This window comes from Bufo gargarizans, chromosome 2 (assembly GCF_014858855.1).
Source record: "Bufo gargarizans isolate SCDJY-AF-19 chromosome 2, ASM1485885v1, whole genome shotgun sequence".
Taxonomy (NCBI): domain Eukaryota; kingdom Metazoa; phylum Chordata; class Amphibia; order Anura; family Bufonidae; genus Bufo; species Bufo gargarizans.
In genome coordinates, this window is record NC_058081.1 from 101,117,191 (window position 1) to 101,189,279 (window position 72,089).

General features: G+C 44.5%; 1 protein-coding gene across 1 annotated transcript; it reads right to left on the reverse strand.

The window, feature by feature from the left end:
* Positions 1-12,090: 12,090 nt before the first annotated feature.
* RAB11FIP1 (RAB11 family interacting protein 1) lies at positions 12,091-51,942 on the reverse strand. Its single transcript, XM_044279329.1, has 6 exons — positions 51,548-51,942; positions 29,954-30,393; positions 28,385-29,111; positions 24,320-25,696; positions 17,525-17,627; positions 12,091-14,164 (listed from the first exon to the last, which is right to left on the reverse strand). The coding sequence occupies exons 1-6, from the start codon at positions 51,895-51,897 to the stop codon at positions 13,955-13,957; spliced, it is 3,207 nt and encodes a 1,068-aa protein (XP_044135264.1). The 5' UTR covers positions 51,898-51,942; the 3' UTR covers positions 12,091-13,954.
* Positions 51,943-72,089: the final 20,147 nt, after the last annotated feature.

The window sequence follows — 72,089 nt, forward strand, 5'->3', positions numbered from 1 at the left end:
CAAATAATCGTTAGCTGCAGCCCTACTCTTGGCACCAGGGGCATAACTACCATAGCAGCAGACTATGGAACTGCTATGGGGCCCAGTCTTAGTTGGGATTATCTCCTCTTCTACTAGAGGTGAAAACTTGGTCAGGACTCTACTCTCTAAAGGAACAACTTTTAGCAAATGAGGCAGAACGTTTTAGGCAGAAACCCTTCTGTCCTGTGTAGAGGGCCTGGTTTGATCCTTGCTATGGGGCCCTTACTTTTCTATGTATGCCACTGCTTGGCACCTTATTAAAGGGGGTCAGTAACGGAGTTCACATCAAAGTATGTCTTCCTATGACTTAGGAGTTCCAGTTCCTAAGATTCCTTACACAGGTGAGGGGTGGCTTTTACACTTGGCATCATAAGGTCCATAGGTCTTTTTTTCTCAACCTGGCCCCAGAGCTTTGATACATCAAGTAAAATGTATTGTTGGCCAAATCCACGGATAATAAAATGTGTATGTGGAGACTTTCTCCCAAAAGATGATGTTAGGGCAGAGATGGATCGGACAAACTCCAATCCTTTTGTTCTTCTAGGTCAGTGATAGGAAAACTGTGGCTCTCCAGCTGTGGCAGAACTACAACTCCCAACATGCAAAGACTGCCTACAGCTTTCAGCCTACAGCAGGGCATGGCGGGAGTTGTAGTTTTGCAACAGCTGGAGAGCCGCAGTTTGCTTATCACAGTCCTAGGTGATTAGACTAGGTGATAGGGAGAGAGCTAAAGCAGAATGGACACTCCCCTTGATATAAGTCTAGCAGAGCAATGAATGGTGAGATCTCTGGGTCCATGTGAGGTTCAGGGCTGGGGACACATGGAGCAGCAGCAGGCATAGTATTGATGGTAACAGCAGGATAAGGGGTTTATGTTGTTAAAGAAGTAGGAGATAATCTACAACAGCAATCTACCAATGTCAGCAGTGTGACCTGAGTCATCTAAGGCCCCAATGCCACAACTCTACCATGTGCCACTTATTAATACTGGTGTCTTCTTATGTGGCACAGGGGCCTTTTGGCCCCCTTAGGATCTAGAGGTCAGGTGTAACTGCTACCTCTACGTGTCCTTAGCTAAAGAGGTCTGGGCAGAAAACTGCAGTTTCTGGGAGAAGTTGTCACGGCGGTGTGGGCTAAATGATGGAGAAAAGGGAAGTTTACAACTCAAATCAAACAATTAAATACTTATTTGTTCTGCCTGTATCTGTGAGTTGTTTAAATCTCATTATAAGCTACAGTAGAAAGGTAGTTTTGAATTGATTAGGAGGGGGGAAGTACAATTTGCCTACCCTGCCTAGGGAACAAAAATACCTTGTCCTGGCTCGGATAACAGAGCAGGAATGCAAATCTCTGATATGCAGCCTGCCATAACTGAGGCAGAGGGTGTTCCCAAGTGAATAATTTTCCATCTTCATTGAGTACTCGATGCTGATGCAATGTTTATGTGGAAGCAAGCGTGTCCCTCATGTCTTACTACGGTTCTAAGACTTATATTTACATCATATGTGGCCGTTTATTTCCAATTCATTCATTGCTCAGGGCAGAGTAATAGACAAATATATATTCACAAATGTCCAAGAGCAATATACCTGTGCCCGTACAGTTATTCTGCATAACATAACTGCATTGTAATGAGATCTCAATATTCTGTCCAAGAACCACATCACTAAATGTCTCATGAGTGTGGAATCGAAATCTGCAGCTAGTGCCCCATGTGGCCAGAGACTGGATAGTGATGCATAGGGGCTAGACAGGTAACAACAGATTTCTATACCATAGTCTGCCTTTCAGATTTGCCCAAAATGTGGAGGTTTGTGCCTCTAAGAGCATGAAAGAAAAGGAAAAGAAGAGATTGAGCAAGGCACCTGCTAAAAGCTGAGGCCTAAAGAGGCTCTGTCACCAGGATCAACCCTATTAAGCCAGGCATATAGCCTGGTAGGGTTGATATAGCTGAGTAAAACAATATCAGTATTGTCTTTTTAGGTCCCAGCGTTGTGGAGAAATTTTAACTTTTATTTTTATGTAAATGAGCCATTGGAACACCAAGAGGTGGGCTTATGTGGTTTGAGTACTGCTCCTGAGGCGCCCCTGGTGCTCCAAACACGCCCCCAGCGCTAGACTTCACATTTAGTGCTGAGTTCTTGCGTCTGCACACTTGCTGTTGATGTCATTGCACTTGGAAGTAGAGGTGACTGCAGATGAAGCCAACGGCACATGCGCACTAATGACCTTCACTGCTCGACATGAAGCTTGTTTGTGAACGAGTGCGCAGGTGTAAGATCCCAATGCTAGAGGTGGTCTAGCGCTGTCAATCTAAGGGGACGGGCATAAGCTCGCCTCTTGGTGCTCCAATGGCTTATTTGCATAAAAATAAAAGTCTAAATTTCTCTACAACGCCGGGATCTAGAAAGACAATACAGGTATTGTTTTACCGAACCCTATATGCTATATGTCTGATTTAATAGGGTTGATCCTTGTGACAGAGCCTCTTTAATTGTATTACTTCTCGTCCTAAAGGCACTGCACAGCATGGCTCCCCATTGACTGACAGGTTCTCTCCCCATCCATCTCTGCTGAATATACTTTATATTTTAACTACATAGCTGGACATGAAGCCGTTTGGCCCACGACTACAAGCACACGCAGTGGCCCACATTTACTAATGTGATTGCACCTAGATTTTGAAATAAATTACACCAAAAAGCGGTAAGACAAAGAGAAAATTTCTGTGCATGGTTTACCAGGAAAGATGCATGGCATGGATTCGCAGGAAAGAGGGCATGTCTTAAAATGCACCATGGTGCCAAGCAATAGTTGGTGTAAAGTTAGACAGAAGTGTCCAGCCATGCAGCAGCATAAGGCTCGGAGATAAATCTAGTGCATGTCTAGACAGCATTCTGATCTGTTCTTAGGTTTAATAAGGAATAGGGGTCCAAGGTCTAATAATCAGAGGGTCTGATCCGAGGTCTAATAATTAATAAATATCTGATTCAAGGTCTAATGAGGATTGGGGTGGGGTGGGGTGGGGTGGGGTGTCTGATCTGAGGACCGATGAGGATTGGGGGTCTGATGAAAAATATTTTTTTCTCATCTTCTTCCTCTAAATCTTAGGTGCGTCTTATGGTCCAGTGCATCTTATGGATAAAAAAATAATAATACAGTAGGGGGGAGGGGGGGGGAGTAACAAATTTGGCATACATTTCTTTTATGAAGCGGATGTGGCTACCTAGGTATGTAGATGTACAATACATTTTTCAACTGCAACTTTTTCAAAAAGTCATAAAAAAATGTAATCTCATGCTGGTTGAGGCAGCACAAAAAGTGGAATAATATTATGAGGAAAAAAAAGTGTTTAAAGATGCTCCAAATTTATCAAGTTATGGCAAGACAGACACAAGCAAAGGGGACTTCAAAAATTCCCCTTGTAATAAATTATCCCAATCCAAGTGGAGCCAGAAAAGAGTATTACACTCACCGGTAATCCGGTTTCCTGGAAGTCTCCATGACACCACGTCCTGAGATTGACTCCCTTCTGATTGGACAGGAAAAACACAGAGGGGTTAAAACCCCCACCCCCTCCTCACATCACCAGTGTATTTTAACGAAGAACCCCAGGATGAAAGGATAATGGCTAATAGCAGAAAAAAAGGGTGGGATGTTTGTGGTGTCATGGAGACTTCCAGGAAACCGGATTACCGGTGAGTGTAATACTCTTTTCCCCAGTCGTCTCCATGACACCACGTCCTGAGACAATATCAAAGATACAATTAGGGGGGGGGGGGGGGACTGCCGACAGGACCTTACGTCCGAATCTTAGGTCATCATTTGCAGCTAAGTCTAGTCTGTAGTGCTTAGTGAAAGTATGAACTCTTTTCCAGGTTGCTGCCCTGCAAATCTGTTGTAAGGAGGCTGAAGCTTTTTCCGCCCAGGAGGCGGCCATGCCTCTCGTAAAATGTGCCTTTAGGGAAGCAGGGACGTCTTTTCCCTGAGCTTTGTAAGCTTCGTAGATGGCCATCTTAATCCATCTGGAGATGGAACTTTTCGCAGCTTTCTTCCCCTTGTTAGGACCTGAAAATTGGACAAACACATTTTTGTCTATTCTCCAATGACTGGTAGCTTCCAGGTACTTTAAGACCGCTCTCCGAACATCTAGTGTATGGTAAGTGATTTCCTGATCATTTTTCGGATCATCACAGAATGAAGGAAGAACGATGTCCTGAGACCTATGGAAGGTCGAAACTACCTTGGGGAGGAAAGTCGGATCTAATTTGAAAATTAATTTTTCCTCAAATATTGCAGGGAATGGTTCTTGGATGGACAAGGCCTGTAGCTCACAGACCCTTCTGGCTGAGGTTATTGCCACCAAAAAAATAGTTTTAATGGTAAGCCATTTGATGTGGGTAGAGTCCAGAGGTTCGAACGGACCGGAGGTTAGACCCCCTAGTACTGTATTGAGGTTCCATGGTGCCACCATGTTTCTAATCGTAGGTCTGATCCTATCTGCTGCCTTAAGGAATCTGGATATCCAGGGATGTTCTGTTAGCTTGGTATTATAGAGTGCTCCTAGATCCGATACCTGGACCCTAAGGGTATTGGGGGGATAGACCTAAATCTAGCCCTTCCTGAAGAAAATCGAGGATTAGTGAGATATTGGCTCTGAACTGGTTGAAGGAGGTTCCAGACCAATCAGCGAATTTCTTCCATATTTTTAGATACTTGTTGGTACTCTGTTTCCTGCTAAGGAGTAAGGTGTTCACTACTTTTTTAGATAAACCAAACTTTAATAAGTTGGATTCTTCAGAATCCAGGCTGTTAATTTTAGTATTTTTAGGTCTGGGTGAGTGATGGGCCCCTGACTTAGATAGTCCGGCCTCCGAGGTAGAGCTTCCATGCTGAGGGCTTTCAAGAGAGAGAACCAACTTCTCTTGGGCCAGAAGGGGGTTATCAGGATTAGTGTACAATTTTCTTTTAGGAACTTCTGTAACACTCTGGGGATAAGCGGAAATGGGGGGAACGCGTAGACTAAGTTTGTTGTCCAACTCTGGTTGAAGGCGTCTACTGCCCGAGGATGATCCCTGGGGTTAAGGGAAAATAATTGGTTTAGTTGATGATTTCTCCTGGATGCAAACAGGTCTATCGTCGGCTTGCCCCATTTCTTTGTGATTAGGTGGAAGGCTTCTGGTGCTAACATCCATTCCCCTGGGTCTAGTCTGTGACGGCTTAGGTAATCGGCCTGAATGTTTAAAACTCCCTTCAGATGAACCGCTGAAAGAGATTGTATGTTGTCTTCTGCCCAGGAAAAGATTTTGTTTGCCAGGCTCTGTAGTAGGCGATGCCTTGTGCCTCCCTGGTGTTGGATGAAGGCCACGGCTGTAGCGTTGTCCGAGTAGACTAGTACATGACGACCTTCTGCCAACTGACTTGTGTGTTTCAGTGCTTCCCACACTGCCCTCAGCTCCTTGAAATTTGAGGATTGTTGTCTCACGTAATTCCTCCATGTTCCCTGGACGACCGCTCCCCAACCGTGGAGGCTGGCATCTGTAGTGATGACTAGGGGGAGATCTTGTGCCCAGAAGATCCCCTTCTCTAGGTTGGATTTGCTGAGCTACCAATTTAGTGATTTTTTGGTCTCCGCATCTAGGAATATTGTCCTTTTGTATATATCCATTTGTCTAAAATGAACTTCTGGAGCGGCCTTAGATGGAACTGTGCCCAGGCTACTGCTGGGATGCAGGCTGAAAGACTCCCTAACACCTTCATGACCTGTCTTATTGAACAGAATTTCTCCTTCTTGAATTTCCTCAAGGCTGTTTGAAGTTTTACTATCTTTTTGGGTGGAAGAAAGGATCTTTGGGAAACTGTGTCTAAAGTTATGCCCAAAAAAACCTTCCGTTTGGACGGGATTAAATCCGATTTTCCCCAATTGATGAGCCAACCTAGGTTCTGTAGATGATCCAGGACTAACCTAAGATGGGTTTCCAGGGTCTCTATGTTGTCTGCCACTACCAGTAGGTCGTCCAGATAGGGGATCACACAAATTGCCTTTTCTCTCAGGGTTGTCAAGGCTTCCGCCATTATTTTGGTGAAAACCCTTGGGGCAGAAGAGATCCCAAAGGGGAGACACTTGAACTGGAAATGCTGAATATTTCCCTCCAGTTCTATCGCGAACCTTAGGAACTTCCTTGATGACCTGTGAATTGGGACGTGATAATAGGCGTCGCTTAAATCTATTGTGGCCATCACTGCATCCTTCTTTAAGAGCTTCACTGTTGACTTCAGGGTCTCCATTTAGAATTTTTGATATCTCACATATTTGTTTAGGTGTTTCAAATTTATAATCACTCTGGATTTCCCGTTTGGTTTCTTTATAATGAAGAGACGGGAATAGAATCCCAGTCCTGTCAGATTTTTTGGAATGGGCTCTATGGCGGCCAAGGTTAACAAGTTCTTTATGTTGTTTTTTAAGGTAGTAGTTTGAGATGGGGGAAGGGTAGTGATCACATATTTCTGTGGAGGGGAAGAGAGTAGATCTATCAAATAACCCTCTTCTATAATACTTAAAATCCACCGGCTGTTTGTTACGTGCTCCCAAGATCCCAGAAAGGAGCTGAGTCTTCCCCCCACTGGTATGGCGTCATTGCTTGCTGTTGGATGTGGAGGCTTCAGCCCGGTTTGGGTTGAAGAGGAAACTTCTCCCCCTGCCTCCCTTCGCATAGCTCCACCTCCCAGTCTTCCCTTTATCTTTTTTATTCTCGGGCTGAAAGAATCGGTCACGAAAGGGCTGCCTTTTTTGTTTATATCTCTCCTCTGGAAAACCCCTTTTTTTATTTGTCGCATTTTCTAGGATTTTATCTAAATCTTCTCCGAAAACGTACTGACCGTGGAAGGGGAGTGCGATAAATTTATTTTTTGACGTGATATCTCCTGACCACGCTTTAAGCCATAGTGCCCTCCTCGCTGTATTTGAGAGAACAGCTGTACGGGCGGATAGTTTAACCGATTCGGCTGCTGCGTCTGCTAGAAAGGAGGTTGCCATCTTTAACAGAGGCAAGCTCTCTAGAATTTGATCCTGCGGTGTCTTATTGACCAGATGTATCTCCAGCTGTTCTAGCCAAAGGTTTAGTGTTCTGGCCACACATGTAGAGGCTACGCCCGGTTTGAGAAGGGCCGCCGTAGTCTCCCAGGTCTTTCTTAAGAGACTCTCCGCTTTCCTGTCTAGAGGATCTTTTAGCTGCGCTGAGTCCTCAAACGGTAGAGCCGTATGTTTTGCCACCTTAGCCACCAGTGCGTCTACTTTCGGTATGGTCTCCCAGTCCGTACAGTCCTCTTGGCTAAAGGGGTAGCGCCTCTTAATTCCCCTTGGGATAAAGGATCCTTTATCCGTTTTTTCCCATTCTGACCGAATTAATTTTTGGACACTATCTGGAACTGGGAAAACCGCCTTCTTCCTTTCTCCTAGACCCCCAAAAATTTCTTGTTGGGTAGATTTAGGAGCTTTAGGTATCTCCATCTGAATGGTGGCCCTTATAAGTTCATCAATATCTTCGGGATTAAACAGGAAGCGCTTGTATTCACCCTCTTCATCTGAAGATGCCGGGTGTTTTTGCACTGATTCGGAGTCGGAATCCAGGATAAACGATTTAATGCTACGGGAGTCCTGAGGGGGGGGGGGGGCTTTGGGGGGAGTAGGTTCCTTGGCAGTTAAGGCCAGCTGGACCTCTTCCTTAACTACTTTCCTAATGTCTTCAATTAAACTAGAAGACTCAGATTTGACGACACTGGAGGTACATTCTTTACACAGGGGCTTGGATCCAGTGTTAGACAATCTTTTGCAGCATATACCACACTTCCTAGTTTTTTTAGCTGTAGAAGCCGATCCTTTTCTCCCTGAAATGGTAAGGGAGGAAAGGATGAGCAGACTGAACCATCCATACAAAGCATGTGCCTGAGAGCAGGTTACTTACGGTCCCAGGGTTTGATGCAGGCTCGGTTCCAGAGCCCGGCGTGAGGGGTGTACTCATCCTTACTCCCGACCGCTCCAGAGATGCTCCACCAAACACGTGAGCCACGCTACGCAGGGCGCCATTACACAGGTCCTGTGAGGTTTCATAGTGCCTTCTTAGGCTTCAGGACCTGTGGCGCATGTGAATGATGTCAGCGCGCTTTGCTCCGCGTCTGACGTCATTCTCCTGCCGGCCGGAAGGGACACATCATAATGCCGATTCGCCGCGTTCTTCCTTCCCCCTGCATCAAGCCCTCCGGGACCACCGCAGAGGGAATCTTCGCAGGGGCAACTCATCAGCGCCCGAGCCCAGGCCTTACCGAACGGAGGAGGGAGAACTGCACTGCAGATCCGACCTCGGCCTGTAAGTGAATCAATCCAGGTGAGCCCAAACGAGCTCCGTGCACCTCTCCTGCTTCCTATCCTGATGGGACAGGAAAAACACTGGTGATGTGAGGAGGGGGTGGGGGTTTTAACCTCTCTGTTTTTCCTGTCCAATCAGAAGGGAGTCAATCTCAGGACGTGGTGTCATGGAGATGACTGGGGAAAAATGGTTTACATGCAGTGTGCCAACTTACCTGTCTGTGGTTTAGACAATTTTCGGTTACATTCACACGGTCGCCAGTCTCATTAGATTATAGACAGTTTTGAAAAAGTGTCTAGAAAAAAAAAAAAAGCTATCTGGGTAGGGGTCAGACATGCGCCCTCATTTATCATACAATGTTGCTTTGGTTTCGGCCTGTCTACTTACTAGAACAGTAGTTGTGAGAAATCCTCCAGAGTTGTGCCCTTGTGACAAATACGTATTAGTAATGGATCTCGGGAAGCACATACTTTTGCTCACAGATGAGTTACTATGTTCATTAAAGATAATTGGCATCCAAATGCTGTAGGTTCAGGTAGAGTCAGTGGTGGGAGGGACGTTAGGTCAGGTCACCAGATCTGATCGTTAGAGGACTAACATATTCCAGCATTTAGTCATAGCGTGTGCTCCACATGAAGTGTACAGCGTATTCAGCTCCATCCAGTGTTTGTCCGATGATGGCTTGTTGGTTCCTCTGATTACTCATCTAACTCACACATAAAGCTAAATTTTGAGGTTTACTAAGTGAACAACCATGACATATCTGAATGTTCACCTCACTTCATCCCTTTGTTTTATAGTGTTTCTCAAGGAGGAACTTTGTAAAGTGGAGCATCAGTGCGAGCTACCCTAGGACAGGGGATTCCCAACCTGTGGCCCTCCAGCTGTTGCAAAACTACAACTTCCATCATGCCTGGACAGGCTACAGCTATCAGAGCATACTGGGAGTTATAGTTTTGTCTGGCCTCCTTGTTTGAATGGGGCTGGAGTGGACTTCCAGTGGCACGGTGGGCTAGCATTGGCAAGGATCCGGCAGGCTGTTCCCCCGCTAGAACCTGGCACTGCAAGTGTGAAAGTAGCCTAATACTCATAGTGGAAAACAAAGACTTCGCATGTTCACTCTGCAGTTTCTGTGACGTGGAGAGCAAGTCTACACTGCAAGACCTACAGCTCGGATTTTTATTGTAATCAATGGGAAGATAATGTTAGGCTATGTTCACATGGGCAAAATTTGCCACTAATTCAGCAGCGGAAATTGAGTATTTTCCGTTGCATAACCCACATTCAAAGCGGCAAAAAAATATAAAAAAATATTTTCAGCATTTTTTTTATGTCCACAAAGTAACTTCCGTTTTTTTTCCCGGGCCCTATTAAATTGAATGGTTCTGTATACGGACCTTTAAATGGAGAAAAATAAGTTTGTGTGCATGAGCCCTTAAAGGGGTTATCCGAGTTATTTTTTTGTTCTATGTTCCTAACTAAGCAAATGTAACAGCTTTTCAATTAACTCCCTTTATCTGCAGTGGCTGGTTTCTCAGATTTCACTGCGGGTCACATGACCTGTGATGTCAGCTTCTCTCCCTGCTCTGATAATGTTCAAAACGAGACGTCACTGTGCTGGCCACGCCATACCCCCACCCCGCCCTTCACGACTGTCTGCTCTCTGCTAGGATTCTTAACCCAACATACTGGCTAGCTCTGCAGGCAGTGAGGAGACAATGCTGGGCACTGGAGCTGACATACTAGAGAGCATGGCACAAGAAGGTAGGGGGAAGATTCTGTGTGTATTAGCAGTGTCATTATACAGCTGGGACTTGTAGTCCTACACCTGCAACATGCTGCACAGTCTCCCAGCACTCAGGGCAGCTCTTGTATCCACTCCCTTAGCAGTGTCATTATACAGCTGGGATTTGTAGTCCTACACATACAACATGCTGCAGAGTCTCCCAGCAGACAGACATGTCACTCAGGGCAGATAGAGATATAGATATATAGAGATATATATATATTACACACACACTTTTTTTGGCATAAAACTTGCTTAGCTCAGTTATATATATCAGATTTTCAGTGCTATATTTTTTTTTTCAAAACTCGGACAACCCCTTTAAGCAGATCTGATGATTGATTTCTATAGAAAGTAAATGGGAAAGGGGCAAAATACATTGATGAGCAAGACGTTCATCTGGAGCGTATGTGGCAGGGTTTCTGTCACGAAAAAAAAAATATAAAAGTTTTCAACCAATTCAGCTACCGATCTGCCACTGATTTTGACGTGTAAACATAGCCCTTTCTGCCTGGAAAACTGACCACAATCTGTAGAATTTTCAAAATTTTTTTGGGTGGTAACGGCAAGTGTTTTTAGTATTGTAAAATTCTATAAAGGCTTTTCCACTCCTATAGAGATGCCTAAGGAAAAATAAAAACACCTGAAAAAATAAAATAATAAACCTGCTAAAAAAACATTCAAACTAATCTCTCTCAGCCTAAGGGCTCATGCACACGACAGTGTGCTGGCCAGACCCATGCTGTGGACCACAAATTGCGGTCTGCAATGCACGGGCACCGACCGTGGGGCAGCCGCATGCGGATCACGAACCCATTCAATTGAAAGGGGGCCGCGATCCGCATCCGAAGGACCGCACCGCAAAATAGTAGTGCATGCAGGGCGGAGGCATGGCCAGAAACACCACGGAAGCACTCTGTAGTGCTTCCGTGGCGTTCCGATCTGTGCTTCCGCACCGCATCTCTGGGTTTTCCGGACCTATTCAAGTGAAAGGGTCCGCATCCGTGATGTGGGGTGCACACGGCCGGTGCCTGTGTATTGCGGATCCGCTGTATGTGGGCCTCAATATGGCCATGGCGGGGCAACGGCAGTGTGCATTAGCGAGGGTAAAGGCATCCACTAAACAGCTTAGGACAGAAAAACACTGCTGGGTTATGTGAAGACATATGGTACATGAGATGATCCCTCTCGGCAGCTCTGTGAAGGATCACGCAGCACTCAGACCACATTACTAGAGTCCTTCTTAGAGCTGCCGAGAGGAATCATGTCCCCCAACAACTGAGGGTGAATCCGTCACCTTCAGTTAGCTGCCTCCTGTTGTCACTGTAATGGCCACCATAACTGAAAACAATATTAAAGGGGTTGTCCAGGAATTTGATATGGATGGCCCATCCTCAGGGTAGGTCATCAATATTAGATTGGCAGGGGGTCCGACTCCCAGCACCCCAGCTGTTTGAAGAGACCGCTGCACTTACCGGAGCTCGGGTGAGCGCTGTGGTCTCTTCACAGCTTACCAAGCACAGCGCTGCCTATTGTACAGAGGCCGTGCTTGGTATTGCAACTCAGCCCCATTCCCTTAAACGGGACAGAGTTGCACCTAGGCCACGTGACCAACGCACGATGGCATTACTGGCCTGGGTGGTCACTGAGCGCCATGGCCTCTTTGAACAGGTGATCGTCAGGGGAGTTAGACCCCGACTGATCTGATATTGATGACCTATCCTGAAGATAGGTCATGAATATATATTACAAGATAACCCCTCTATTTCCTCTGTAAAGAAAAACGAATAACCAAACTGTGGCTTACTGCTGTACCTTCTGATATAATATCTCCATTAAAGATGTAAAGTGGGTATATGTACCTGCAACCATCAAAGAAATTGCTAGCAGGAGTAAAAAAGACACACAAGTCTCCCAAAATTTTAAATACATATTTATTAATTTTATAAATATATCATCACTACAAAAAGAGAAAAATTCCAGCTTATAATATCAGTATATATTTCATAAAGTGCTGCTAGAGGGGCCAGCAGGTGCTGGACAGTATGGGCGCCACGTTTAAACCAGCATCAAGTAGAGGCACAAAAGTGTTTTTCCCCAGATCAGTGTCTTGGGAGCAGCAGGATCATTCAGTAATAACCTTAAAGAAGAAGTCCGGGACTTTACGTGATGGCTTATCCTCGGGTATAAGGTGCTGTGCCTGGTAGTGATCCTAAAGACAGGTCTTCATGTAAATGTCCAAGACAACCCCTATAGGCCACAGTGATGTGATATCTACAAGCACAGGTCACCTAGGCTCCCTTTGTGGGCTACAAAAGCATGGGGGCCTGTGTCTCAGAAGGCACGTTGGTAGTTCTACAGCCTGAGGTGTATGGGTAAAAGGAGACTGCATATTGTGAGGCACTTAAGGGGTCTTCCAGGCTCTTAATATTGATGACCGATCCTCACACTCTGAGTGGAGTAGGAAGCACAGCTCCGCTCACAGGGTAGTGGCCGTGCTAGGTTACTGCAGGTCAGTTCCCATTCATGTCACTGCAGTACCCACAACGGCCACTACACTTTGAACAGCGCTGTGCTTCCCGCTCCATTTGTGCACTGGAGGCTGCAGGGAACAGCTAATTGTGGCGCTGTGAAGTGTCGGACTCTCGCCTGTCAGATGTTAATCTATCCTGAGGATCAGTCATCAGCATCAAGAGCCTGGAAGACTCCTTTAACTATTCAAACCAGATAAGATATTTAAAAATCACTGAGAAAGTAACCCCTAGCATTCAGGACCCCTCCCCAACATTACTGTTGGTGAAATCATAATATCTCGTCTTTGGAATACCCATTTGACACTGACAGTCACACTGCTGGCATGCCAGGCATGGCTAGCCTCTTAGGCAAAGAAGATTGTCAAGCTGGCTACATCTTAATATACTATACATTAGTGAAGTGCTCCCAATATTTAGAGATATCAAATTATACAAGTTTCATCTGACATTTAATTTAAAAAAATTATAATCTGCCACCTATCATTTCTCATTGGTGCCAGATTCAGTGAGTTTTACAGTACTCGTGATCACATGCCGTATCATTCATAGGGGTCCGTCTTCACCGTGAGCAGATACTCTCTACAGTAATATATTGAACAGATCATTCAGGTTGTAGGATTTATAGGATCAGAAAGCAATACCACTCTGTAACAGTCTAATAAAGTTCCCAGCACAGATTGTCCTTGAAATATGGCGCCTTTTTTTTCGGCGGCGTACCCTTACTTTATTAGTGCACGTCAGAATAAAATTTGTTCATGAAAAGAAAAATACATTTGTTTTCCAGGTAAAATATTGATATTTATAAAGAAATATAGATTCTCTTATACATCTCTCGGCTAAGAGGAAGGCACATTACGGCCCCGGGTTCGTTATATACAAGGCACATAAATATAGACACGTCAGCTCGCACTTACTGAAAGCCTTCTACATCCAGGGGATAGTAGGGAGAGGTCAGTACGATTATATAGTAGAGACCATTTCAGATCTGATGAGGACAAGTAACACCATCTCGGGAATGGATCTGCCATTTCTTTGTTTGATAAGATATGCCGAGGTTTACACGCCATCTGCATACAGAAGGAAGGCGGGTGTAATCGGGATAGAAAAGGGAGGTGGGAATAGGAATAAAGTGGATATCCCCTTTAAGTACCATGAATTCAGTGTCAAAACATTTTACCACACGCAACCGTCAAAATGATATCCTTCGTATTGTACGTTCATATACTCTGGAGGTGTACAGTTCAGGGTTAGATCCTGCCAGCCTTCTTACTGGCAGATCTCAGGATGTTGGGAGTTGCCTCCATGACCCGCACCAGCAGGTTGTCGATGTAATCCTCCAGCTCCCGTACCTGGCTATCCTTCTTGCGGATGATGTCCCTCTGCTTCAGTACCAGTTGGATGAGCTCGTCGTGTGTCAGCTCAGCGTAGGCAGAGGCAGGATCCGAGGGGTCATATTTCTGTCAATGAAACAGACAGAACCGGTTAGGCCAAGTACCGTATACAAGTCACAGGTAACAAACAACGATGCGTCACACACAAGGATAAAACGGTAAAAGGTTAAAACAGTAGCAGCAGAACAACAAATCTCATCCACATGCGGAAAAACTGCCACGTGGGGTGGATTTCAAATCTGCAGTACATTAAAGGGGTTGTGCAACGATTTATATTGATGACCTATCCTCGGAAAAGGTAAATCAATAACTGATCGGCGGGGGGGGGGGGGGGGGTCCACCACCTGGGACCCCTGCGATCAGCTGTGTGCTACTCCCTGGTCATTACACTGTCTCAGAAGTGAAGTGTAATGACGAGTACTCGCTCCATTCACTTCTTTGGAGAGAATACTGTAATCACACTACACCACTGCTCCAGAGAAGACGACGTGTAGTCTAATGACTGCCACCTCCTCTTCATACAGCTGATTGGCAGGGGGTGCCAGGTGTCGGACCCCCACAAATCTGATATGGATGACCTATCCTAAGGAAAGGTCATCAACATAACTTGCTGCACTACCGCTTTAAGTCTCTGGATTTCACACAATAGGATTAAGGCCTCTTTCACACGGGCATGTGCGCCCCGTTGCCATATTGCGGACCGCATTTGCAATACACGGGTGCCGTTACGTGGGCATTCCGCATCACAGATTTTGCGGGCCGCAGCACGACCACGGGGGTGCACATGCCCGTGTGAAAGAGGCCTAAACCTGCAACATAATCTACATGCCACACAGCTTCACTGCGAAATCCTTTTTTCTGTTCCCCTTGACATACCCCAAGACCGGGTTCACACGTTTGTGAGCCAAAACCAGAACCTATACAGAGGTAAGGTATAAGGGAAAGATCTGCACCTATTCTGTGTTTTTGATCCGCACCTCTCAATCACTGGTGGAAATCACGGATTAAACACTGACTCTGTGAACGCAGACTAATACTCATAAGTGTAGCAGACTCCATTCAGTGGTGGAGATTTACTAATGAAAAATTCGGCCTTAATTTGTGCCAGAGACTGGTGGACATTCTTTGCACCACATTTGTTAAATGTTTTAGACTTTTTTTTGCGTGTCTGGCAAGGGTGTGTGGTCTAGTAGGAAAGGGGCATACTGGAAAGGGGAGTGGCTTACGTTATGACAACGAGCACCAAAAAAAGGGTGTCAAAATTGTGGAGCAAAATTTTGTCATAAAGTAAGATGACTGATGACCAGTGATGGTGAACCTTTTACAGACCGAGTGCCCAAACTGCAACCCAAAACCCACCTCTTTATCGCAAAGTGCCAACATGGCAGTTAAACCTGAATACTACAGTCCAGTATAGTATATCTTCCATGTACTGTATCATTTAGCTATAATAGCCTACCTACATTCACGGCGCTGCCTGTGCTGTACATAGTGCGCCCTGTGCTGATAAATGGCAGGAAAGGTCTAAGGCATATTGGTACACCATAGACTTTATCTAGGGTGCGGGTGCCCACAGAGAGGGCTCTGAGCGCCATAGGTTTACCACAACTGGTCTAGACAGACAGTCTTAAAGGTGTGCCAGATTTACCATCCACTTTTGACACTCTAAAACTTAGTCGCTCTTAGTAAATCTGCCCCAATGCAATTTCTGCAGAATAAAGGCTCCATTCACACGTCCGCAATTCTGTTCAGCACTTTGCGGCACTGAATCGCGGACTAATTCATTTCTATGGGGCCGCACGATGTACTGCCCGGATCCGGGATTGCGGATCCGCACTTCAGGGCCTGCAATTCTGTTCCCAAAAAGAACATGTCCTATTCTTGTCCACAATTGCAGACAATAGGCATATTCTATTAGTGCCGGCAATGTGCGGTCTGCAAAATGCAGAACGCACATTGCTGGTGTCTGTGTTTTGCGGATCCGCAAAACACACTACGAACGTGTGAATGGACCCTAAATGGGGGACATGAAGAAAGGCAGATGTACATGAGGTTTGTTGCTGCGGCATCACATACATGCAGCTCTGGTGTACAGCCCGGGAGCCTTGTATCTGATGGCAGCGCTGCCCATTAGGTCATTAACACTCCTTCCAGAGTGAGTACAAGCAGAAGAAAAGCTCATTCATCGCCTTTCGCTTCTATAATTTATTTCTTTGCAAGTTCCTTATTACCAGTCCCCCAGATCATGTAGATAGAGGAAATGCAGGCTATGATGATCTATTAGGACAGGCGGCACAAGGCGCATGGGAAACTGGACAAGCTGGTTTCTTAGACATGCTCCTTTAGGTTCTCACATATCCTCAATGGTGCAGTACGGCAAAAAAAAAAAAAAAAAAAAAAAAAACACAGAAGAGGGGCAACTAACCCACTTAGAGAAGTGTCACTGCCTCCTGCCGCTTTAGGCTGGTTTCAAGTCTCTGGAAGTTCTTATTACTGGGCCACTATGGAAAGTGAAATGGTCTCCTGGCTCTTGAAGTTCACAGCATTTTGTGACATCAACCTACGGTATCAGGGCATCGCCATATTCATAGGGCTCAATATTGGTACATAGACAGATCAGTATGAGTACACTGACCTAAGGGAAAATTAAAGGGTGTGGGTACACTAGACTAAAGTCATCCGTTCAGCCAATCAGGCAGGGGAGGGCAACCTGTGGCACTCCAGCTGTTGTAAAACTACAGTTCCCAGTGTGCTCCATTTATTTCTATGAGGGTTCGGAGAAGAGCAAGTATGCATGCTGGGAGTTGTAGTTTCACAACAGCTGGAGTGCCGCAGGTTGCCCACCCCTGGTGTATAGAAACAGATGTGTCCTCCCAAGATGTAATAAGGACTCCATTTAGTGTTACATTAAACCTACCTTGGATTAGGACCCCTAACTTCATATACTTATGGTTTCCATATCTTGCACTGATGAACGTTAATAAGCCGGAAACTGTTAAATGCCATTTGGGATAAATGGGTACCATGTCGGCTGTGCTGGTGTAGGGTGCTTAGTTGGCTCGAGGCGGGCCTAGCCGGGACTACCACTCACATGAACATTTGTCCCCTGGCGATAACCAAGGGTTACAAAAGTCGCTATCACAGCGACCAGCTGACTGATGAGCCGCATCATTTCAAAAGTAGTTTAAATTTATTGTGGCGCTATACAGATACATTTTATTGTACAACTCGGTGGCTATGCTACGTTTTTAACTACATGCAACTACAAAATTATTTAGATCCAGGTTTGAAAACTGCAGAAAATGTTTTCCGACAATTGTGTGCTCAGTGCAGCATATGTCTTTATAATATAATAATATATAACAACCCTATATACTCTTAGGGACAGCTTGTGGTCTGCATTGCAGGTGGATATCATGACCTTACCTTGCTGTTGTAGGCGTTCAGTGCTTGCTCATTACTTTTAATCGGCTGTGGGAAACTGGAAAGATTTTTGTTCTGAGTGTTCATTGGTTTCACTGGATTTGTTCTGTAGAGACATTAAGACGACAATGACAACCATTCCTCATATCAGAGGTTATCCAAGACATTTCTGGTAACATCGCAGCTCACACATCCAGAAATCAACAGAGCGATTACATAATGACAGTCCATGGACATTTTTTTTTTTACTTCAGAAACTGGTAAGTAAGGGATGTCTCTCTTCCTCATGAGAAGGGGTGTCTAAAGTGGTGAGAAAAGGGGGTGGGGAGTGGGAGGCCAGCAGGGCCCGCACATTTATCTTAATTCATGCCAGATTTCTGTCACCAAGAAAACACAAAGTAGTTTGCAGGCATGTTCTACAGCAGGATTTGCCGAGCTACTGTACAGGTCCTTCTCAAAAAATTAGCACACTGTGATAAAGTTCATTATTTTCTGTAATGTACTGATAAACATTAGACTTTCATATATTTTAGATTCATTACACACCAACTGAAGTAGTTCAAGCCTTTTATTGTTTTAATATTGATGATTTTGGCATACAGCTCATGAAAACACAAAATTCCTATCTCAAAAAATTAGCATATCATGAAAAGGTTCTCTAAACGAGCTATTAACCTAATCATCTGAATCAACTTATTAACTCTAAACACCTGCAAAAGATTCCTGAGGCTTTTAAAAACTCCCAGCCTGGTTCATTACTCAAAACCGCAATCATGGGTAAGACTACCGACCTGACTGCTGTCCAGAAGGCCATCATTGACACCCTCAAGCAAGAGGGTAAGACACAGAAAGAAATTTCTGAACAAATAGGCTGTTCCCAGAGTGCTGTATCAAGGCACCTCAGTGGGAAGTCTGTGGGAAGGAAAAAGTGTGGCAGAAAACGCTGCACAACGAGAAGAGGTGACCGGACCCTGAGGAAGATTGTGGAGAAGGACCGATTCCAGACCTTGGGGGACCTGCGGAAGCAGTGGACTGAGTCTGGAGTAGAAACATCCAGAGCCACCGTGTACAGGAAATGGGCTACAGGTGCCGCATTCCCCAGGTCAAGCCACTTTTGAACCAGAAACAGCGGCAGAAGCGCCTGACCTGGGCTACAGAGAAGCAGCACTGGACTGTTGCATGTCATTCGGAAATCAAGGTGCCAGAGTCTGGAGGAAGTCTGGGGAGAGGGAAATGCCAAAATGCCTGAAGTCCAGTGTCAAGTACCCACAGTCAGTGATGGTCTGGGGTGCCATGTTAGCTGCTGGTGTTGGTCCACTGTGTTTTATCAAGGGCAGGGTCAATGCAGCTAGCTATCAGGAGATTTTGGAGCACTTCATGCTTCCATCTGCTGAAAAGCTTTATGGAGATGAAGATTTCATTTTTCAGCACGACCTGGCACCTGCTCACAGTGCCAAAACCACTGTTAAATGGTTTACTGACCATGGTATTACTGTGCTCAATTGGACTGCCAACTCTCCTGACCTGAACCCCATAGAGAATCTGTGGGATATTGGGAAGAGAAAGTTGAGACGCAAGACCCAACACTCTGGATGAGCTTAAGGCCGCTATCGAAGCATCCTGGGCCTCCATAACACCTCAGCAGTGCCACAGGCTGATTGCCTCCATGCCACGCCGCATTGAAGCAGTCATTTCTGCAAAAGGATTCCCGACCAAGTATTGAGTGCATAACTGAACATAATTATTTGAAGGTTGACTTTTTTTGTATTAAAAACACTTTTCTTTTATTGGTCGGATGAAATATGCTAATTTTTTGAGATAGGAAATTTGGGTTTTCATGAGCTGTATGCCAAAATCATCAATATTAAAACAATAAAAGGCTTGAACTACTTCAGTTGGTGTGTAATGAATCTAACATATATGAAAGTCTAATGTTTATCAGTACATTACAGAAAATAATGAACTTTATCACAATATGCTAATTTTTTGAGAAGGACCTGTATATAGGGGGTTCTAGGAAAAGATTCAGTATTCATTTAAATTAGTTCTCTTAGCTTTGCAGTCCAGGAGGCGGTCCTATCAGTGATTGACAGCTATCTCAGTATATACAGTCACAGAGGGAAGGCTGTCAATCATGGATAGGACCGCCGTCTGAACTTTAAAGCCCATGAAGAGCAGGAATATAAATAAAACGACAAATTATACTGAATCTTTTCCTACAAAGTCACATATGAATCTGCTCAGCTCCTCCCGCTCTATAACACACTGCCTGCAGCTCAGATATCTGTTCCATATGACAGATTCCCTTTAAGACCAATATCTACAGCAACTGAGGCCGTCCTAGATTTTAGTCCATCGCCTGCGCCGCTGCATAAATGTGGCGCACCCTGCGGCTGCACAGGGGAGTCGAGGCTGGAAAACGCCGGTCCTACAGGTCCAGTAAATGCGAATAAATTGGTGTCTGCTCTGCCAACACACATTAATGAGTTTTCTTCATGCCTCATGAAGGTTCAGCAGATTTAATTTGTTTCGGGAAGAATGGCTCCCATTTTAATTGAGGATTATGGAGCAGAGAATGACTAATACTGTTTGGAATGAAAACCAGAACATGAAGCAACTTCTTTCACTGTGCCAATATGCAGAGCAGAAAGTGAAGGAAAGCCTTCTTCCCTAGGATTCACCATTAGTGTTCTGCCTGGATCATTCTCATAAAAAAAAAAAAAAAAATAAAAAAAAAAAAATTCTCCTAACGCTGGGTTCAGACCTGAGCGTACTTGAACGTACGCTCTGTATGCGCGATTGTACGGGCGTTTGCAATCGCGCATACAGAGACAAGCGAACGCCCATTGTCGCGCATTCCCGCTGAAGTCTATGTACGGGAACGCGCGACAAGACGCCCCAAAGAAGCTCCTGTACTTGGGGCGTCGGGCTTTTTACAGCACGATCGTATGCGCTGTAAAACACTCAGGTGAGAACCATTCCCATAGGTAATCATTGGTTCTTGCCTGTTGAGCGTTTTACAGCGCGTAGGAACGCGCTGCAAAGCGCTCAGGTCTCCGATAAATCCTCCGTACAAGAGAAAAGTATGCATAACTTATAGAAGAAATCATCCTGCACCTGCAGGACACAGGGAAACTAGATGCAAATCTCCGGCTGACTCAAAGTACAGGCGAGGACAGTCTCCAAACTGGACGGAAATTAGGAGGAAATTAAGCGCACTTATCCCAGTTTCAGTGGGTAGCAATGTGATAACTACATGTCATGCACACGTTTCTACCCTGGAGCCAAGCTAACATTCCCATCAGAACTGTCCCTGATAAAGGCAGCACAATTCCCAAAATACTAATAATCTGCAATTATTAGAGCTTTTCTGTACTTCTGACTATACAACCAGTGATAACATGCGGCATTAACGGAGGTGGAATGTTTTCTTTCAGGGGGGACGGACGACATTCTTGGCTGCGCTTTGGACCAATCTTATCTGTCGAACCCGCACAGAAGGCCACTGATCCCAGTAAATGAAATTAGATGGTGGCTCCCTGCTCTGCACAGTTCTGGTAAATGAATCCATTAGATATTAGTCTCTTCATTTACTTTAAGGGGTTTTCAGAGATTTTTTTTTTTTTTAACTGATGACCTGTCCTCTGGCCGTAGCGCTACTGCAAGCGCCAATGAGTTCTCAATCAGCTGATTGGCAGGGGTACCAGGTGTCGCACTCCCACCGATCAGAAAAACAAAAAAAACACACCACACACACACCTCAAGAAACCCCTTAAAAAAAAAAAAAAAAAAAAAAATGTGATATCTGAAAAAAATAAACACCATCTTCTCCCCAGAGTTTCTCCATACTGTCGGCCATGTATTAGGACACAGTCTTTATGAAAATTTCCTAATGCTATTTTTTAAGCAAATGGTCATTTTTGAATGAATAGCCAATGTGAATGTGTTCAACACTCTGCGGTCACCCCTTTAAGACAAACCTCTTTAAAGGCAACGCCATTTCAGAATTAATTTAGGAAATTTGTGCTAAAATATTTGGTGCAGGGAGCAATGGTGTGAAGAACCATCACGTCCTTAATGTGCAGCAAAGAGGTTCCAGCTCACTGTGCGTTGTATATCTGGAGGACGTTCCTCCCTTTATGTGGGTGGTCAGAAGCTCATACACTTGGCATCTCCCAGGATGCATTGCACTCAGCTCATTAACCTCTTTCTCCCCTGCATAGAAAATATCCTCTCACATAGCCTCAGAGATACATATGGGATGTAGTGATATAGCTGTATATTTCTACGAATTTAGCAGTAGGGCAGAATGAATGAGAGGCGTCTAGGCTTCTTCATCTGCTTCTCTATGGGATCACCACCCCGGCCCTGAGAGGAAGGGAAAGGAGCAGGGAAGCTACTGGCCATGTTAGTCCACACAATATGCCGGAGAAGGTGGCGCTACCAAGGGGGCACTACCAGAGAAGAAAATGTAATGTACATAGATTTCTTAAGACATCTTGGACTTTGTACTGTAGATTTCTCGGCACTGTGAAGTCTGGCAGAGCAGGAGTACAGTGTGCAGCCGCCAGATTACCTCAAGGTACAAGTACAGTGTTCACGTGTCTGCAGCCTGACCCTTCATGTAAGCTGTGCCTGCAACTTCCAGGGCCAGAGATTGGCAGACTTCATCCGTAATTACCGAAAAACAAATCCAAAAAACACCATCATGTAAAAACGCTAGATCCTCCCCTAGTCCACCGCACATAGGACATACACGACTGAAGGAACCAGAAGAAATATGGCGATTGTACAAATACATTTTTCATCATTGACTGAAGAGCATAGAGATGAATGGTGGAAGCGGAAAATGCAAATAAAGCAGAATATGTCCTGATAAAATTATAGCGAGAGATTTATGAAATGGTCTTAAAGTAAAAAACTGTCTTTGTTGCCCACAGCAACCAATCAAAGCATAGCTTTCATTTTTTTATAGTACTCTTGGAGGAAAAAAAAAAAAAAAAAAAAAAAAAAAGCTGCACTGTGATTGGCTGCCCTGGGCAGTAAAGACCATGCTTTTACCCCTTTTTATAAAACCTGCCCATTGGGCTCAGAGCTGTAGAAATTTTATATTGCCACAATACTGCAATGTTCTGGGCTTACAATAACGATTAGCAAGGACAGGCCAATTTTTTTTTATTTTTGAAGAGTTTTGTTTTTTCTTACTGCCTTCCAAGAGCCGTATGAGGGCTTATTTTTGCAGGACAGGTTGTATATTTTTTTTTTAATGGCACTATTTAACTTATTGTATCTTGTATTGAAAAATGGATTTAAAAAAAAACATAACTTTGGGGGGGGGGGGGGGGGGCGGTGTTTGTTTTTACAGAGTTGACTCTGTTCCAAAAAAATAAATAATATGACCTTATTCTGCAAGTAAGTAGGATTAACGATGATCACAAATTTACAGTATATTGTTATGTTTTACCACTTTAAAAAATATATTTTTGATCCTTTTTTTTTCTTTGCATCACTATGTTCACGGGGGCGCCAATCAGAGGTCAGAAGAAGCACCTTTCATCTGTCTAACCTCTCAGATACTGCGGGCGCTATTGATCGAGGAATAGCAGGGGGAAAGTGACTGGGATTGGAATCATCTGCAGATGCAGTCATTGTGGCCAGGTGTCGGATGTAGGGCTGCAACGATTAATCGACTATCGATTATAATCGATAATGGGATTCGTTGTCAACGAATCCAGTTATCGAAATAAATCGGCCGATTCGTTGATATGCGGGCGGTCAGGCTCTATGCCTGCGGGTCCTTGAACTTTAAATCACTGCATCTTCTTTTACCTTACAATGAAGCTCCAGTAACAGGCAGAGCAGGCGGCGGCGTAACGTCACTTATTCACGTGACGCGCATGCTCTGCCTGCTTCATTCATAAAGTAGGCAGAGCATGCGCGTCACGTGAGTAAGTGACGTTACGCCGCCTGCTCTGCCGGTTACTGGAGCTTCATTGTAAGGTAAAAGAAGATGTGGTGATTTAAAGTAAAAGTTACTGCCAGTTAAGGAATAGTCTACTGCTGTGAGCGGCGGGGCAAGGGCTGTTATGGGGAGGGGGATCTGAGGATGACACTGCTATGGGGGAGATCTGTGGATGACATAGCATAAGATGCTATATAGTGCCATCCACAGATCATCCCCCCCCATAACTCTGCCATCCACAGATCCCCCCCCCCCTCCATAGCCGTGCCATCCACAGACCCCCCCCCTCCATAGCCGTGCCATCCAAAGAACCCCCTCCATAACAGTGCCATCCACAGAACCCCCATTCACAATTTGTTTTAATATGGCCTTTGAACATAATTTTTCAAGTAAAATCATATAAACCCGTTTTTTTGTCATTTTGGTGTCCCCCCCCCCGATTAATCGATGAAATTATCGACAACTAATTGATTATTCAAATAATAGTTAGCTGCAGCCGTAGTCGGATGTATTAGACAGCTGTCACCCACCGCATATGGAGAGGGCTTAGCTTCTGAGCCCCCTTCATACATCAATTGCATGCAAATTACATACAGTTATGTCATATTGTGTTAAAGGGGTTAAAGGGTTTTCCACTTACATTTCTTTTGAATATATATATTTTTTTCACAGATATTGTAGAGTTAAGTTTTTTATAAACTCTGATTAAATTATGATTTTTGATTGGTTGCTAAAAATTGTAGATCTGCAAATCTAATTTCATGTGCAGATGTACGTGTTGTATTATGGAGAATTAAACGAATTAACCAGAAGGAAGAAAAGCACAGTTTTCTCACCTTTGTCGAGAAGACACTGTTCCACCACTCTGCACTGTAGGGATTGGATGTGTTTCAGAGGGTGAAACCCATGCCCGCAGCAGCTTCTTCTTGCCAGAGCCTTCCACTTTATCAGAAACGTCAATGGTTGGGGTTGTCGTTGACTCTACCCTAGGAGCACTAGGCTTATCACTTGGAATAGAAACAGAGGGGGAAGAGCTAGGAAAGTTTACAGAGGACACGGTTTCAGGTGAAGTCTGGTGGGCCGTTTCAAGGATCTCAACTTTTACTTTACTGTGAGAAAATTTCTCAGAGGTCAGCTTGTCAGCCGTGTCCTTGGACTTGTTGTACGATGTCTTTTCTGACAAATCCCTCATGACATGACCATCTTCTTTATGCATTCTTGAGTCACTGTTTGTCTTTACTGAGGAATGTAGATTGTTCTTCTTGTCATCTAGCTGCTCATCATCTGATGTCCCTTCTGGATTTTCAGGAATGACTGGGAGCTCATCCAATCTGTAACTATAGTCTTCAACCACAGGAGTGGCTGTTTTCAGGTTGGTCAAATTGTGTCCAGCATGAACCAGACTATCAATACGTGAAGCACCTACACGAGAAGCTTTCTCCATGGCACTGTCAGATGGCAAGCTCTCCTTAGGTTGAGTGGTAGTTGTACCATCACACACAGAATCTTGAGTTTTATTCATTTTTGGGGCTCTGGGTGCTGGCTTTGGTGGCACTGGTTTTTCATCCTCAGATTCTTTTTTAGGGGCAGACTGTACTCTTGGGGTTGGCTTTGGGACTTCCTTTACATAGTCATTAGATTTTTCTTCCACTTCAGTAGATACTACTGTAAAGTCTTCTTGATTTCTTCCATAGCCACCAAACCCTGACGTAGAGTTCTTCTCTGTTACAGTTTTAGGTTCTTCATAAAAAGATGATGTCTCAGACAGTACAGGTAATATGCCTCTCACCAAGTCTGCATCGACTACATTTTCATTCTCAGCGTGTGAGGATTTGCCTTTGAGTTGGTCAAGAAGAGTCTTTACATAAGTCTTTTTTGGTTTATTTTTTTCTGTAAATGGGGAAACAACATTCACTTCTTTTGATTCGGACTGTTTTGAACTTACACCTGATCTCCAAAACAGAGGTGCCGAAAGATTTTCAGGCTCACCCGTTGAGGATTCCTTATTTCCTTCACTTAACGTTGGGCTTTCTGGAGGGGGAGAACCCTTATGTGACTGAGAGATGTAAGTGCTCTGAGGTAGGTTACGTGGATCATGCAAATCAGCCTCGGGAGACCCCTGCCCACCATAGAAAGAAGCAGCAAGAAAAGAAGTGCCAGAAAGAGATGAAGAGAGCCTGGCTTTGGTTTCAGCCTCTGAAGACACGTCCAGTCTGCAAAGAGGACAGAATAAAAATAAATCTGCAGGTCCGCTGACTCGCAGACACCAATAATACATTTCTAGGTATATTTAAAGCAACATTTGTTGAATGCAGTCAAAAGCTCATGGAGCAACCACAATATCTACCAAACCCCTAACGAACCTACCATGCAACAGCCAAAATGTATCATGTGACTCCGATCATGGTTAAAGTGCAACTCCGATTAGAATGTATACTATAATTACAGTATATCCATTTTCTATTAGGAAAAATGCTACTTTCTCCACTTAAAAGGACCTTAACTGTCCACTCTTAAGTCACTGATAAAAATCAGCTTTCAAAAAGCAGACACATTTTCAGCTTCAATGAGAGATCAGCTTCTACTTGTCCATACAAGACTATGGAGAGGGCAGGTGCAGGAGAGGAACTGCAATGATGTCTCCCATACACAGAAAAGAGGAGGAGATTCTCCTCCTCTAGCTTCTAGCCTAATAAGTGGTAAAAGAGGCATTTTTTTCTAATAAGATATATTACAAAGTTTCTTTCTTGTGCTATTGATCAGAGGTGCACTTTAAGGGGGTTGTCCAGGATTAGAAAAACATGACCGCTTTATTCCAAAACCAGCTCCACACCTGTCCATGAGTTGTGTCCGTTATACCACACACAGCTAGTGAACAGGTGTGGTGCCATTTTTCTTTTATAATTCTGGACAACTTCTTTAATATAATTTGTAAAGTAATAATAGGAATTTTAGCAGCAGTAGTAATTTTAATTACAAACACTGACATAGTTACATTGGAATAAATAGTATGTAATGTATTACACACAATTTGAACATTAACTACATCTGCAGATACAAACAAAATAAAATATGTAAAATCCAAGCAGGTAACACAGTAAACAGTTGGTCATGTAGCATCTACTTCTATTGTAAAACTGACCTTGGCATATCATTAAGGAAATGTGTCATTTGTCAGAGAGAGACTAAAGAGACTGAGGACGAGAGCGCAGAATAATCTGAGGTATGAAACGCGTTTCGTAGGAATAGTCAGATTATGACTTCATAGAATATATAAATCTCAACCTGCATACGCCACCGATGAAGAATGCCATGTTGCTATTTCGCTGTGGATAGTCACCCACAGGGCCATGCTCATCAGACAGCTATGAAAGCTTTCTACATATTCCCTACTGCTGAACAATGGGTTAACAGAAACCAGTAGAACAAGAAGCAGTTGCGCTTCCTTATTACTGCATACAACACGGGCTTGGTGTGTTATCTGGCCTTCCTCCCAGTGACCTCATACCTGTGTAAATGATTAACACTAAGCAACTGAGCGCACTTCTCTCCCAACGAAGAAGAAAGCTCTAGTATTGGAATACCATATGGAGAGAGGACATCCTTCAGACATCACCTTTAAGACATTATATTCCTCGGGCGAATGTATTACGTGACTCCAAGCTGCTGTTGATGCACGGCTGTTCTCATAACCCCCTAGTTATCACCCCCCCCCCCCCCCAACACCCTTTCTTACCAAAAGTGCAAAATTTCTTTAAAGGAGTACTGGGACACTGATTGCATATAGCTAGAATGTGCCATCAACGTCAGATAGGACAGGCTCCAGAGGTGGGACTTGCACCTATCTCCAGAACAGGACCCTGCAAACTGAACAGACAAGAAGCCGCGCATGCACGACCACCCATCTTTCACTGCAATGGGAGTTCCAAAAATAGGCAAGCACTGGCCCAGCAGTCCCAAAGTGGTGAATAAAGGCTAGCTGTTTCTCCATTCACCACTATGGGACTGATACACCATCACTGTCAGATAGGACGGGCCCCAGAGGTGGGACTGGCACCCATCTAGAGAATAGTTCTCTTATAGTAAAGGAGAGCACACCGCACATGTGCACACCACTATGGAACTTTCTGTACTCCCACAGTGATGAATGTGCATGTGAGGTGTGCGCTCCTTTACGTCGGGGGTCCCGTTTTCTACACAGAATGGGTCCCTGCCTATCTGACATTGATTGCATATCCACTTTAAATCAAGCAACCAATTAAGCTGCATTTCCTGCAGAGAAGGACACAATCATCTAGAATTTTAGAACCTACGTCTAGAAGAACAAAACCAGTTTGGAGACTCATCCGATTAAAAGCTATAGTGGCATATTTAGAACATTGGTAGCAGTCTCCGCTGATCAGGTCCTGCTAATGCCAGGTGACAGGAATTGAATGTATTTAGCAAAGTGTGTATCTCCTATGGTATATCACTCCTCTGATGTGCAAAAAGTGTTAATCACCAATGCAAGCTTTAGATAATAGGCCTAGGGATTGTAGGCTTGAGAACCGTTTTAAAATACCCATGTACGATGGAAGTTGGACCTATTCATATCAACAATGTAAGAAGGTCTTCTCGTCAGGCTGTTTCCAGTTAAGAAGAGGTGGCAACTGTTGGTATTACTAGACAATGATCTCTCTGTATAGCAGAGTTAGTAATGTTGGCATCAACGGGTACTGAGCACTGAAAGACATGGATCACACCCTTCCAAAATGTTCACTTGTACAATGTATATACCCAGTATATTGGCCAACATTTCCCTGTAGAAATTCTGGCTTACCAATTCCTGTAGAAAACAACACCACAAGATTGTTCAGTCACACAAGGAGGAAGTCATTCAGTAAGTCATAGAAGATACTAACCTGGGCTTGACCGCTGAGGTTTTTGCATTTTTCTCTAGAGGAAAAGGCTCGGATTTCTTTTCCTCTTCAGTATCTTCCTCAAACGGGTTAGGGGAGTTCTTTTTGGTTCGCGTATCTGTGGGCTGTTGTGAACCATTTTTTTTCGGTTCGTCCTTCTTTAGAGGTAGGTCACTGACTTGCTGAACATCAGGGCTTTTAGGGGTTTCTTTCCTTCCAGTGACTAATGACAGTAAGGAGGACATTTTGTTTTCCTGCTTTTTACTTTCCTTGGGCTCTTTCGGAAGATCAGAAGGCACCTGAGGACCCTTGTATGTGAAATCTTCGGCTTGTGAACTTTCAGATTTCGCCAGTTCAACAGATTTAAGAGAAGAATTAGAACTGGAAGAGCTCATGCCTCTATCAGGAAGGTTACTAGATGTTGTAGAAGTTTCCTTGGGTAGCTTGGAAGACAGATTTTCAGCTGATGCATACATGGGACTTCTTCGGATAACCTGTGGGGAATTGGTCAGAGAATTGTCCTTGGGACTGTCACTTTTTGGTTCAGACTCTTCCATGTACACGTGATTGCCATTAATACACAAATTGGAATGAGTGATTGGGTCGTTCTTTGACCTCAGGCCGGTGAAGAAGGAAAGTCCCTCTTTTTTGTTTCCTGAAGTCACCTGCTTGGTGTCTGCACTTGCTGTTCTTTTGTGTGTCATGATTGTAGGAAACTGTGGAAACCGCCCTGTTAATCACAAACAAAAATACATCAATGTTAGCTCCTCTACACACTTCTAAAATGACTGCCGAAATAGCAAAAAGAAAACATAAAAATAACTCACACCATTCTCCAGTTTATACATAGAAAAAAAAAAAATGTATCTTAAAAAAAAAAAAAAAAGGTTTCTGTCACCAGAATTAACCCCATTAAGCTAGCTGACACTAGCGATGTAATAATGTCAGCTGAACCTAACTAGCCTATTCCTACTTTTATCTATGCCCCTGTTACTGCAGAAATATAGCTTATAAGATATAGCTTATAATATGCTAATTAGCCTCTAGGTGCAGGAAAGGGCGTTGCCCCTGCTCCTAGAGGCTCCGTTCTCTCACCTCTGGCCATGCCTTGCTACACTAGGTTGACAGGGCCAGGCAGCCTGCACCTCCAACTGCCGGCCCTGCGTGCTGGGGAAATCTCACGCCGTTCAGTATTAGGCGCAGTGAGGGCCCTTCACTCACTGCGCCGAATACTGAATGGGACGGCGCAGGCGTGAGATTTACATGGCAGACAGGGCCGGCAGTAGGAGACCAACGCTGCCTGGCCCTGTCAATCTAGTGTAGCATGGTGTGGCCAGAGATGGGAGAAAGGAGCAGGAACAACGCCCCCCCCCATCCGTGGAACAACGATCCACGGAGCCGCAAAACGGCAATGTGCGTTCCGCATTTTGCGGACTGCACATTGCTGGCACTAATAGAATATTAGTTTTTGCGGAACGGAAGTGCGGACCCGGAAGTGCGGATCTGCAATTCCATAGGAATGAATGGTTCCGCAATTCTGTTCCACAATGTAGAAAGTACCACAATACTTACTCTCTGAGACTGGAGATCCTGAGGCTTGGTTGAATTCAGATGAAAAATCACCGGGTCTAAGCACCGTTCTTTGAGATGGCGACGGAGGAAGCGTGGGCAAGACAGACATGGACTGAGACATGGAATTTTTCTTCAGTCCTGGTTTAGAAAATAAGTTTTTCAGCTTTGATTTCTTCTTGTCTTGACTAGGCATTTCTTCATCGCTGTCATCGCCGTACTGATTCATGCTGGGAACAATGGCTGATGCAGTATCTGGCAGTCCATCTGAGCGCTTTCCTTTAATCTTCTCCTTCAGCTTCCCAAAGGGAGAGCGAGACTTTTCTTTCATGGACAGGTCAAACATGCTAGCAGTCATGTTGTTCCTTTTGAACTCTACTTCCACTTCAATCTGGCCACGTTCTTTTTCCTTCTTTCCAGGCTTTGACTTCAGGGGATACCATCTAGTTAAAAAGAAAAAAAAAATTCAGAATTAAAGTATTAGGATTGTCACAGGAAAAAGTCTCCTCATGCAGTTATTAGTATGGGTCTTCTGATTGGACAGTTTAATACGTTGATAAGGTACTCGAACTGGCCAAGAACTTCTGGAAACATCTCCACTTGTTTTTCAAAATCCAGCTGATCTTTTAACTACGACTAGGTCCCAAATTTGTAAATATTCCCCCCCCATACTTATTTTATGGGATTGTGTCCATTAAGGGTACTTTTACACTAGCGGCAGGACGCATCCGACAGGCTGTTCACCCTGTCGGATCCGTCCTGCCGCTATTTCGCCGTGCCACCGGACTGTCCCGATTGACTATAATTGGGACGGTGATGGAGCTCCGGTGCAGCACGGCAGTTAGCGGTGAGAGGCTGCTGGACTAAAAAGTCGGACATGCAGTACTTTTAGTCCGGCGGCCTTTTGCCGTGCTGCATCGGAGCTCCGTCCCCGTTATAGTCAATGGGGACGGAGCGGCGGTCTGGCGGCAGGACGCATCCAACAGGGTGAACAGCCTGATGGATCCGTCCTGCCGCTAGTGTGAAAGTAGCCTAACAGAGTAATATTCACATTCACAACGCCAGTCGCACAGTTTATAGAATATAGTTAAGAAATTCGTTACCATTTTATAGGTCTACATTTACTATTGTAATTGCACCTAGAATGTGGTGTAAAATGCCCCAAATTTGGCGCATTTCTGAAAGAAAATGTAAAAACTTTATAAAGTAAATGCGCCAATACGAATAACCACGGTGGCTCAGTGGTTAGCACTGGTGCATTGCAGCGCTGGGGTCCTAGGTTTGAATCCGACCAAGGACAACATCTGCAAGCATTCTACCTCTCCTACGAGGACAGTCTGCCTTTTACCATCATGATCAATGATGGCAGTGAACCCGATTTACCCCTTTACGCTACATTCACCGGACACACTGTCAGTTTTTCCTTACCATATTGCAGTGTGCGTGCGCATACATTTTCTAGCAGTGTATCCGTTTTTAATGGCCATTAGACGAGTGCACACCTGTCTAAACGGCCGTTAAAAAGTGCCATGGATTTTAATGGGGTCCATCTGGCCAGAAAAACAGCCAAAAATAGGACATGTCCTATTTTTTGACAACCACTATTTACTGGCCGTTAAAAAAAAAAAAAAAAGAAAAAAAGGGGGGGGGGGAAATAGCCCCACTGACTTCAACTGGTTCTAAAAATGGCTGTGCGATGGCCATTACAAAGACTGTAGTCACACACCTGTCAGGTAAATGCAGTCACACAACTGGAATAGGCGATCTGACTGGGACTGTGACACAGGGAAAGGACGGCCCCAGTGATGGGTTAAATAAAATGCAGCTCAGGCCCATTCACTTGAATGTCACGTGACTGATAAATGTGGCTTTACTGCCCTAAACAGGCTGCGGCGCGTGCAGCTGCTTGGCGGGGGGTACTGGGAGTCAGACACCCATATATTGATGACCAACCATCTATATTACACTCTCGGAAAAGCCCTTTACAGTAGCATTGTGTATTTTCTGACTACAGATATCAGCCATGCTGAGACCTGTAGAGGTAATTATTTTATTACGCGGTTTTATCGTTTGTGAATCAAGGTCATGTTGTACAGAGTTCATTGGGGACATTGCAGTAATGAGAAGCTCTATAATTATAGCGCCTGGTCACCTTTGTGAGCCGGTAACTGTGGTGTCAACACAAACCACGGTCATAGTCCCCATGTCTGTGGCAACAAACCTGATAAGCCGGTCACTTTCAAGGGTAGGTACTGTTTAGCCCCTAAACAAACCGATCCTATTCTGCATGACTGCAGTTGTCAGGGGATTAAAGGGGTTGTCTTATCTCAGCAAAATGGGGGCATATCACTAGGATATGCCCCCATTGTCTTATAGGTGCGGTCATCAAGAACAGAGCCCCAAAAGTGGTGGAAGGCGCACTGCGCAGTCGCCCTCCATTAATTTTCTATTATGGGGCTGCCGCAAATAGAGTGCTGGCTTGGCTATTTCCGTCAGGCCCATAGAAGTGACTGGGAGCGGTGGCCGGTCATGCACTTCCCATTCACCACTATGGGGAGATTGCTTGGTGGTGGCTGGACCAGAGTCCTCCAGCCACCAATTTGCGGGGCTCCATTCCCAATATAGGTGCCGGTCCCGGCAGTGGGACCCGCACCTGTAAAAGGCAATGGGGGCATATACAAGCAATATGCCCCCATTGTCTGAGATGAAACAACCCCTTTTAAAGGGAGCCATAGAAAACAGATGGCGACAGCTTTATCTCTATGAAAGAAGTGACTGCCCACAACTCCAATGCTGGTGCTCCCAGAGAATAACAAAAAATAAAATAAAAATGTCTGAGTCTCTATTTCTCAGGTAATATATATGTGCTCTGTATCCATTTACACACAAAACCAATGCATCCCTCCAACACCTGTGTTCATTCCGCATATTATTGAATGTCCGGCCCAAAATAGAACAGTCCTATCCTATTTTTGGGGGGGGGGGGGGGGGGGGAACGACGAGGTAACAAAAATAAATAAAAAGGCTAATTGTGTGTATTTAATAAAATACCGTATTTTTCGCTGTATAAGACGCACCTAGGTTTTTAGGGGGGGGAAATAAGAAAAAAATTTTTTTTTAACCAAAAAGGTGTGCTGTGCGTTTGGTGGGTTTGGAACTAATGGTGATCTGTGGATGACGGACACTGTTATGGGGGGGGGGGGGGATCTGTGGATGACGGACACTGTTATGGGGGGGGGTGATCTGTGGATGGCACTGTTACAGGGGGGGGGGGGGAATCTGTGGATGGCACTGTTACAGGGGGGGGGGGGGGAATCTGTGGATGGCACTGTTACAGGGGGGGGGGGGAATCTGTGGATGGCACTGTTACAGGGGGGGGGGGGGAATCTGTGGATGGCACTGTTACAGGGGGGGGGGGGGGAATCTGTGGATGGCACTGTTACGGGGGGGGGGATCTGTGGATGGCACTGTTACGGGGGGGGGATCTGTGGATGGCACTGTTACGGGGGGGGGGGGGGGGGGGGATCTGTGGATGGCACTGTTACGGGGGGGGGGGGGGGGGATCTGTGGATGGCACTGTTATACATGTGTCATCCACAGACCCTCCCAGCCCATAACTGCCATCCACAGATCCCCCGCCGCTCCAGTATACTAATATAATATAATATGTCTTATTCAATTAATGGTTATTAAATATGCCCCTTTATTCCTAATAGTACCTTAAATCCTAACCGCTTCAGTACAATGCCGGCAGGACTCACTGACGTCACTTGCCTGCGCCGCCTGCTTCATTCATAAAGTAGGCGGCGCAGGCACGTGACATCAGGGAGTTACGCTGCCGCCCGCCCGGCCTGCATTAGGCATAAAGGGGCATATTTAATAACTATTAATTGAATATGACATATTATATTAGTATACCGGAGCGGCAGGGCTATAGTACAGTGACTGCACCGCCCCGCCGCTATTGCCGGCCCCAGCTCCTCCTCCCAGTCCCTCCCCCGGCCCCCGCTCCGTACATTGCAGCTTGCGATGTAAAACTGACAGCATTCGCCGTATAAGACGCAGGGGCATTTTTCCCCCATTCTGGGGGGAGAAAAAGTGCGTCTTATACGGCGAAAAATACGGTACATTTTAATAGTTCTGACTTTTTCAGACGTGGTGATAAAAAAAAATTAACATATTAGTTATTGTTCATATATTCCATATGTAAAATTGGGAAAGGGGGCGATTTCAACTTTTAATATTTTGGTGTTAATAAATATAAAAGCAAAAAAAAGTTTAATAACTATTAGTGCCCTTAGGGGGCTAGAACCCTTGTCCTATTCACCCTAATAGAGCTCTATTAGGGTGAACAGGACCTCACACTGTCCCTGATGCCCTCTGCTTTGTGCACACAGCAGCAGGGAGCTGACCATGGCAGCCAGGGCTTCAGTAGCGTCCTGGCTGCCATGGTAACCGATCAGAGCCCCAGGATTACACTGCTGGGGCTCCGATCATTGAGCGGGAGGGGGCCCCTCAATGACAGGGCGCATCCCTCGGGTGTCACACCTCAGGACGACTTAGGACGCAGCCTCACATTGGCTTCTGTGTATGAGCACAAAGTGCATGGAGATTTCCAGTATACAGTGATCATTATTAGTTTGGGGAGCATGAAGGGGCACATTAACCAGATTTATGCTGGTCTCAGCTAAGTTTGGACTGCTCCAATAGGCTTTTCTCCTAAATGGTTAGATGGACCGAGTCCAGAAAAAAGACGTGCAGTCATTCAGAACAAGGCCGCAGGGAATGCCAGCCATAGTATGGGTGACCGCTTCTTCATTTGAGGAGAAAATATCTACCCGTGTTGACAGGTTATAAAGGAGCCAGTGCCTCACAGTGTACCAAAACCAAACTCCACGAGCTCTACACCACTGGTGGGGGCCATGACCTACTGATCATACATACGAATATGGATCCTAAGACAGGGGCCGCTGACTATAGAGTGGGTTGTTCCTTCTCAAGCAGAAGTGAAATACCCAACCAATAAGGTAGCCATCTTCTTTTCCTGAATGGTTTCCAAATGAAATATGGCTGTAATGGGCCACGTCCATAGCCACTGAATGTATGACGTGAGATATCCAGTTGTGCAGGCAAGGACGTGCTGCCACCTTCCTCACAGTAGAGACCCCGTCTCTGTGGCTACGCAATACAAAGCCAATTCTACAGAATACCTCCGTAATCCGCCATCTGACAGAGCGTGGCGCCGTAGTTTTCCTGCCTGATTCATATGGAATCTGATTGGATAAAAACTATACTTTTGGGTTAGGGCGAGTGATCATTTTGCAGCCCCTTTGGCACTATTCCAGTGGTCCCTGCAGTGATGACCTCACATACACCCATGTGACCACTGCAGCCAATCCCATCTTCTACTGCACATGCAGGCATTACCGCTGCAGGCGGTGACTGGCGGCAGTGGACATGTATGGGAGGTACCTGCTAGTGTCGAGTGAAGCGAGCTTCGGATGTGTTGTCCAAAGTAGTCTTGTTCAAAACTTCGGAATACTGTATGGTATTAGAATGTATGGGCTCTGATGAGCCGAGGGTTAGTTATTCACGAAGTCGCGCCTGAAAACCACTTTAAAAAAAAAGTGAACTCTGCTTCGGTTCTGAGGTACTAAATCGAAGCAGAGTTCGGTCTCAAGTTTTAAAGTGGTTTTCCACTTTAAAAATCAATTACTGAAGTTATTCAACGCAGTCGCGCGCGAATTCGTGAATAATGTCGGTTCATCAGAGCCCATACATTCTAATACTGTATGGAGAGGAATCTCCGTACAGTATTATTCCGAAGTTTTGAACAAAGATTTCGGATGAAGCGTCCCAAGCTTGCTTCACTCAACTCTAGTAACTGCTGCAGCAAAGACTGACCATGTGAATAATGTTTTTTTTTAGTTTATTAAGGTTTTTGGGAAATCCCTGTAAGGGCTTGTGCACACAACAGCTGTATTGTGGTCAGCAAACCCCTGCAAAATATGGATACCTTCCATGTGCACTCCGCGGTTTTATCACTAGAAATCACTATTCGTGTCTGCAATAAAGGGCATGTAATTTGCGGAATGGCCACACAGATACGAGCAGTAACTTTTTTTTTTTTGCGGACCCATAGAAATGAATGGGTCTGCGTGCAATCCGCCCAAAAAACAACAAAAAAAAAAAAAAAAAAAAAAAAGACAACCAGATTGGACCCGGTTACTAAATACGGTGGTATGCAAGAGCCCCAAGATCGAGGTACACAGGATTTTCCGCAACGAGCAGATGGGCCGTGCGAGTACTCCCTCCTCATGTAGGAGGCTTAAGGGAAGCAAATAACATTCTTCGGAAAATAGCTGACAAATGTAACGTCCCAGGGAGCGGCAGGCTCCGTCTGATAAGGGGCTCCAAATACATCATCGCTCTCTTCTGAAATTACTGAGCCACAGATCATTCTGCAGGGTGGGCACAGGGAATTTCCCACCTATGGTCAACCACCCACCCAAAAGGCAAACCCTATGTGTAAAGTTAATAGCAAAAAGGCGGCTCTCCACAGGTTTTTTGGAAACAGGTGCTCTTGCTCAATTTGACTCACCCTAGTCAGTTAAAGTTTCAAAATATAGTATATTGATGAGCAGGCACTCTAATTATGGGTACATGGAAGACAATTTTATTAAATATTATAATATAGAGACATAAAACCATAAAATACAAATATATTAGCACCTAATAGCAGTATTAAAATGTATATAATTTTAGCAGCAATAGCAATAAACAACAATCACTAATAGATATTTGGCAACAATGTCAATAATGGTGGAAGGATAATAGTATTAACATCATATAAATAATGTGCATATAAATAAAATAAAAAGCAGAAACTTCTCCTAAAATTGGATTAGTGGTGATAGTTCCATGTATCAATTCCCATATAATATATTCCACTGTCTATTTGGAGAGTAGATAGCTATATGATATAGCAACAATATAGCAGCAATGTTCCTGCTTGTAACAATGTAACATCAATGCTGCTATCCCAAAAGTTCCACTGTTCGCTTGCTCACAATGGATCGCTAGGTGTCTTTTCCTCTTTAGATAGTACAGAGTCCCACTTTTTAATGTAGAAACAGTGTATCTTCAGTTGTATATATTAAACATCCAGGTTTTTACTCACAGTTGCGCTGCTCTCTGGTGCGGCGTCCCGCTCCTGGTCTGAGAACAGGCTGACCTTTATGTTATGGATCCTCCGGTCACAGCTTCTTTGAAAAAGTCGGCGTTCCACGTGTGATGGCGGCGTCTCTGTTTATCAGTATCGCCTCTCCAATATTCGGAATACCTCTTAGTTTCTTTATCCAGCTGTCGGGGTTCCACTTTGTAAATGTTAGGTCTAATCTTGTGAGTTTTGTTAGATTCGATTCCTCTTAGAGCGCTCCAGTGATATAGTTAAGATCTTTATATGCTTGTTCACCCAAACATGTTTCGGAGCTACAGACTTGCTCCTTCCTCAGTGGTCAATGACCATATAAAGATCTTAACTATATCACTGGAGCGCTCTAAGAGGAATCGAATCTAACAAAACTCACAAGATTAGACCTAACATTTACAAAGTGGAACCCCGACAGCTGGATAAAGAAACTAAGAGGTATTCCGAATATTGGAGAGGCGATACTGATAAACAGAGACGCCGCCATCACACGTGGAACGCCGACTTTTTCAAAGAAGCTGTGACCGGAGGATCCATAACATAAAGGTCAGCCTGTTCTCAGACCAGGAGCGGGACGCCGCACCAGAGAGCAGCGCAACTGTGAGCAAAACCTGGATGTTTAATATATACAACTGAAGATACACTGTTTCTACATTAAAAAGTGGGACTCTGTACTATCTAAAGAGGAAAAGACACCTAGCGATCCATTGTGAGCAAGCGAACAGTGGAACTTTTGGGATAGCAGCATTGATGTTACATTGTTACAAGCAGGAACATTGCTGCTATATTGTTGCTATATCATATAGCTATCTACTCTCCAAATAGACAGTGGAATATATTATATGGGAATTGATACATGGAACTATCACCACTAATCCAATTTTAGGAGAAGTTTCTGCTTTTTATTTTATTTATATGCACATTATTTATATGATGTTAATACTATTATCCTTCCACCATTATTGACATTGTTGCCAAATATCTATTAGTGATTGTTTGTTGTTTATTGCTATTGCTGCTAAAATTATATACATTTTAATACTGCTATTAGGTGCTAATATATTTGTATTTTATGGTTTTATGTCTCTATATTATAATATTTAATAAAATTGTCTTCCATGTACCCATAATTAGAGTGCCTGCTCATCAATATACCCTATGTGTAAAGTGCCAATAAATCACGAGAAGTTCACCTTCTATATGGCATCAATCGATACTTAGGATAATCAGGAAAATATATTTTTACGGATCCAGCCTAACCCTCACTCTGATGGATTTAGAATTTTAATTGGCACGCAAGGCCGACGTGCAAAGCGCTGGATTCAACGTATACTGAAGAAAGTGTGGAAGTGACACATACAAGGAAAATGTTCGTAAAAGAGAAAAAAAAAAAACAAAAAAAAAAAAAAAAAACACAACCCTTCCGTTCATAACACCCACAGTACAGCGTTATTCACATGCCGCCACATGCGTGTCTCGCAGGATCGTACAGCAATAGAGTTATGTGATGAGTAATAGCCAACGCAAGTCCTGGTTCTTTATAATGTCACACCCTGAATGACAACGTTCCAGCCACAACTAAAAATAAACTGCTCCTCAGCGCCCGCACCCACTGACGTCACCAAATACTGCACAGTCAGCATGAAAGCTGAATAAAGGGGGCTTATAGGGGCAGTGTTTTTTATTTTTTTTAAATGCAATGTCAATTAAAGTGGTGGTTTCAGAATGAAAACAGGATAGGCAATACATGTCTGGTGGGGGCTGACCACTGGGACCCCTACCGATCACCAGGACAGGGGGTAATGTATCCCCCATTTGAATAGAGCACTGCTCTACGAGCCTGCCAGGGAGTGCTGGACACTGTAGAAGGCTATCCTCGGCAATCCCAGTGCACATGCTCGACCACCTCTCCATCAAAACCAGGGACATAGGACCAGCACCTATCAGACTTTCTTGGACAACTCCTTTAGGCCTCCTGCACACAACAGTATTTTTTAACGTCCCGCAAATCGTGGTTCCGTTGTACCGTGATCTGTGACTGTTTTTTCTTCCGTGGGTCTTCCGTGATTTTTGGAGGATCCACGGACAGGAAAAATGAAAAAAAAAAAAAAAAAAAAAAATCTAAGTCAAGTTTGCCATTGAAATGACTGGGTCCGTGAACCGTTGGCCGTGAAAAAAAAAAAAATAGGACAGGTCATTTTTTTCACGGCCAGTAAATACGGATCACGGATGCGGCTGCCAAACAGTGCAGTTTCCGATAAACGGGACAACTGCCACGGGTGCACACAACGGTCGTGTGCAGGAGGCCTTAAAGGGGTATTTCCATCCCAGTCATTCGTGCTGGCCAAGGTGGCTGGAGTCAGCCCTCACGCGTACGATCATGTGTGTTTTATGTGGTCCAGAAATGGCGGCTGTGCAAAACAGACACCAGCCGTATGCGTCCCTGTTGTAAAAATGCCTACTCCCGTCCTAAAAACGGATGAGAATAGAACATGCTCTAGTTTCTTTTTTGTGGGACAGACATACGGCTGCACGGATGAGGCCTTGTGGAAACAGCCGCGCTGCTCTATGGAACGGCCCACCCAGGTGTTTTCGTAACTACTGCTAGCTTGGCCGCGCCAAGCAAGGTCATAAGGTTTCGCTTTTATTTACAGAATGCGCCACTCTCGTCCATGGGTTGCGTGTGGTATTGCAGCTCAGCTTCAGGCACCTGATTTGGTTATTTTTTCTAACCCTTAAGAACCCTTTTTAAAAATGTCTGGCAATTCTAATAGACAAAAACGGCGGCCTCTTTATTAGGACTCATGCACTCGACCGTTTGCATTTTGCGGTGCGCAAAAAATACGGACGTCGTATGTGTGCATTCCGTGTATTGCAGAACAGCTGGGCCCTAATAGAACAGTTATATCCTTGTCTGTTACGCGGACAATAAGACAGGTTTTTTTTTTTTTTTGCAGAACGAACATACAGAAACGGAATGCACACGGAGTAACTTCCTTTTTTTTGCGGACCCATTGAAATGAATGGTTCCACATACGGTCTGCAAATTTTTTTAAAAACGGGACACGGAAAGAAAGTACGTTCGTGTGCTTGAGCTCTGTTACTCATCTCTGGATAATCTCGGTGGTGGGAATAGGATGAAGAATAATCCGGATAAAGCGCTGAGGACGCGAGTGTACAAGACGATAATCTGTATGAGCTGCAGTCACACCATTACATACCTGGTGACAGTGTGTGTGTATAATGGAGGACGTGCTGGAAATGAGCCATTAATATTAATTCGCCACCTAGGACATATCATAGGAGTCCGGGGCCATGTGCAGACTACTGCTCGACAACACCTAGGAGTGTCCAGGAGTAGTCACATGCTAATGCCGCTAGTCCCCGCCAGTGCTCAGACTGTACCTCACGGAACAATGGGTTAATAACCTGTCGCTCTCAGAGGCCGCCCAGTGTTCTGTAAGTAACGTCTAATCCTTTATAATCAGTAATGCAACTTCCCAGTTTATTTTCAAATCCTCACCATTGTCAAGCTCTCTGCTTGCTGTGAATGAATAGAAATCTTGGCCTCACACAACTGCATTTTGCCATAAGGTATAACTGTACATAAGGGCTACCGGCCTGCAGTCTAGGACACTGATACACTGTCACAAATCGCAGCTGTGTGAAGGCAGGATTAGAGCTGCAAATGAAACAAAGTAAAAACAGAAAGTGCTGGAAAAGTTCCAAATGTCAAATGAAATCTGAACAGTATAGAAACAGGGCAGTAATAAATCCGGCAGAAGACCTGACTACGACAAAAGTGCAGCAGCCTGAAATCCGCTGACCGGCTGCACGGCTCTGTATAGAGAAGCCTCCAGAGATGAGGCACGAGCCCCAGCCACACGCCTCGTCACAGCATACAGGCGGCAGAGGCCTGTCCAGGGCGAGACCGCTAGCAAAACAGCCGCCCGCTCAGGTGGGCTCATGCCATCCATGTACTACACGCTGTACCGCAGTCCGGATGAGAGGCTGAACCTGTGACCGTCTGGTTTTCATGCCCATTTTGTACAAGAGGGTGCAATCTGCCGGCTGTTTATCCATTTTATTTATAACGCCCATTAAATTCCAACCCCTGCAGTATATAGAATGTCCCCTAGAATAGGCAACGGCTCCCACAGTACTCCCCAGCATAGATAATGGTCACTTTGTACCCCCCCAAAAACAAAACTTTATGGGGTTATCCGGTAAATGATAACGACAACCTATCTTCATCACCATCAGAACGACTGTAGCTCTGATCAGTAGTCGTACACCATACAGCGCCTGTGCCTGGTCTATGGGGCTGAGCTAGGCCACGTGACCGACGTACGGGGACATCACATGGCCTAGGAAGAGGCCGCCGCACTCACAGAGTTGATCTGCAGGGGGTCCCCAGGTGTCCTGCTGCCTCCAGTGAGGAGCGAGGGTCCCCACACATTAAGTTTTTTAACACCTGAAAAGGTCCTTGTAGCCATTTTAAGCGTCTATTGGATGGTGCGCTCCGTTATGGCAGTTAAATAACGTGCCCATTGACTTTACATGATTTGTTTGCCCAGGAAAAGGGCCAACAATAGGACGAGTCTTATTTTTTTTGCCGGCTACTATTCACTAGCCCCATAGAAGGCAATTGGTTCTAAAAACGGCCGTGTGAGGACAGTTACATAAAATGGCTTTTTTTCAAATGAATAAAGCCTAAGGCCACATGCACACGTGAAAAACGGACGTGTGATGTACATTTTTTTTTAATGGCCATCACACATCTGTTAAGACCAATGGTAGTCGATGGGGTTAGTCATACGGCAGATTTTTTGTTCTGTCAGTGAAAAACGGACGTCAAAAAAATAGTTCCATCTTGTCCGTTTTGTCACCGACAGGCTGCCCCCATACAATTAAATAGGTCCGTTTCTCAGAAAGGCATCAGTGAAAATAACATCCGTTAAAAATATCCGTCGTCATGTGCATGTAGCCCAAGGACGTTTCCACAGCAAAAAACTAAAGAGAGAAAGAGTCGCCCGCATGTTTTTCAATGACGTGGTTCGCTACCGGTGTGATGTTCTTTTTCCGCACGTCATATGCTCGCAAACCCTCCTTCTCAACTCCCTAGATGTGTTGCCAATGCAGTCCTTAGGACAGGAACATTGGCAGATGTACACGGCCCCTTTGCTTTTGCAGTTAACAAATTCCCGGATGGAGAACGTTTTGTTAGTCGCCGAACATGTGACCATCTTAGAGACAGATATAAGGTCACATGCCTTACAAGTGTCGCAACGGAACATCCCTAATGGTCGGTGGTCGTGCCATGTGCCAGTTGCAGCAGGGGCCAGACGGTCCCTCAGACTTCTTCCCCTGCGATGGGTAACGCTAGACTAGGGTTTATACAGGGAAAGTCCCGTACCACCCCCCCTCCCATTTTTTCCTAGAAGTACATCGCCCCTCAATAACCTGGGTCCTGCCATGCTGTATATATCTTGAGATATCGATTATTACCGGTGACAATTTGCCTACTTTACCATTGGGGTCCCCTAACCATTGGGCCCCTCTTGGTGACCTTTATCTACAGGTCTAATTTTAAATGACTAGAAATGAATGTGTGATTTTAAAGGTCCTTTTCGCTAGTTTTTTTCCTCCATTATTGCCCTTTGATATCCTACTTTTTGTTTATTTTCACTCCCACAGCAAAGTTTTAAGGAAACGTGAATACTATCTATAAGATATTAGAAGATCTGTGTCCGCCGTGTGGGGTTCACCTGTGCTAGCACTGTATGCATGCATCCTTAGGGTGACTGCAGTGCGGGCGATTAAATGTTCTAGATGCCAGCTGCTAGGAATGTCTGGGGGAGGTGCCCGCAACCTCTACATTCAGTGAGATAAGCCGCTCAGGGTTACTGGAAAACAGCTTCCAACCTCTGCACCGTGTCCAGAAATCAGCAGAGAAAGGTCGGATAATTCAGTGAAAGCTATGGCTGACATGGGGGCTGGGGTGAGCGTCTACAGGGAAGCCCTAGTCCTGGCCACAGGACAGGGTTCATGGTTATTCCACAGGAGAACATGGCAATTACATGTCAGCTCCAAGGTGCATCTTAGTGTGAGCTCAGAGCAGCTGCTTCTCATCCACTGACATGAAGCAGAGGGCTGAAGAACATTCCTATTGTCCTGCTGGAAACCCAGAGGATCAAGTTATTGAATGAAGTCACAGGACAAAAGGCTGCGGCTCCAGGGGTCCCATGACAACACCTCCTTACCTAGCACTTCAGTCTTATCATAGGGTTTCTCTGGTTTCACTGAAGAGAAGCCACTGCTGGAGGTAGCAGACAGTGACTTATTCTACTTTCTTAATTGTGAAGACATCAATGAGCCTTGTGGCAACGACTAACCCTCAATAATTAGCTGGTTACGGATCATGAAGCATACAGATAGGTAGCATACAGCTAGACCCTCAGCCAGATATGAGCAGAGCACCCACCCTGATCCGGAGCAGGAACCTACTCCTACTCTGCTTGTAATGCCCTACGTGTTTCACTAGTCTTATATACCAGCTGGTCAGGGAGCAGTCTGGCATTGGGCTTTTCACACCTCCCGCTGAGTGAAGAAGAGACTTCAGATGTGTAGTAAAAGGCTTTAATGGTTCAGCATACCAAGACATTTTGGACAATTGTCTGCTTCCAACTTTGTGGGAACACTTTGGGGATGGCCCTCTTAGTTTCCACCACGACTGTACATAAAGGAAGGTCCATAACGGCACGGTTGGGCGAGTTTGGTTTCAAAGAACTTGATTGGTGCTCCCAGAGCCCTGACCGCAACCCCAGCTAACACCTTTGGGATGCGCTAGAACAGGGATTGCAAACCAGGCCTCCTCACCCAACATCAGTGTCTGACCTCACAAATGCTCTTCTGGATGAACGTACCAAAATTTCTCACAGACACAGATTCTTGTTTGAGAAAGACCTTTGCAGTAGTGGAAGCTGTCCTAATGGCAAAAGGGGGACCAACTCCATATTAACGGATTAGGGATTCAGAATGGGGCGTCATAAGAGCTCCTGGAGGTGTAATGTGTAGATGTCCTGAAGTACGGTCATGGAGACAGTTAAAGGGGTTGTCTCACTTCAGCAAATAACTCTCTACATGATAAATGTTAATACCAGCCACTTACTGATGTATTGTGATTGTCCATATTGCCTCCTTTGCTGGCTGGATTCATTTTCCCACCACATTGTACACTGCTGATTTCCATGGTTATGACTAGGGATGAGCGAATAGACTTTGGATGAAACATCCAAAGTCAATTTGCATAAAACTTTGTTTCAATACTCCATACAGTATTAGAATGTATTGGCTCTGATGAGCCGAAGTTATTACTACGTGAAGTCTCGCAAGACTGCATAATAACTTCAGAAATAGATTTATACTGTAAATAAAAAAAATAATAATAATTTGCCGGAACTCTGGTTCGGTTCCGGGTTTGCTCATCCCTAGTTATGACCACCCTGCAATCCATCCGCAGTGGCAAAATATATATATATATATATATATATATATATATATATATATATATATATATATATATATATATATATATATATATATATATATATATATATATATATATATATATATATATATTATACACACATATATACATATACACACACACATTGCCACTGCGGATGGATTGCAGGGTGGTCATAACTAGGGATGAGCAAACCCGGAACCGAACCAGAGTTCCGGCAATTTTTTTTTAATATATATATATATATATATATATATATATTAAAAAAAAGCTTTTTCCTATAGTGTGAAAGCACAACATCCAGTGATGCATTGCAAGGTGGTCGTAAGACAAGCAGTGTATAATGTGACGGAAAAATGAATCCAGCCAGCAAAGGAAGCAATATGGATAATCATAATACATTAGTAAGTGGTTTCTATTAATGTCCTCTACATAATAAATGCCATTTGCTGAAGTGAGACAACCCCTTTAAATAAAAGGTCTGTAGGCTTTGAAGGATCTCCACCCACCAAAACATTTTCATGGGACTTTTTCTCCCAGCTTCTTCACTTTTTGTTCTGCCTTGGAGTTGACTTTTCAAAGAAAATGAAGTTCATGGAAGGATGCAAAAAAACATTTTAAAAAAAGCCTCAGTAGAAGCAGCTGGCAGGATATACATGGCTGCAGACACGAAGAACTGTAACATGATGTCAAGGCCAGAAGGAATGTGGTCCAACCTGTTACCTGCGTAATAAGACGGACACTTGTGTAACTGGTATCAGCAGCAGATACCAGAGGCGGCTCCTCCAAGAACATCTTACTATAGTTCCCTAAACAGGAAGGTGTGAACGCAGATCTATTTAATGTGCTGTGTATTTATAACCCAGGGACACCTCACCCATAAAATTAAGAATTACGGTTAGGTCACAAAACACAGGTGTGTTTCTACTATAATTAGACGTGGACATATTGTGCGTTGGCATTTATAGAGGTCTACAAATAGATCATACCACGTGATAGCCGACTACCAGGTTTGACCATCATGATGGTCCATCACGCGGACACCAATGTGAGCTTCCACTGCACAAAAAAAAAAAAAAAAAAAAAAGCCATGTCTTATGCAAGTTTATTCCAAGGTCAGTACAGGTGGAGCTAGCCACAGACCGATACCTGCCCACAGATGAGGCCTGAGGGACTCAAGTAATGGCTGCCACTGGGGAAATGTACTTCCCAACACTTCAAGCATGTTAAATCACCCTCTTAATGGAAGGTATGGACAAAAAATAAAAATTTAAACTATTCCCGCACTTTTTCCCCACTGTTCCTATATTACAATTAAAACTGAAAATATATAAAGAATATTTCTCTGTGTGTCCCAGAAAAGTAGCCATGTCTCTTTCCTCCTCACTGTCCTGTGTCTGGCTGTAAGATAACGGGCTGGAGCAGGGGCCTCCCCGCCGTGTCCTTACTGCAGTAGGGCAGATTGATTGAGACCCATCCTATAATACTTTCTCCATAGTAACAGTCATTATAGTAACATAGTACATAAGGCCGAAAAAAGACATTTGTCCATCCAGTTCGGCCTGTCATCCTGCAAGTTGATCCAGAGGAAGGCAAAAAAAAAATGGAAAATGGAACAGGTCAGAAGGGGCTTACCCTAGAGTTCTCTGCAGGACTTCTACAAAACAGTGTCAGGATCATGCAGAAAATCCTGTAGGCTGGCAAATACCTTGTTTGCTCCATTCCATTACATCCAGGAAAAGCCCAAGATAGCCAGGAAATCCTTTTGTGCCCACCGCTTTATAAGTCTAGTTTATGGGACAGTCTAGCAAAAAACAGCAGGATTAGCAAGTATTAGAAACAAGGTTGGATTCCTCCTGTGTGGCCCCTCTGTATCCATACATGACCAGCCATTGGACACTACGTTACTGAGGGACTGGTCCTAGAAGCTTTGGCTCTCTTAAAAAGTTAGAGGTTTTCAAAGATTTTCATATTGATGGTTTATCCTCAGGTCATCAATATCTGATCGGTGGAGGCCGGACTCCCAGCATTCCTGCTGATCAGCGGTTTAAAGAGACCATTGCCCTCCAGTTAGCTCTGCGGTCCCCTTCTAGGCCAGCGACTTCACATTCCAGGATCACATGGCCTATGTGCAGCTCAATGGACGGTGCTGTACTTGGTAAGCCACGACCACCACAACCTCCTCAAACAGCTGATGGGTGGGGGTGCTGGCAGGATAGAGCAAGACAGAAAACTCAGAAAAACCCTTTAAAGAAACAGCGCCACCTCTGTTCACAGGTTGTCTCTGCAGTCGTACTGCAGCTCCATTCCACTGAAGTACCTGTGAGCAGCCATGTTTTTCTAATTCTGTACAACCCCTTTAAAATCTCAATGTCACTGACTGCATGTTCTGGTGTGACCAGTGACTCGCCCAGCCATGTTGTTCTCCTGAGATGGGCACACTGGGTGTGGTAAGGAGGATCCCAGCGTCTATCCCAATAGGCCCAGAAGATGATTTAGGGGTCTCATAATTTGTTTGGTCTGGCTCATACAAGGAGGCATCTGTATTACAGAACCACAAGAGAAAAGCTCTAAAATAAAGCTATCCCACCCCACCAGGATCCGGATTCCCTCTGGTCAGGAGAAAGCCCCTGGACTGAAGTGGCTCAATATGCCCTCATGAACAATGATGGATGTCTCCATGAGAGTAGTCACCCATGGATCGGGGAACTCCCTGGAGAACGATTACAATAGGAAATTCTGGGTCTTACTAGTTTCCCCTTTTATTTTCTGTGCTGGTGCAGTGATAAAAAAAACAAAAAAAAAAACAAAAAAAACAATAGATGCTGAATATTCAGTCAACGCCACTTGTGAAGACCCAGAGGTCCCAACATAAGGGGGGGCACACACGTCATCTGACGATATGCTGTGTGCTGCCAGAGGATCAGAGCGTCCATGTCTGTCTCAGACAGGATACGTCCATATGTGCACACAATGGCTATACCGCTATATATAGGCGCTCGTCTGACGTAGACCAGCACGGGGCGCGCCTTCACTACGTCCTAACAAGTGGCCTTTTCAGGTCGGATTAAGCTTCTGCTTGCTTTGGAACATTCTGTTCGATAAACTTAAAGTGCTTTCCGTGTGTCTGCGCCATGTGTCGGAAAACTGGTTTATACCATGTCCTGGCTGGAGCGTGCAGGACGAATGCAGACTGGAAGTAAACTGCAGACGTTTTAGGACAGGATCCAAGGACGGCCGTCTCACATCAGTAAATAGCATTTATCATGTAGAGAAAGTTACTACAAAGCACTTATTAATGTATTGTAATTGGCCATATTGTCTCCTTTGCTGGCTGGATTCATTTTTTCCCATCACATTATATACTGTTTGTTTCCATGGTTACGATCACCCTACAATCCAGAAGGTGGCCGTGCTTGCACACTATAGCCAGGGCCGGTGCTACCATAAGGCAGACCAAGCGGCCGCCTTAGGGCGCACCCTGGGGGAGGGCGGAAAAATGTGACATGGAGGGGGGAGAAATGTGACATGGGGGTCTGATGGCTGGGGGATGATATCTGACATGGGGTTCTGATCTGAGGTCTGATTAACATTGGGGGTCTGATTGCTGGTCTGACCTGAGGTCTAATGGAAAATATTTTTTTCTTATTATCCTCTAAAACCTAGGGCAAAAAATATGGTCCTTAAACCAGCCATTGTCTGAAGCAGAGAGAAGCTACCAGGACCACAGAGAGGAGAAGCGTGTAAAAAGAGTCACAAAAACGGGTTATGCATTAAGTAATCGGACAGTGTGCTTATAAGGAGTCTTCGAGAGGGTGGCGTACATCTAATGAAGGCTATGATTAAATAATGGCATGATCGAGTTACCCCCCTGCACCCGTTCTCCCCCTTCAGGTAACTCTAGAGCCTGCTGAGCAGCCGCCTCATGTCTTCACATAATCACTGGCACCGCATCCAACCAGCCTCCCTCCATGGGTGGTGCACCTCCGCAGGGAACTGGGGAGTTATCCATTAACCACCTCAGCAAATAACCAATATCCTGTTTGTTGACATACAGCCGTTTTGGGATTGTACCGAAACCGACTTATTTTATACAAGGCCACAACGAGCCACATAAAAAGCTCTAAAAACATACCACACCCTCTGTACCAAGACGCAATGTCCCCTGTCCCGTCCAAACCACAGCGGTTACAGAGGGAAACTCCTGACTGACTCATCAGCAGGAGCCAAGCAGCACCTCCCCCCCCCCCCCAATCATTGGTGACCCCGCCGCACCCCAAATTACAGAAGTCCTGGTGGACATGCACAGTCAGCAGGAATGTAGGGGACAATCACCTGTAGCATAGACATCCGGTGTAGTCACCTGCAAACTGCAGTGTTTGTTGCTAAGCAACAACCAGAATGAGGCCCAGACAAGTAGTCAAAACACCTGGAAAGCTGGGTTTCTCCAATAGGAGCATGCAACACTAGCCTCCAGAGACCCATTAGAACAGGACAACTGTTGACCTTAGCAGCTTCCCTTTAAGAAGTGATCTTTCACATTAGATATTCTGGAATGCCAGGTAACGTATGAAGTCTGAGGAATGTCGTGACCAGAAGGGACTTTACTTCCTCACTGTTATAGAGCACAGAAACTGTGACCTCATCTGCCGGCATGATATCAGAGCAGATGTGACCACAGAGACTGACGTGTGACAATGCCAGGCTGCTGGTTACCTCAACCATCTTGCTAACCCTGCGTGCATGCGGCTGTCCTCTAACCCATCTGCTCACAATCTATTACACAGCACTAGCGTCCTCCTGTGCTACCAGCTGGTGATGGGTTCAGCTGTGATATTGGTGGGACCGGCCCGGCATGGATCTTCTCCACTTCTCGGAAAAGTACATTTATTTTATAAGTAATAAATGGAGCCTTCAGTTGGGATATTCATGTGTCACAAGACGGACCGCCGTGGCCCCACCACGTGCCACCTCCAGAACATGGACTTTCCACATCTAGATTTGTTGGAGCCTGACATTTCATTATAAACCTGATGCCAGTCACACCTTGACCTGGAGCACTGCCCGGTGGGCAATCACTATTACGAATGATGACCCCAAGTAAGTGCCACACATCACTACATGACAGTATCTTCAGACACCATGGCGGCATCTAATCAGCTGGCAGCCAATAAACAGCAGCACAAACACTACTAGGGGCCCAACTGGCAGTGAACAACGGTACAAGCCAAACCTGCTGCCATCTCACTGCCCAGAAGACCTTCTTGTTTCCAGATGCCACGTCTCAGTCTGGCTTCAGTAATACCAGCTGGCATTCAGAGCCATGGTATTAAAAAGTACTATAAACACACATAGCATTGGAGCTGATCTGCCACCATCCTCCAGTCATGCCACACTACCAGACCCTCACTGATAGCTGTCTGAGAAGATCATGTGCCACTCTTTAACCCCCCCCCCCCGGACTTATACTGAAGTCTAGAGATCTCGTGGATCACTCACATGCTGCAGTGGTACAACCACATGCATGGGCATACAGCACTGGTCAAGTGTTGAGTAGATCTTGTGGCAACAAGCAGATCTCCTAGATTCCAGCTCATGAAACGATTGGCTGCTACTGGTACACCTCTCAGCATGTGAAACACCTTGAAAAACAATATATAGACACCAAGGAACCTCCACAAAGATAACCTGCTCAGGTCTGTATAAGGAGGGGGTGGTCCTCATCAGGGGGCTCTCCTGTATTACCTTCCGCCCCCACAAATCTATATAAGGAGGGGTGGTCCTCATCAGGAGGCTCTCCTGTATTACCTGCCCCCCTGCACATATCTGTATAAGGAGGGGTGGTCCTCATCGGGGGGCTCTCCTCTATTACCTGCCCCCCTGCACATATCTGTATAAGGAGGGGTGGTCCTCATCGGGGGGCTCACCTCTATTACCTGCCCCCCTGCACATATCTGTATAAGGAGGGATGGTCCTCATCGGGGGGCTCACCTCTATTACCTGCCCCCCTGCACATATATGTATATAGAGGAGTGGTCTTCATCAGGAGGCTCCTGTATTACCTGCCTCCCCCACATATCTGTATACAGAGGAGTGGTCCTCATCAGGGGGCTCTCCTGTATTACCTGCCTCCCCCACATATCTGTATATAGAGGGGTGGTCCTCATCAGGGGGCTCTCCTGTATTACCTGCCTCCCCCACATATATGTATATAGAGGGGTGGTCCTCATCAGGGGGCTCTCCTGTATTACCTGCCTCCCCCACATATATGTATATAGAGGGGTGGTCCTCATCAGGGGGCTCTCCTGTATTACCTGCCTCCCCCACATATATGTATATAGAGGGGTGGTCCTCATCAGGGGGCTCTCCTGTATTACCTGCCTCCCCCACATATATGTATATAGAGGGGTGGTCCTCATCAGGGGGCTCTCCTGTATTACCTGCCTCCCCCACATATATGTATATAGAGGGGTGGTCCTCATCAGGGGGCTCTCCTGTATTACCTGCCTCCCCCACATATATATGTATATAGAGGGGTGGTCCTCATCAGGGGGCTCTCCTGTATTACCTGCCTCCCCCACATATATATGTATATAGAGGGGTGGTCCTCATCTAGGGCTCTCCTCTATCACCGCCTATAACTAAAACAGCAGAAGAGTGGCACAGTGGAGTTGCTGCCCGAACAACCAATCAGATTGCTGCTTTTATTTTCTACACAGTCTCTCGGGACTGAGAGCTGCCCTCTGATTGGCTGCTACACTCGTACTAATAAAACAGTCTGAGACATTTCGAAATGGCTAGGACATAACTCCGTATGCCGCCCGCGACATTTCCATTGCCTACATGTGCCGATACTCACTGGACTTTCCTGCGGTTCTTGGTCTGGTGCAGCTCCCACAGGTTGAGGTCCAGCTGGCCCAGGAACTTGTCCATCCCCACCAGGGCCCGGTGCATGACGATGACGCGCACGGTGCAGCGCTCCTGGTTGTTGTTATGCAGGAGGGGCACCTCGAAGCTGGCTTCCTCCTTCCACACCGGCGCCGGGCTCTTCTCGGCCACGGTGGTCGAGTACTTCTCCTTGCCCAGCTGGATGATGGCGTACGCATCATTGGTCCCCGCTTTGCCCTTTGACCTCAGGCCCTTGGCTTGGAGGACCGTGACCTGGACGTGCGTGGGGAACCAGGTCTGGGACTGCACGGCTAGAGACATGCTGCTGCCGTCACCTGCCGCTTACTGTGCGGAGAGCGGGCGGCGACTGCACTATTATAGAGCTCTACAGGTGGGCGGGGCTCCCGGGAGACGTGACCGCCTCTCCCTGACAACCAGGGACAACCTGCTGCCTGCGGCATCCCGCTGTCGCTTAGTAACTACAGTCACGTGATACCAAACCCGCCGGCCAATTAGAATGTGCTCGCTTAGAACACTTTGTACAAATCAACTTTATTGACAGTCGCTCAAAATTCACAGTGTTTACAGTCTATCGTTTTTACTAGACTACCACCTGGGACTGTTTAGGTCATTAGACCTATGATCCTAATAGGGTTGTAGTTACTTGTTTGCTCTTGAATGCCCCTAGAGCCCAAAACCCAGCCCATGCCAACCTCTCTGTACCTTCTGCATGTGAGACCTAGTAATTACCCCATACCTTCCTACTTTGTGGACGTTCAAAGAGGGACACTCATGGTTCATTGCATGAAAGATCCATTTTTCCTTCATATCTATTCACATCAATAGTTTTCTCTTGCGAAATAGCAGAAAGGGGCCCTCTGAGGGGGGATATCATGTACTAAAATATAACTTTTAATTAAATGTGCAGCTAAAACACCACTAAGATGCATCATCATAAAAAACACACCTTTCATCAGGTGGAGCAGGTTTATTTACTCCTCTACCAGTTCTGGGGCACCAGGATTAGACCCCATCTGTCTTTTATGATGATGCATCTTAGTGGTGTGTTTTAGCTGCACATTTAATTAAAAGTTATATTTTAGTACATGATATTCCCCCCTCAGAGGCCCCCTTTCTGCCGATTGACATTGGAATATCGGTGAAGCCCACATACATTTGGAGCTTCTATTGTATCTTGAAAAATAGCACAAAAAATAATCTGAATATAGAAATTTCTAAAATCCCAACTGCGTTAAATAAGGAAATAATATAAAAGATGGGCTCTAATATACAGAGAGGCACCAGAGAAACACCTTCTGGTTCAATATTGTACATGTAATAATGCAAATCTATACCTCAGATCAAAAAGAGGGACAGAGGGACTTGGGTCAAAGAGGGACACTTGTAAGGTCTGATTAACCCTTTTGCTGATGATTCGGTTTTGGATCCTAGCGACCTAGCAATTTTTTGTTTTTTTTCATTATCGCCTTCCAAGAGCTTTAACTTTACCTTGTTTTCTTTTTTGCAGGACAAGTCGTAGTTCTTTTTTAAAATTTTTATTTTAAATGGGAAATTTACAGCAAACAAGAAATGACAATGACCAGTGGTAATTCGAAAAGGGAGGATAGGGGTAAGGGGAATTAGGTACCGGAAATAAACATAAACCAAAGTCCTTGAGGTGGTCCGGGGTAGTTCCAGGGGTTGGAGTCCTCCATTATGATCCACATAGAAGGTGACAGCCCAATGTGGGAGGACAAGCCGGCACATAAAACAGCAATTGCCAAAATTATGAGGGTCTGGAATTGGTGGTGTGACCACAACTCCCAGCTGGATAGTTCTTTAATTCGGTAAATTTGGCGTACTCCATCAATCCACATCTGTTTAGTGGAAGAAGGGTTCGGCCAGTAAAGTGGGATCGATAATTTCGCCGCCATGATCAAATGTATAGGTAGAGAATGCTTAGAAAGAGGACAGGCAATGGATGCGAGGTCAAGCAGAACCAGCTGTGGGGTTTCAAAAGATAGAGGTTTAACATATTGAGTAGATGGTGGCTTCCACCATTTTCCAATAATCAGAAATTGAAGGGAAGCCCCACCAGATGTGGAATACTGACACCTGGGTGTCCGCCGCAACATCCATTAGGAGCACAAGGGTTCATTGTGGACACAGTGGGCCACATGTATCATTAAAATATCTTTTTTGCGCAAGTGACGTTTCTGCATCGGCCTCGCCATTTTCCCAAAAAGGTGGCGTGGCGTTATCATCTTTTACACCAGTTTTCTGGCATAGAACACTGAAATTTACACCAGCCAGATGGCAGCGTTCCTGGTGATCAGCAGCATAGCCCAATGTCAGGAGATCTGTACCATCTGATAAGAAGTTTAAACCCGTTCTCATGCGTGCAAATGTACAGGTAGTAGGAGAATTCATGAAACTGTTGGGGCAAAACCCCCTACCTCTATGATTGTCGAGGTCCCAATTGATGTGGATGTACGAGTGCTCGGAGAACTGACACCGACATAAGCTGAATCAGGTTCTCTCTCTCCTTTATATACATCTTTATAACACTACAGATAAACATAGCCAAATTAGGCACCCCGCCAAGCGTGTGGAAATCGAAACTAGTGATTTGATTAGTTATTCATATAAGACAATACTTCCGGACCATACTAACAGAATTTTTAATGGTTAAAAACTTCTGCAGCATCTTATCTTCTTTAGCAGCGCACCCCAAACACAGAGAGAACAAAACCTAAGTAGGATCTGTTTCATTTCAGCTTTGGTAAAGCACAGGCTAAGATCTCTTTCCCATGCCTTTAAGTAGGGTTGACAGGGGCATTGGCAGTAGACAATTTGTTGTAAAGGGAAGAAAGGAGGTGTCTGGGGAGGGAGGGGGAGGATAGAGTGGGCACAAATACGTTCATACCAAGTGAGATCTCGGGGTAGAAAGGTTTGACAAATCTTTGAGAAATGGGCTTAAAGAGGACCTTTCACCAGAAAAAAGTATCTAAACTGACTATACAGATGTGTAGAGCGGCGCCCAGGGATCCCCCTGCACTTACTGTTATACCTGGGCGCCGCTCCGTTCTCCGGTTATAGCCTCCGGTATGTTCATAGTTAGGCTCCACCCAGGGGAACCTGCCGGCGTCTCTTTCTCCTATGCTGTAGCGCTGAACATACCGGAGGCTATAACCGGAGAACGGAGCGGCGCCCAGGGATAACAGTAAGTGCAGGGGGATCCCTGGGCGCCGCTCTACACGTCTGTATATTCAGTTTAGATACTTTTTTCTGATGAAAGGTCCTCTTTAATGAATATCTGTCCAGTGATGGAGATTGAATGTTGTCCAGAGTGTCTGGAGAGAGGGAACATTGCTATTGTGTAAGAGATATCCGGCAGGTATTTTGTCAAGTTGGGAGAAGAACCCAGTAGTGTCTACATATTAGGGATAGAGAATGTAAGGAATCAGGTTAACCAGCATCAGCGGGAACAGGAACAGGAATCGGGTCCAAATGAAGGAACGCAAACGTATGGTGAGTATTTCATGAAAGTGGCAGCCTAATTAGATCCCCATAATGTAGCGAAGTCCACCGGTTTAAGCAGGGCACATCTTTGTTCATTTCTTTAGATAGTAATTTACTAATACAACAGTTACCCTAATTGTATGAATAAATTACATTCCTACTCACACTAGAATTAGCGGTACAGGGTTTGGAGTAGGGGTGGGCGATATGGCCTAAAATCTATATTGCGATATAATTTTAAGCATGTGCGATATATATTGCAATATATTTTATATTTCGGGTTAAACTTATTTTTTTTAACTTTTTATTTAATAACTATTAGCCTCCTTAGGGGCTAGAACCCTTATCTTATTCACCCTAATAGAGCTCTAGGACTTCACACTCTACCTGCTGCCCTGTAAATAGTGCACACGGCAGCAGGGAGCTGACTATGGCAGCCACGGCTTGAGTAGCGTCCTGGCTGCCATGGTAACCGATCGGAACCCCGCGATTACACTGCTGGGGCTCCGATCAGAAGCTGCCACACTGGGGCCACTGCCACCAATGATTTAATCGTGTGGAGGGCACAATTAATATAATACTTAGAAGAGGGGTTGTAGAAGGGAGGGTCTGTGGCCACTGCACCACCAATGAATATAGTTAATATGCCTGAATACAAATGTAGCCTGCATGTGCCGGCCATATCCCATACCTGGCCTCCATTACTGCGCTGTTATCTGCCGCAATTAACTCCTCAGGACCTGAGGGGTTAATTGCGGCGGATCACGGAGTGCAGTAATAGAGGCCAGGTATGGGAGATGGCCGGCACATGCAGGCTACGTTTGTATTCAGGCATATTAATTATATTCATTGGCGGCGCAGTGGCCACAGTCCCTCCCCTCCTCCTCCTCTCTGTTCTCATTGGTGGCGCAGTGGCCACAGTCCCTCCTCCTCCTACTCTGTTCTCATTGGTGGCGGAGTGGCCACAGTCCCTTCCCTCCTCCTCCTACTCTGTTCTCATTGGTGGTCAGCGGCAGCCGCACACAATGGGGAGGGACTCCCTCCTTCTCTACTGTGCCGGCTCAGGAGAACATGGTGTGTGCCGAGAGCGGCGCATGCCATGTTCTACCGCGATATGGCGATATAATCGAAATCTCTATCGTTGGCCAAGTTTATATTGTTTATATCGCATATCGTCAATATCGCCCACCCCTAGTTTGGAGTGCTTCCAAAAAAATTGGGAGAAAAAATGCTTAACTGCTAAGAAAAAGTGAGCAGGCACAAATATAGGGGCCAGATATAGACATTTGGGAAGAGTATAGGACCTCAGTAATTGTTTCCTTCTCATCCACAACATTATAAGAACGTCTAAGGCCTTGAGTTGTGATGTGACTTCTTTCAGGAGAACGTTATAGTTAAATTAAAGGATTTCAGACATGTTAGTTAATTTCTCGCCTAAATATGTGATGTACTTGCGTGTCCAGGAAGAGGGGAAGGTGGAGGAGAGTTCATTCTGTATGTTAGGTAGGTTGATTCCAAGGGCTTTGTAGTTTTTGAAGTTAGACAATCATCTGAAACACTCAAAAAGTGAAATAATAGCCAGGAAAGCTTAAGCAGAGAAGAGAGGATCAAGAATAGGTCATCGATGAAGGCTACTGTCATGGTAGTAAGCAGTGAACCCTGAACTCACCCGTCCCACTGTCCCTACATACTTGCACGATCTGCCCTATGCAGCGGCCCACAACTAGTCCAAGTCCCTTCGTAAGTAAGCGCAGGGGTCTATATGGAAGGTGTAAGAAGGTACAAGGAATCATCGTGGATGATAGGTATGTGTCACCGAGGTTCCTGGTCTCGGTAGAGTAAGAGCCAGTTTTCATGTGTCAGCAGCAGTTGCCGTGTGACACCTTGCTATCTAGTATGGCTGTAAATATCTGATCCGGGACGGCTCTTACTGGGAGTAGTCAAAGTGCTGGGTGGTTGACTACTCCCCACGGTCCAGGCCAGGTTTTGACAGGAATATAAAAAACAGCCAGAAGTGTCAGGTGGGTCGATTACTCCTCTCTGACACTGGAGCTGTGTGAAACTCTGCTGAGATCTGAGGCCTGTGTGTGGGCTAAAAGCTGAGGACAGTAGGCCAGGTGAGCACGCCACCTAAAGCCTACAGGTGGACTTTTTGAGGCTAAGCATTCAGCCGGGTGTGGATTAAATACCCAGGATCAAAGATGAATGTTTTTCTGTATAAACTGTTTTGGGTGTGAACTAACACCAATACTGAAAATGGACTGTCATACTGTGAACCAGCAACTAGTGTGAATGAACACTGCAGTTTTTTAGTTACAAACGTGTCTTTGCCTCTATACTGCACCCTCTTGTCCTGTCTACCAGAGCGAATCCCCACAAAGGGGAAACCAGGAGGAAACAGTAAATTAGTTACAGATTGGCAGCCACAAAAATAGGAATACGGCAGAAACAAAAAAGCTGAGTCAGTCCAAGAGAAACAAAACTAAACGGAATCAGGAACCATAAATCAGAGTCATAACCACACCAAAGTCAATATCAGGAGAGCGGACAGGGAAAAACAGAAATGGAGAAATCAGATACAATACCAAGCCAGGGCCAAAGCTACGAAGAAACATCAGCCAGATGCTGGCGGCGCTGCCTGCAGAGGAGCTCCCCACCAGCCCCGGAGCAGGCATGACAGCTGCAACTCAATGATCAACACCATCTATACAGAGACATACATTGCCAGGATTCTGCCGGGTGGCTTCTATCAGGCTTTCTAGTGTGAGAATAAAAAGGGTAGGGGAGAGGGAACAATCCTGTTGTGTGCCATTGACTATTGTGAAAGGGGCTGAGAGAAACCATTCGCATTGACTCTTGCAGAGGGGAAATTGTATAAGAAGAATATGGCTGCTGTAAAGGTGGGAGAAAAGCCAAACTTAGAGAGTGCATGCCCCACGAGTTAACTCTGTCAAAAGGCTTCTTGGCATCTATGCAGAGAAGGGTCAAGTTAGTCTTAGTTTGGGTGGCATAATTGATAGCTTGGTACATTTGGAGTTATCTCTTCCTCCCTCCCCAGAATAAACCCTGATTGTTCCGGGCTAATCAGTTTTGGGATTGACAGTTGTGGCGAAACCAACCTCGCCACTGGGTTTTGGAGGGGCCTGTTTGCCAGCCTCTTGCCCCAGGATTATGGCCCATACTAACTTTGAAGGAGAAGACAGACCGGCCGCACAGCTTAAATCTGTGGAACTGTTTTGGGCAGGAAAGCCATGCTTGCGGCCGGCCAAATGTGACTTCCATGGAATTCGGGAACCCCTGCTCGGATCTGGGGGATTTTAAGATATGTTGTTCACCCAGATCAGAGCTATCCATGGATGTATACATTATGGGGATATGTGGGGTTTTGAGGTGTTTTCTGTGTTTTGGGAAAAATGTGTGGTTTCTGTCTGTGAGTGATTAAGTTAGCCCATTACGTTTGGTAATTGTATTTTTTTAATTGCATCTCAGACAATGCCAGTGTGTTAGTTAATTGCGTCTCAGACAATGCCAGTGTGTTAATTAATTGCGTCAAAGACAATGCTCCTTGTATTTTGTTGATTGCGTTACAGAGGAAAGGGGGTTTGTGTACAATTGCTGGGAAGGTGTCAATACTGTAAATGCATGTGATTGGCTGTTTTTACAAAACCCTGTGGGTGGTAACCTTGTTGGAAAATGGGTATAAATCAATGCTTGTGTGTCCAAATAAAGAGTTCCTGTTTTTACCCTTTACCAAGTTGAGGCTGGTGTTTTGGTAACTGATCGACACTGGGGGATTGCTATACGCTGAAGAATTGCTATACTCCCCTGGCATAACTACTAGCTCTTGTAAGAGCTGTTCCTGCTCTCTGGTTTTAGAAGAGGTTCACCCACTGGAGCCTGGAGCCTTGTCGTAGGTCCAGGGTGGGTAGGAGACGGTTAGACCTCAACCAAGCTTCGGTGATTCGTGGGGTCTGCAGTGCGTACGGTGTCAAGGGGAGTGCTTAGAGTCTTCGGGAAGCACTAGGAGCATCTATCGATGGAGGTACCCGGTCGGGGTGCTAGGAGATCCGTTACAACGGTGCTATTCTATAAGATAGCCCAAAGCTGTATATTGGTATTGAGTAGAGAGATGAGCCTGTAGCTCGTGCAGTTGGTTGGGTGTTTGCCTTCTTTATATGTAACACTGATGTGTGCCTCTAGAACTTGTGGGGCAGGGAGGGAACCAATTAAAGTAAGAGGTCAAAGGAGTTGCGAGAACAGGAAAAAGTGTCTTATAATAGGCAAATGGGAAACTGTCCAGTCCCATTGGGAATGGAGAAGAAGACTTTTTCGATTTCCTGGGCCAAAATGGGGGACGTTAAAGTATTCCATTCTTCCAATGTAATGGAGGAAAGGTTGGGGAAGAATTTTTAATTTTTTTTTTTATCTTTTTATTTCCATTTCATAAAGACATATACATTTGTACCCTAAACATATCAACTCAGCAATAGAAAATTCCATATTAACAATAAATAATAGCAGTTTCAGTTTATCAAAACAGCAGATTTTTCTATGCTTAAAAAATTATTTTCAATCCCCATTTACCCACCCACCACCCTTGGGCGGGAGAGAGGAGGACGTAGAAAAAACTAAACAAAAAAAAAACAATTATCCAGCCCTAAAGTAACCATTTTTTCCATACTTCAGCATTTTGTGATTTTTTGCTATGGCCCTCCATCACCCGTTCTTCTTTAATCAGATTGTCGACTGCTTTTCTCCACTGTCCCGCTGTCGGAGGATCTGCCTTTACCCATTTCTTAAGTATAAGGAGTCTAGCTTGGAATAATACTTTGCTCAGGACCATTTGTGTATTTTTATTTAACTTCAGATGTTCAGTTGCCCCTAATATACAAGTTACTGGATCTTCGGATATTTGGACCTTCAAAATTAAATATACAGTCTCTGCTATTTCTGTCCAAAATCTGAACAATCTCGGACATCTCCAGAAACAATGTATTAAAGGGGTTGTCCGGGTTCAGAGCTGAACCCGGACATACCCTTATTTTCACCCAGGCATCTCATGCTCCGATGCGCTCCCGTGCCCTGTGCTAAATCGCACAGGGCAGGGCTCTTTTGTTTACAATAACACACTGCCGGGCGGTAACTTCCGCCCGGCAGTGTGTTCGGTGACGTCACTGGCTCTGAGGGGCGGGCTTTAGCTCTGCCCTAGCCGTTTTACTGGCTAGGGCAGAGCTAAATCCCGCCCATCAGTGCCGGTGACGTCACCGGGGTTCCTGTCAGCCCCATGGAGAGCCCCGGTACGTCACCGGAACTCCTAAAAATGCCTTTGCCCTGTGAAATTTAGCCCAGGGCAAAGGAGAGCATCGGAGCATGAACTGCTCCGATGCTCAAGTCAGGGGGGCTGTCGGGGTGAAAATGGAGGGATGTCCGGGTTCAGCTCTGAACCCGGACAACCCCTTTAAGTCTGCGTTCTCTCCCCTACATTTTGGGCACTTGTCCGAGGCTCTCACGCCCATTCTTTTCAACATCTATGGGGATCAATGTAACCTATGAACTATAAAAAACTGTGAAATCTTATGTGAACCCCTATCAGAGACCCTACAATAACTTCTAAGAGAGTCTTTCCATTTCTCTTCCGTAAAAGATTGTAGTTCATTTTCCCATTTTTTCCTGGCGAGTATTATAATCCGTTTTTTCTTTCCCTCCATCAAAATCCTGTATCTTTTTGCGGTTATTCCTCCTCTTTCACCCTCGATGGTAAATTTGTACAATCTATCTGATTTTTCCCTTCTATATTTATCACCCTGCTCCACTGTCTGCAATGCATTCCTAAGCTGAAAATATTTATACATATCCTTTTGGGGAATCCCAAACTCTCTAACCATTGTATTAAAGTCTTTCAGTTTGTCCTGTTCGAATATCTGGCCTAGGTATTTCATCCCTTTTTTTTCCCAGTCTATATACATCCTAATCGGTGCAGTTCCTTGAGATTTAAATTTTTCCAAATAGGTGTATAATGCAGAAACCCTTTAATCTCTAATATTTTTTTAATTTCCACCCATATATACTCCAGTGAATTTAATATTCTATTTCCTGTATTATTTTTTCCCCAGTGTACCTGATTCCAACACCTCTAAGTGAAAGGGGAAGAATCTAAAAAAGGATTGCATATCTAGAGAGCAGGACTCCCTGTCTGAGTTATCTCGTCCTCCCTTCCCAGAACAAACCCTGATTGTTCCGGGCTAATCAGTTTGGGGATTGACGGCACTATTCTATAAGATAGGATCTTAGCCCAAAGCTGTATATTGGTATTGAGTAGAGAGATGGGCCTGTAGCTTGCACAGTTGGTTGGCTGTTTGCCTTCTTTATATGTGACACTCATGTGTGCCTCTAGAGCTTGTGTGGCAGGGAGGGAACCCTCCAGGAGCCAATTAAAGTAAGAGGTCAAAGAAGCTGTGAGAACAGGAAAAAGTGTCTTATAATAGGCAAATGGGAAACTGTCCAGTCCCATTGGGAATGGAGAAGAAGACTTTTTCAATTTCCTGGGCTGAAATGGAGGAAAGTTAAAGAATTCCATTCTTCCGAAGTAATGGAGTAAAGGTTGGAAGAATCTAAAAATGGATTGTATATCTAGAGAGCAGGACTCCCTGTCTGAGGTTGACTCGTTGGGGTAAAGATTATATAGCGTGCTCTAGTAAGCGGAGTATGCATCTGCAATTTTATTGGTGGTAGTCTGAAGACCATCTTGGAAAATTCGAATGTGGGAACGATCCTTGCTTTCTTAACAAGAGTTAAATAGTTAGTACTTCATGAGTGTAGTATTTGTGATGGTCTTTCGGATAAACATAGGATGATTGTACATTTAAAATATTTTTCAAAGAGTTACACAAGGAGGTAAGAGACTCCAGCTCTTTGATTGCCAACAACCTTTTATGGGTATGCTCATGTTTAGCTGTTTGCAAGAGGAGAAATTAGATTTTCTGGGTCTCTTCTTCTTAAGATCAGAGCCATAAGAGATAAACTCTCCCCTCACATAGCCCTTGTAGGCTTCCAGGCGGCAGAATGATTCGGGGTAGAAGTGAGGTAAAAAAGGAGCTAGGTTTCTCTAGAGAATTTGGAATCTCGTAAGGTGAGATTTAACCTCCACATCCATTCTCAGGCTGAAAATGTATGAGATTGGTCATGGTCAAAGATGGTCTAGTAACCAATGTTGGTTTCATTTACTAATAGGAGGAATCATTATGTGCTAGCAAATAGTAAAGACTGTGCTAGGACTTGTGTGCAATAGAGAAAAATTTGTAGTCTCTGTTCGAAAGATGCATCACACGCCACACATCAATTATGCCCAAGTTCTTCAAAACATGATGTAATCCACTGAGGGCTTTTAAAGGGAAAATGGATTTTGCAGAGGAGGAGTCTGGATGCGCCTCAGTTGGGTGCATAAAGGTTAAAAATGGTGACATTATATTAACTAATTGCCTGTTGAGTTGCAAATATCTACCAGCAGGGTCTGACACTAAGGGGGGTCTTTTATCAAACTGTTGTAAAGTAGAACTGACTTAGTTGCCCATAGCAACCAGATTCCTCCTTTCATTTTCCAAAGGAGCTGTTCAAAATCAAAAGTGGAATCTGATTGAATGCTATGGGCAACTAAGCAACTAAGCCACTTCCACTTTACACCAGTATAATAAATGACCCCCTAAGTCGTGATAGAGAAAGTTAGTCTGCCTGTGGAACCCAATACCCTTGGAGGCAGAATCAGAGCTAGGGGCATGATAATATAGAGAGCATTAGTTGGGAGGTGGGAATATATCGTTGGCCCAAAAATGGTCTCCTGAAATAGCAAGATATCTGATTTGTCTTTTCTCACAAGGGAGAAAAGTTGATTCTGCTCAGATGGAAAATTCCCCCTTTAATCTTAAAAGATAAAAATTTCAGTGCGACCATAATCATGTCAACTAATTACGGAGAGGGGATCATAGCTGTGCCAAAAATGGGGCAAACCAACCAAAGAACATGGAACAGTACAAAATAGATTATAAGCACCAAGTAAAGTGTGTGTGGAGGGTGTAGATAAGAAAAGAGAATAAATAATCCTGATCAGTAGGAGTAATATGCAAAGGGTCCAGACAGCGGGAAGGTCCTCCGGGGCTCTGATAATGAATCTCTTTACTTTAGCAGTGACGAAGATCCCGAAGGAATAGAGCCATCGGTGGGGAATTTTCCAGGAACGCAGAAGGTCAGTTAACAGCCAGATGAGCCTGCGTTTTTGAAAAGTGGTAGGAGCTATATCCTGAAAAAATTATAAGCGGGCCCCTTGGAATTCAAAGTCAGTTCCATCTTTGGCTGCAGACAGTACAGTCCCTGACAAAAGTGTTGTCGCTTCTCTATTTTGTAGAAACTCCTGCTATTAACCTGACTTTAAATTAATCAATTGGTGTTAGAAATAGCTCATATGAAAAGCTAAAGCCCTCCCAAATGATGTTTAATGCACTGAAATAAATTAGTTTCACTGGAAAAAGATTTATCATTTAATCAAGACAGAAAGGTCGAATTTTGGCAAGACAAAAGTTTTGTCGCCTATACAGAATTTGAACAACTTTATTGCAAATCCCAGAAAATGTCAGCAAATTAATTAGTGGTGCTGTGAGATCCAAATTTAATATCTTGTATGACTTCCATGAGCTTAAAGGAACGCATCCATGCGGTTTGGCAAGGATTCATACAATTTATTGATGAAGTCATCAGGAATCGCAAAGAAAAGTCTTGCATGCCTCCCAGACTTCATCAATATTCTTTGGTTTCGTCTTCCATGCTTCCTCTTTCATCCTACACCACATATGCTCAATGATGTTCATGTCTGGTGACTGGGCTGGCCAATCCTGGAGCAAGACCGGGGGCAAGGTAGTGGGACTGGGGGAGGAATGGAAGGAGGGACTAGAACAGTTCAGAAGGAAAGGTGTAGGGTAAAAAATATACATAAACCTCTCAAATGTATGTATACTAATGCCAGAAGCCTGACTAATAAAACTGGGGAGCTGGAATTAGTGATGTGTGAGGAGAACTATGACATAGTGGGAATAACTGAGACATGGCTGGATGATAGCTATGACTGGGCAGTTAATGTACAAGGTTACAGTCTGTTTAGAAAGGATCGTCAAAACCGGAGAGGTGGAGGGGTCTGCCTTTATGTAAAGTCCTGTCTAAAGCCCACACTCTGTGAAGCTATAAGTTAGGGACATGAACATGTGGAGTCACTGTGGGTAGAGATACATGGAGCTAAAAACAACAATAAATTACTAATAGGAGTTTACTATAAACCACCTAATATACCAGAGTCCACAGAAAATCTACTACTACACGAGATAGACGAGGCGGCAAATCATAATGAGGTGGTTATTATGGGGGACTTCAACTACCCAGATATAGACTGGGAAACTGAAACTTGTATATCTCATAAGGGAAACAGGTTCTTGGCAATAACCAAAGACAATTACCTCTCCCAACTGGTTTAGGACCTGACTAGAGGGACAGCCATACTGGACTTAGTATTAACCAATAGGCCTGACAGAACAACAGACGTGCAGGTTGGTGGACACCTGGGAAATAGTGACCATAAAGTAATAACCTTCCAATTATCATTCAAAAGAGCATTTCTACAGGGAGGAACAAAAATACCAAACTTCAAAAAAGCTAAATTTAGCCAACTAAGGGAGGCCATAGGCCTAACTAACTGGGACAAAGTCCTCAAAAATAAAAATACAGCCACAAAATGGGATACAGTATCTTTAAAAACTCAAATCTCATTGTAAGAGGTTAAGGAGCAAAAAGAAACCAATGTGATAAATAAAACTGTAAAAAAAGCAATAAATGACAAAAAGAAAGCATATAAATCACTAAAACAGGAGGGTAGCACGGAAGCACTGAAAAACTATAAGGAAACAAATAGAACATGTAAAAAACAAATAAAAGCGGCCAAACTAGAGACCGAGAGATTCATTGCCAAAGAGAGTAAAACTAACCCTAAAATGTTCTTTAATTATATAAATGTTAAAAAGTATAAATCTGAAGGTGTCGGCCCTTTAAAGAGTAATGAGGGGGGAGTCGCAGAGAACGACGAGGAGAAAGCAAAGCTGTTAAATATATTTTTCTCCAAAGTATTCACTGAGGAAAATAAACTGTCAGAAGACATGCATATAAATAGAGATTCTGGATATTATTAACTCCTCAGTGACCACCACCAGCCTTTTCAAGGGGTCACAGAGGGGTCTTAGGCTATGTTTCCACCTTTTTACCGTGGCCAAGTCTAACTGTTGCATGGGTCTCCTGTATAGTGGAGAGTAGGAACTCAGCTTTTGTTTGACAGCCAGGGCTCATTCTCTAACAGCCAGGATCGGCAGAAGAGCCAACCCCAGTCGTTTAACCCCTTAGATGCTGTGGCCAATAGTGACAGCAGCATCTAAGTGGTTTCACAGGGAGGAGACTCCCTCAATCAGGCATCAGAGGACTGCCCTCAATGTGCGGTCATGACCTTTTCTGAATCTATGTGGGATAAATTAGCGATGCAGCAAGCTCAGCTCAACTAGTCCCTTCTTCTTTTAGAACATCAAATTAGAAGACGAAGGAGAAATATTCAAATTTACGGCCTAGCTGAATCCTTTGGGCCTGACAGTTTTATTGCCCATGATTCCACAGATCTTCGCTGCCCTCCTTGGACAAAAAAAGGCTGAACCAGATCACCATTGAAGGGGTCCACAGGGCTCTTAAACCTAAACCCTCTCCGGGGACCCTCACAGAGACATTATATGCAGGCTGTTCAACTACCTAGAAACTGTTTCTATACAGTCCCTGACAAAAGTCTTGTCGCTTGTGTACAAACCGGATTCCCAAAAAGTTGGGACACTATACAAATCGTGAATAAAAACTGAATGCAATGATGTGGAGGTGCCAACTTCTAATATTTTATTCAGAATAGAACATAAATCACGGAACAAAAGTTTAAACTGAGAAAATGTACCATTTTAAGGGAAAAATATGTTGAATCAGAATTTCATGGTGTCAACAAATCCCGAAAAAGTTGGGACAAGGCCATTTTCACCACTGTGTGGCATCTCCCCTTCTTCTTACAACACTCAACAGACGTCTGGGGACCGAGGAGACCAGTTTCTCAAGTTTAAAAATAGGAATGCTCTCCCATTCTTGTCTAATACAGGCCTCTAACTGTTCAATCGTCTTGGGCCTTCTTTTTTGCACCTTCCTCTTTATGATGCGCCAAATGTTCTCTATAGGTGAAAGATCTGGACTGCAGACTGGCCATTTCAGTACCCGGATCCTTCTCCTACGCAGCCCTGATGTTGTGATTGATGCAGAATGTGGTCTGGCATTATCTTGTTGAAAAATGCAGGGTCTTCCCTGAAAGAAATGACGTCTGGATGGGAGCATATGTTGTTCTAGAACCTGAATATATTTTTCTGCATTGATGGTGCCTTTCCAGACATGGAAGCTGCCCATGCCCGACGCACTCATGCAACCCCATACCATCAGAGATGCAGGCTTCTGAACTGAGCGTTGATAACAACTTGGGTTGTCCTTGTCCTCTTTGGTCCGGATGACATGGCGTCCCAGATTTCCAAAAAGAACTTCGAATCGTGACCCCTCTGACCACAGAACAGTCTTCCATTTTGCCACACTCCATTTTAAATGATCCCTGGCCCAGTGAAAACGCCTGAACTTGTGGATCTTGCTTAGAAATGGCTTCTTCTTTGCACTGTAGAGTTTCAGCTGGCAACGGCGGATGGCACGGTGGATTGTGTTCACTGACAATGGTTTCTGGAAGTATTCCTGAGCCCATTCTGTGATTTCCTTTACAGTAGCATTCCTGTTTAAACGTTTGATCTGTCATCTACGTTCTATTACAAATAAAATATTGACATTTGCCATCTCCACATCATTGCGTTCAGTTTTTATTCACAATTTGTTTAGTGTCCCAACTTTTTGGGAATCCGGTTTGTGCAAATTGACCTGAAGTGCTGCTAAAATATATTTCTAATCAAGATTTTGTTACAAGAAATGGGTCATTTTAATCCCAACAGCTTTTGTAATAATTTTTCTGTGCAAAACGAAACTGACAAAAAGTATTCTAATATTCACAGCTTGGTAAAGCCCATTGAGTCCATTTTTGCCAAGACATAAGTGTTGTAGCCTTGTCATATGAGCTTCACCTGTGACTAATAATGGATCAATTAGGTCTGAGGTGTGTATAAAAAGAACCCCAGTACACTAGACCTTCACATCAACTGCAACTAGACCTCTGCAAACATGCCTAAGATTCACCCGGAGACTAAAGTGTTGATTATCAAGAGGCTGAAGACCAGATCCACTGCTGATGTGGCAGACACCTTCAATGTGTCTCAGCGTCAAGTTCAGAGGATAAAAAAAAAGATCTCCAGAATCTCTATTTATATAGCATCAGCATATGCCACAATTTAAGTGGCAAGTAAACTGACAAATGACCAATAAAATGTTGCATTGTGGATAGATAAATGAGGACTGTGCAGATATCTGTGACCAGGCCAGGTGGATTATGGTCCATTGGCTATGGATAAGTGACATAGACCTCCTTAAAAAGGACCTTTCACTAGAATAAAACATCTAAACTAAATATACAGACATGGAGAGCGGCGCCCAGGGATCTCCCTGCACTTACTGTTATACCTGGGCGCCGCTCCGCTCTCCCGGTATAGCCTCCGGTATCTTCATAGTTAGGCTCCACCCAGGGGAACCTTTTGGTGTCTCATTCTCCCATGCTGTAGCGCTGGCCAATCGCAGCGCTCAGCTCATAGCCTGAGAGGCTTTTTTTCTCTCAGGCTATGAGCTGAGCGCTGCGATTGGCCCGCGCTACAGCATGGGAGAATGAGGCACCGGCAGGTTCCCCTGAGTGGAGCCTAACTATGAAGATACCGGAGGCTATACTGGGAGAACGGAGCGGCGCCCAGGTATAACAGTAAGTGCAGGGAGATCCCTGGGCGCTGCTCTCCATGTCTGTATAGTTAGTTTAGATGTTTTATTCTAGTGAAAGGTCCTCTTTAAAGAAGTGAGACTTCTGAATTTGTTTGTAGTCTGTAACCGTGTTAGTTAATATAATGTCACCATTTGTAACCTTTATGCACCCAACTGAGGCACCACCCAGACTCCTCTGCGAAATCGCTTTTCACTTTCAAAGCCCTCAGTGGAGTACATCATGCTTTGGAAAATAATAATAATCAAGCACTACTGCTCTCTGGCACCGAATAATCAAGAACCGCTGCACTCTGGCAGTAGCACTACTGCTTTCTGGTATCTAATAATCAAGCACTACTGCTCTGTGGTATCTTATAATCAAGCACTACTGCTCTGTGGTATCTAATAATCAAGCACTACTTCTCTGTGGTATCTAATAATCAAGCACTACTGCTTTCTGGTATCTAATAATCAAGCACTACTGCTCTGTGGTATCTTATAATCAAGCACTACTGCTTTCTGGTATCTAATAATCAAGGACTACTGCTCTGTGGTATCTAATAATCAAGCACTACTGCTTTTTGGTATCTAATAATCAAGCACTACTGCTCTGTGGTATCTTATAATCAAGCACTACTGCTCTGTGGTATCTAATAGTCAAGCACTACTGCTCTGTGGTATCTAATAATCAAGCACTACTGCTTTCTGGTATCTAATAATCAAGCACTACTTCTCTGTGGTATCTTATAATCAAGCACTACTGCTTTCTGGTATCTAATTATCAAGCACTACTGTTCTGTGGTATCTAATAATGAAGCACTACTGCTCTGTGGTATCTAATAATCAAGCACTACTGCTCTGTGGTATCTTATAATCAAGCACTACTGCTCTGTGGTATCTAATAGTCAAGCACTACTGCTCTGTGGTATCTAATAATCAAGCACTACTGCTCTGTGGTATCTAATAATCAAGCACTACTGCTCTGTGGTATCTACTAATGAAGCACTACTGCTCTGTGGTATCTAATAATCAAGCACTACTGCTTTCTGGTATCTAATAATCAAGCACTACTGCTCTGTGGTATCTAATAATGAAGCACTACTGCTCTGTGGTATCTAATAATCAAGCACTACTGCTTTCTGGTATCTAATAATCAAGCACTACTGCTCTGTGGTATCTACTAATGAAGCACTACTGCTATGTTGTATCTAATAATCAAGCTCTTCTGCTTTTGTGCTGCTAATAATTGATAACTACTATTCTGTAGCACCTAATAATCCAGCACTACTGCTCTGTGGTATCTAATAATCAAGCGCTACTGCTCTCTAGTATCTAATAATCAAGCACTACTGCTCTCTGCTATCTGATAATCAAGCCCTACTGCTCAGTGGCACCTAATGATTCAAGGGATTCTGTCACCTGTTTTTGCCCTATAGAGATGCGGACATGCACGGCTAGATCAACGCTAGCATGTCCGCAATATACCTGTCCCATATCTTTGAGTGGTTTTATTGAGTGTAAAAAATGATTTTATATATATGTAAATCAGCCTGGTAAAGAGCCCAAGGGGCTGTACTAACCGTTCTGGAGCCCAGCTATGCCTCCTGGGAAGGAGCCCAGCACTGCCTGTATCCACGAATCTCCTCCTTTCTCACAAAGTCAGATTGCCGTAATCTCGCAATGCGCGAGCTCGCACATGCGCAGTGCCGCCATAGTGTTCCTTCCCTGTGCTGGCATCAGCCTCAGGGAAGGAACTGCGCATGCGCGAGCTCGCGCTCCCCGAGATTATGGCGATCTGACTTTGTGAGCAAGGAGGAGATTCCTGGATACAGACTGTGCTGGGCTTCTTCACAGGGGGGCATGGCTGGGCTCCAGAACGGTTAGTGCAGCCCCTTGGACTCCTTACCAGGCTGATTTACATATATATAAAATCATTTTTTTACACTCAATAAAACCACTCAGAGATATGGGATAGGTATATTGCGGACATGCTAGCGGCGATCTAGTCGTGCATGTCCGCATCTTTATAGGGTAACAGAATCCCTTTAAGCACTACTGCTCTCTGGCACCTAATACTCAATCACTACTGCTCAGTGGCACCGAATAATCAAGCTCTATTGTTCTCTGGCACCAAATAATAAACCCCTACTGTTCTCTGGCACCTAATAATCAACTCTTACTGCTTTGTGGTACCGAATAATACAGCTCTACTGCTCTCTGGCATCTAATTATAAAACTCTACTGTTCTGTGGCTCCAAATAATAAACCCCTACTGCTCTGTGGCATCTAATAATCAAGGTCTACTGCTCTGTGGTATCTAATAATCAAGATCTACTGCTCTCTGGTATCTAATAATAAAGCTCTACTGCTCTGTGGCATCTAATAATAAAGCTCTACTGCTCTGTGGCACATAATAATTAGGCTTGAGAGAATTGAGCTTCGGATGCTAGATCCAAAGTCGATTCGTTCTAACACTTCATTTTAATGCTGTCTGAGACCTGTCTCCATACAGCATTAAAATGTATTGTCTCCATGTAGGCAAAATTCGCTTTATCCAAAGTCATGCAAGACTTTGGTGAAAGAATTCTGTATTCATTTCTGAATTTTGAAAAACATTTTAAATTCGGAATCCGCAGTCGAGTTTGGTACCGGCTGGTACTATGGTACCAAACCCGACTTCGGATTTCTATTTTAAAATGTTTTTAAAGACGGGTAAGTGATTACAGAATTCATTCACCAACGTCTTGTGCGACTTTAGCTGAAATCAATGCAGAACTTCAGCGAAATCTTCTGTTTTATTCCAATATTCTTCGGGGATAATCAGAATTTCTGTTTGTGTGTACTATGCAGTTGTAACAATACTGTATATTGATTCTAGTTATAAATTGCTTATTATTATAGATCCAAGTATGTAAAAAATAGCACGTGCCCTGTGGTAATACTGTCAGACATAGGTAAACTGAAGGAATTCTTGACGCCATGTACTAATATACCGCATGCAGTGAAATTCCCTGTAGGCAATATCTCATCAGAATTCAGCAGAATTCTTTAGATAATTACGAGGTGTGTATGGAAAGTTGTGTCTGAAAGTAGGCCCAAAATACTTGAATTTGTCATGTAGATTAAATAACGCCATTTCATTGTTTACCGTTGTCAAAATACAATATATGCTTCATAAAGAATACGTTTTCATTGCCTTCTTAAAATGTGGCTAATATACTGTACTGTGCAAAAGTTTTATGCAGGTGTGCCTTCCTCTGGATCAACTTGCAGGATGACAGGCCGAACTGGATGGACAAATGTCTTTTTTCGGCCTTATGTACTATGTTACTATGTGTGGAAAAATGCAAAGTAAGAATGCTTTCAAAAATAGAAGTGTTAGTTTATTTTTATCAATTAACAAAATTGATAAGAAGCTTAAAGAAGAAGAAGTCCTGGAAGTGATGATATGGGCCATCATTGATTCTATCTGAGATTACATGAAGAGACAGAAGGATTGGAGGAAGCCTACATCCAAGGGTGCACCACCAATGAGGCAATGTGAGACTCTTGCCTCAGGTGGTGCCATCTACCAGGAAGGGGGATGGTGTCGCGGTTTCAGTTCCATTATACAGTGGTAACACAAAGAGTACTAATTAATAATCATAATTCCATGCACTATCACTGTGAAAGACCAGCTCAGAACGTGCCGCACACTGCGCTACTGTCATGCCCTGCTCAGGTTATGTGCGGAGGTCTGCCAGGTTAGCAGCACGTGTGTAGTTTTTTGTTTGTTTTGGGTTTGGAGTTGAGCTGTATCCGCCTCCCTTCAGGTGCACTGGGTGGGGTCGTTTGTGTGAGTTTAAATTACGCCCCTTCCCAGTGTCCTGTGCAAGTTATAACTTCTATCTTGCTATGAAGAAAGGTGGATTTGCTGTTTCTGCTCTGCTACAAGATAAGTTGGTGTTGGTTACACTTTGTGTTCTGTCTAGGCTGTTTGAGAGACACCTGCC

Bases quoted from the DNA above. Each gene is read 5' to 3' on its own strand.
- RAB11FIP1 (XM_044279329.1), bottom strand. From the start codon at position 51,897: ATGTCTCTAGCCGTGCAGTCCCAGACCTGGTTCCCCACGCACGTCCAG. The intron at 25,697-28,384 runs GTTAGTATCTTC...TCCTCTTTGCAG, and splicing joins ACCTCAGCGGTCAAGCCCAG to ACTGGACGTGTCTTCAGAGG. The intron at 14,165-17,524 runs GTAAGGTCATGA...TTTCATTGACAG, and splicing joins TGAACGCCTACAACAGCAAG to AAATATGACCCCTCGGATCC.